Genomic DNA, 72,089 nt, shown 5'->3' with positions numbered 1-72,089 from the left:
TTTTTGCAAGGAGAGTACAATAACATTTCACAAATAATATGCACTACAATAAGGCTTGAGTTGTACCAGGAATATAGGGGTAGTTCAGCAGTAAGCAAATTACAAATATGTCCATATTACTAACAAAAATAGAAATCATATGATCACCCATAAATGTAGAAAAAGAGTGTGGCAAGATATAAGATCCATTCCTCTTAAAAATCCTAGAAAGCACAGGAATAAATGGAACTTTCATTAAGATAATAAGTAATATCTATTTAAAACCAAGAACCAACTTTATCTCTAATAGAAATAAACTAGAAATCTTTCCAGTAAGATCAGGGGTAAAGTAAGTATGTTAATTATTGCCATTATTATTCAATATAGTTCTAAAAATACTAGTTATAGCAATAAGACTAGAAAAATAAATTGAAGAAATACATGTAGGCTATATGGAAATGAAACCATCACTCTTTGTATATGATATGATGGTATATTTAGAGAATTCTAGAGAATCAACTAAAAAACTAGTCAAAACAACTAACAACTGCATCAATTTCAGGATGTAAAACAAACCTAAACATACAATAAAGCACAAATCATCAGCATTTGTGTATATTACCAAAAAAATTTAGCAGGAAGAGATAGAAAGGAGATTATTTTTAAAATAACTATAGATAGTATGAAATACTTGGGAGTCTACCTGCCAAAGTCCCATATAGGAATTTAATGAATACAATTATAAAACACTTTTTAAATAAATAAGAGTAGATCTGAATAATCTGAGGAATATTAATTGCTCATTGGCAGACTGAGATAATATTACATAAATTAATTTACTTATTGACTACCATGCTAATTAAACTATCAAATGATTACTCTATAGAGCTAAAAATAATAATAAAATTTATTTGGATAAACAAATTTCAAGAATATAAAAAGAGTTAATGAAAAAAAGTGGGAAAGAAGGGAGCCTAGCAGTGTCAGATTTCAAACTATACTACAAAGCTATAGTAGCTTAGTACTTGATAAACCCAAAGATCCCAGCTACTGGGCCAAAAATAAAATTACTATTTGGTAGCAAGGAAAACTGAAAAGCAGTCTGATAGAAACAGGTATGGATCAACATCTCATACTGTATACCAAGACAAACATCAGATGGGTAATATGATTTAGAAATAATTGATGACATTATAATCATATTTAAGGATCATGGAAGAAATTATCTGTCAGATCCATGGATAGGGGAAGAGTTCATGACCAAATAAAATATAAAGAGGCTTACAGGAGATAATATGGACAATTTTGATTACATAAAATTAAATTTTTTTGCATAAACAAAACCAATGCAGATAAAACTAGAAAAGAAGCAGGAAATGGGGGAAACTTTTCCAGTAAGTTTCTCTGATAAAGGTCTCATTTCTGAACTATATAGGAAATAGAGTCAAATTTATAAGCATAAGAACCATTCCCCAATTGCTAAATTGTCAAAAGATTTCAAAGAAATAAATCTAAACTGTCAAGTTGCCAGAAGAAAAATGAGTAATGCTGGAGAAACTTTAGAAAAACAGGCGCATTAATGCACTATTAGTGGAGCTGTGAACTGGTCTACCTATTATGGCAAACAATTTAGAAGTATGCCCCTTAAAGCTATTGAAATATGCATGTCCTTTGATCCAATGATGCCACTATTAGGTCTATACCTGAAAGAGATGAAATAAAGAGGAAAAAGACTTATATGTACAAAAATATTTATATCAATTCTTTCATGGTGAATAAGAATTGGATACTGAAGGGGTGCCCGTCAACTAGGGAATGATTGGATAGGTTGTGCTATATGAATGTATTGTAATACTATTGTGCTGTAAGAACTGGAAACACTTGTGTGAACTGATAACAAAGTGAAGTTAATAGAAGCAGGAGAACAATTTGTACAATAACAACAATATTATAAAGAGAAACTACTTTGAAAGACTTGGGAACTCTGATCAACATAATGACCAACTACAGTTTCAGAAGACATATGATGAAACATGAGAGAGAGAGAAAGAGAGAGAAAGAAAGAGAGAGAGAGAGAGAGAGAGAGAGAGAGAGAGAGAGAGAGAGAAGAGAGAGAGAGAGAGAGAGAGAGAGAGGAAAGATTTGTGATATAAATTGAAGGGTTTTTTTGGCGGGGGCATAGTTAATGGGGGAATTTGCTTTTCATGACTCACGCATGTTTGTAGTGGATTCTGTTCTTCTTTATTTCTCAATCAATGGAGGAGGTGAGAGGCAGAAAATCTGGAACCAAAAAGAAAATCAAATTGAGTTAAAAAATTAGATGTAGCACTTCACACTGTCTTCCTCACCACTCTTGCTTCACTGAGTAGCTTCCACTAGAAGTTTTGGTGTTACACTTCTTCAAACTGATTGAATTGTATGCTTATATGCCTATGAGATTCCAGCCAGGGCAGTGTTTTAAAATGAGTGTGCTGGGTTAGATAATTCAATGTCAGATAAACTTGAAGAATTAAGCTTTGTAAGCCACAAATCCACAAATGATGCTTCAGTGAAGAATGATCTACATTTAAAAAAAAATGTTTAGGGGCAGCTAGGTGGCCCAGTGGAGAGCACCAGCCCTGGAGTCAGGAGGACCTGAGTTCAAATTTGACCTCAGCACTTGACACTTACTTACTGTGTGACCCTGGGCAAGTCACTTAACCTCATTGCCTAGCCAAAAAGCAAAATAATAATAATAATAATAATAATAATAATAATAATAATAATAATAATAATAATATGACCAATATGGAAATTTATTTTGCTTGGCTATGCATATTTGTTATAAAGGTTTTGATGCCCTCTCCCCTTCCTCCAGTGATGGTGGGGGAGATTGGGTGGGAGGGAGGAAAAGAAAATGGATTTTTGTTCATTAAAAAATTAAAAACCATTTGGTTCATGTATCCCCAATGGCTTAGGTGAATGAGCTATTCTATATTTAATAAATTGGTGGTTTTTGAATATAAGATTACAACTGACAGTTCTCTCTTTTTTACTTATGGTCTGAGTCAGAGTCTATTTTGTGTTAATATTTTCACTGGTGACTTTACATCTCCTTTTGTTCTTACTCTAATCAAAGTTGAATGTCCTCCTAAATAAGTACTTGTTTTATACAACACTTGATTTTATAAGTTGTATAACAGGTAGAAGGGCACTCATCCTTGAAAAGAAGAACACTAAGACTGAGGCATCACCACAAAAAAATTTTTTCTATTGGCTTTGCCTCTTGGTTGTTTCAAAGGTCACATTTGCAGCTAATGTGTTCTAAATGTGCTTTTTAGGTGTTTTTCAGGGTAGATATGCACTTCAGATTGCAGAATGTAGAAGAAAACTGTTTTCTTCTAGTTTTTGACATATGCATCTGATGATAAAAGAAACCAAAATGGAGAGCATTTAAACTATGTGTAGATTCTACCACGTATCTCAGTTTTCAAAAGAGATTTTGTCAAAGTCCTTTCCAGACCAACTCATATTATTTATCCAATGAAATGACATGTAAGCATCCACTATGCTTATAGATAGGGAGTAGTACACAGATCCAACCCCTGGTCAACTGAATAACTTTCTTCTTCCCAGGGAGAAACTCAGACCACTTGTGAATTGGTAATAATTTTCTAATCTGGAATGAGGATTAATAGAAAACCTGTGGCAGAGAGTTTTTGTCTAGGAAATTAATTATTATCAGAAGATATAGATGAATTGTTCTGTATTTCAGGACAACTCAAAAACTTAAGAAGTGAGGTTGCCAATTATTCAATCAATCAGTCAACAGATATACAAAAGACAAAAAAGAAAGGACTTCTTCAACTGTTGTTCCTCAGGTCCAATGTGTTGTTTCTATACACATCGCAGTAAGACAAGAAAATTAATTAAATTAATTAACTAAATTTTTAAAAATTAATTAATTTAATTAATAAATTAATAATTAAATTATTATATAGTAAATATAAATTAAACTTAATTAATTAAAAAATTATATATTTACTATTTTTTCCTCCATAAAAGGGCAGTATGAAGTTTCTTCCAAGCTGACTGAGATTTCCAATCTTAGATGACTGTCTTACCTTGGTTATGAACATGATTTTTTAAGTCATCCTGATTGACTTTGAAAAACCACCAAACAACTATTAATCTACCTAATGGTGATTCTAAGACCTGTACCCCATTCACAGGATGATTCTTTGAAAAATTGGAATTTATTAAAATGTTTTTACATGATCTGACTTGTTCCATATTCTGACCACTTCTCATCTGAAAATTCTCAAATTCTTGCCACTGAAAATCAATGTTATCTTTTATGGTATTTCTTTTCAAGGATGGTTTTTTCAAGTGTTTAACTACAACATATGGCAATAATACAGTCCATCAATCATTTATCATAGATCCTCATGGAAAAACTGATTCTGTGCTAGGCTGGATTTCATCAGTGAATTTGGTGAATGTTAAATTTTTCTTTCTTAACTGCAGCCAAGGAAATAACTCCTTATTACATAAATGAATTTGGCAGGTTGAAACTCTTGATAGGGGTTATTCCAACCACTGCACAATCCCCTTTCTCACCTAGGGCACTATTAAATTCATTGCTGCTACAGGGCAAGCAAGGCTGATATACAGAAAAGGTTTCATTCTTTGATCATAAGATAACATAATCTTTATCTTTTATTAATTGTAGATAGCCTGACATTTTTCAAATTAAAATTGTATTTTCTTAAAAAAACCAAAATACCAGCACAAGATATGATCATAAAAAATTAAATTTGTTTCTGAATGGCTTTTGGATTTCATTTTTATCATTTATCAACCACATTTAATATATATATATGTATATATATACATATACATACATACATATATATGTATACTATGTATATATATATAATATACATACATACATATCAATCAGTTGATTGATACTAAGGCCTCATAATAATAGGATTGAGAAGATTTTAAGTGGTTAAAAACAAAGTCAATTCTTATCGACACATTATCTAGTCATTGAGGTATTTTGGTCTCTGTATAACCCCTTTTGTTGCCTATTTTAGGCTATTTCATGGCTCATTGATTATTAGCACCTTTCTTGGGGTTATGCTCCCTCCTACTTACACGGAACTTCTGGTAAAACCTTCAATGGAAGAGGAGGATACAATGAATCTTTAAAAGGAGTTTGGAAGATTGTCCTGGAGATGCACTTTATTTTGGGCCATCCTTCTTTCCCATGGCCAGAATAACTGCAAGTTGGTTGTGATTAGTCTTTAGAACCTTCACTGGTTTCTGTGAATCTTGGGCTAAGAATAATGGAAGGTTTTTTCATAGTGTAAGATCAGAAAAAAATCTAGTTTGTCAACACTAGGTTTTGTGTCCAAGTATTCAGGAGCAGACAAAGACCATGAATTTCCATTTCAAGAGAAACTTTTGGCTTATTAGCTATTTTACCATTTGGATTTGTTTGCCCTTTGGGACTAGATATTTCTTTTCTATCATTCATCTGTTTTAAATTTCTCTCTCTCTGCATCCCTCTTTCTCTCTGTCTCTCTCTCCCTTTATCTTTACTCTTGTCTATTAATTATTTTGTGGGATAGGAGTGGGACACTTTTTTCTAAGAAACAATTGGATCATCTAAAGAAATGGCTAAGACCTCCTTTTGTCTATCTCCTACTTTCTCCTTCCTTCCTTTACTTTGTTCTTTTTTCTTTTTCTCTCATTCTTCTTGCTTTTTCCTCTCCCTCCTTTCTTTCATCCCTTCTTTCTTTCCCCCCTGTCTTTCCTGCCCCCTCCTGGACAAGCAGATGTGTATGACTAGTGACTGCTTGCTTTAAATGAATGAGGCAGACATTGTGCCACCTCTGCTTAAAGCCTGAGTGTCTTTCATGTGACCTGGAATACAGTGATGAGGCTAGAAACATCTCTGTTGTGATTCACAGGAAGTCTGGAACCTTATTCCACTAACTCAGCTGAAGAATTGTGAGCAACTGGACACTCTTCAATTTCTTGGAACCATAATAAGATAAACTGACAGAGGATCATGGAGCACTTATTCCTCAGCCATAGTTACTCTGTTCTAGACAGTAACTGAAAGCTTTTCCTTATGAAGCCAGGTACAAGGGAGGGTCTTTGTTGTTTGCAACTAGACATTTTGAGTAGAGGACTGCTGTTTCCAGGACCAACTTTATGTTTTGGTGGAAAAGGTGATCAGTAGCCTATTGTGTCAAAATTTTAATGGTCCCCTGACTACTCCCTGCTCCCTTCTAGTTAGTAAAGTAAGTAAGTTTATAAGTAGTCAGTATAAAGAGGTAAGGGATCCTAGAAGTCATATTAAAAACTGTTCCAAAGATGGAAGGGGCATAATTTACAAACAGTATCATGTAATAAACAAAATTCACATCCTGGTAATATGTGCTAAGTCAGGAGAAGCCATCTAGGTTTTGCTGCCAGAGATTTTTGATATTATGATCTATAAATCTCAAGTAAGTGCCAGACATCTGTAGTAAGAACAGCAGTCTGCCAAATGGTGCTGATAACTTTGAGGTGATGTCAATATGTGAACTTTAAAGTTTTACTTACAGCTTTGAGATGATTTGGATAGATAAAAGTTAGTTTGTTCCCATCTAAAGCATATAAAATGAGTCCTCAAACTCAGCACTTATAAATCTCCATTGGTTCCATGCTGTTGAGTGCTCCCATGTGTGTGATTTTCTGTGACTCTCCCCCCAGCCTCTTCCTCACCTTGCATGTCTTCCTTTGCCATCCCATCCTGTTCCCACACAGTGTGACTCTGTCCCTCTTTTGCCAGTTGTCTTTGTAATTTCTGTGACTGTTTGTTGCTACACACTGTGCCTTATGGAAGTATGATTGTTGCCTCATTTCCCACTGCTATCATGGTCCTTCCCAGTGAGTACCCAAAGAATCAGGAATGCTTGCCCCATTTCATAATTTCATAAATTGATTAACAATTCACAAACAGTGTGTGATTGTAAGAGCATAAAAGAAAATTCCCTCCTTAGAAAATTATCTCTCTTACTAGTTTTCTTTTGTGGCTTGAAATTTTACCATTTAGGTTTCATTCTTTTCCATAGAGGCATTATATTTCTGAGATGTTCTTTAAAAAGCCCTGTGAGGGATGTCATTATCAATCATTAGTGTTTTAATGTGAATTAGTTCAACATACTATCTAGCAAAACCCTAAAGGTGAAAGAAAAAAGTAAGTAAAATATATCCTGGGGGAGAGTGCTGAGTCTGAAGTCAGGAAAATTCATTTTTCTGAGTTCAAATCTGGCCTCAGACACTTACTAGCTGTGTGATTCTGGATAAGTCACTTAACCTGGTTTGCCTCAGTTCTTCATCTGTAATTGAACTGGAGAAGGAAATGGCAAACCATTCCAGTATCTTTGTCAAGAAAATCTCAAATGGGGTCACAAAGAGTCAGACATGACTGAAATGATTGAATAACAACAGCAGCAATATTAACCACAACAACAACAGTATGAGAATAAAATACTTTTCTAAAATCTAGGTCAGCTTCTGGAAGTCAAGGTGGTGGAGTAAGCAGTAAGTTGCTGTAGCTCCCTCATATTCACCTCCCTATAACCATAAAATGGTGCCCCAGAACAAATCCTGGAACAGCAGAGCCAGTGGAAAGATGGGGTAGAGAGGTCTTTTGGCCCCAAAGATCTGGAGGATCAACAAAAAATGTCCCTCACTCAGGTAAAAAGAGAGCACATTCCAGGACAGGAAGCATCCCATCAAGCCAGCAGCAAGCCCCACCTCAGCAAATCAGCTGGAGACCCAGTATAGTGGGAGCACCCACTTGCCTTAGCATGGTCAGGTGATTCCCCCAGACTCCAGCTCTGAGAACCACTAGCTCCAAGAACCACCACCTGCTTCAGTATAACCCCAGACTTAAAAATCATATGAGAGACAGAAGAAAAATTAGACAAGAAATGAGAGTGATGGAAGAGAATTATGAAAAAAAGAGTCAATAGCTTGGAAAACTGCTTAAAAAGTATAATTATCCAAATGGAAAAAAAGAGATACAAAAATCCACTGAAGAAAACAATTCCTTAAAGAGTACCAATGGCCAAATGGAAAAGAAAGTACAAAAGCTAATTGAGGAAAATAACACCCTAAAGGTTAGAATTGGGCAAGTGGAAGCTACTGACTGTATGAGACATCATGCATCAATCAACCAAATTCAAATGGATGAAAAAATGGGAGAAAATGTAAAATACCTTATGGGAAAAACAACTGACTTGGAAAATAGATCCAGGAGAGACAATATCAGAATCATTGGACTACCTGAAAGCCATAATCAAAAGGAGGATCTGGACAGCATCTTTCAAGAAATTATCAAGGAAAACTACTGTGATGTCCTGGAATGAGAGAGCAAAATGGGCATTGAAAGAATCCACTGATCAGCTCAGAAAAGAGATCCCAAAATAAAAACCGAAAGAAATATTATAGCCAAATTTCAGAACTATCAGGTCAAGGAAAAATACTGCAAGTGGCCAGAAAGAAACAATTCATATACTGGGGAGTCACAATCAGGATCACATAGGACTAGTCAGCTGCAACATTAAAGGAGGTCATGGAACATGATATTCTGGAGGGCAAAGGAGTTAGGACTACAATCAAGAATCACTTACTCAGCAAAATTAAGCACAATACATGAAGGGGAAAAATAGTCATTCAACTAAACAAGATTTCAAGCCTTCATTAGGAGAAGACCAGAACTAAACCAAAAATCTGACCTCCAATATCAAGACTCAAGAGACGCATAAACAGGTGAAAAGGGAAAGGAGAGCACAAGGGATTCAATAAAGCTAAACTGTTTACTCCCTGCATAGGAAGATGATGCTTGTAACTCTTAAAAGCTACATCAGTAACAGTACAGATAGAAGGAATATACATAGACAGAGGGTATGAGTATAAGGTGAATTTGAGGGAATGACATAAAAAAAATTAAGGGATGAGAAAGAAGAGTACAATGAGTGCAGAAGGAACGGAGAGGCAGAATGGGGTAAATTACCTCACATGAAGAGGCAAAAAAGGCCTATTACATTGGAGGGGAAAATGAGAGGGGGCTCAATGGGCATTGCTTGAACCTTATTTTAATCAGTATTCTCAAAGAAGGAATAATCAGGTGAATATAGAAATCTATCTTACTCTGAAGGAAAGTAGGAGGGGAGGAGATTAAGTAAAGGAGGGGGACTTGCAGAAAGAAGGACAGATCAGGGGAGGTGGTAGACAGAAGCAAAAGACTAATGAGGTGGGAAAGAATGAAAGGAGAGAAAGGACAAGCAGGAGGAAGAACAGGATGAAGGGAAATACACAGGTACTAATCACAACTGTGAATGTGAATGGGATGGACTCTCATAAAATGGAAATGGATAGCAAAGTGGATAAAAAACCAGAATCCTACAATATGTTGCTTACAACACACTTGAAGCAGAAACAGACACAAAGAGTAAAGATAAGGAGATGGAGCAGAATCTATTACGCTTCAGCAGAAATAAAAAAAAAGCAGAGGTAGCAATCTTGATGTTAGACAAAGTAAAAGAAAAAATAAAAAGAAAAAATCAAAAGAGATAAGGAAGAAAACTACATCTTGCTAAAAGGTATCATAGGCGATAAAGCAATCAAATTAGAAGAGGAAGGAATAGTCTACCTGTCAGATTTATGGGGAGAGGAAGAATTCATGACCAAACAAGAGATAGAGAGCATTACAAAATGTAGAATAGATCATTTTGATCATATTAAATTGAAAGGCTTTTGTACAAACAAAACCAATGCAACCAAAATTAGAAGGAAAACAGAAAGCTGGGAAACAATCTTTACAGCAAGTGTCTCTGATAAAGGCCTCATTTCTCAAAAACATAGACAACTGAGTCAAACTTATGAGAATACAAGCCATTCCCCAACTGATAAATGGCCAAAGGATATGAACAGGCAGTTTTCAGATGAAGAAATCAAAATATGTATAGGTATATGAAGAGAAATCCAAATTAAAACAACTCTGAAATACTTCTTCACACCAATCAAATTAGCTAATATTACAAAAAAGGAAAATGATAAATACTGGAGAAGATGCGGGAAAATTGAGACACTAATGTACTGTTGGTGGGGTTGAGAATTGATCCAAACCATTCAGGAGAGCAATGTAGAACTATGTCCAAAGGACCACCAAACTCTGCATACCCTTTGATCCAGCAATATCACTACTGGGTCTGTATCCCAAAGAGATCATAAAAAAGAGAAAAGGACCTACATATGCAAAAATATTTATAGCAGCCCTGTTCATGGTGGCAAAATATTGGAAACTGATGGGATGCCTATTCATTGGGGAATGGCTGAAAAACCTGTAGTATATGAATATATTGGAATACTATTGTGCAATAAGACATGATGACCAGGCATATTTCAGAAAAACCTGGAAAGACTTGTGTGAACTTATGCAAAGTGAAATGAGCAGAACCAGGAAAACACTGTACACAGTATCAGCAACACCTTGTGATGATCATCTGTGAATGACTCGGTTTTTCTCAGCAAGACAATGATCCAAGACAAGTACAAAGGCCTCAGGAAGGAAAATGCTATCCCCGTCCAGATAAAGAACTGATGGACTATGAATGCAGATCAAAGCATATTTTTTCACTTACTTTATTCTTTCTCATTTTTCCCCTTTTGATCTGTTTCTTCTTACACAACTGTGATGAATATGGAAATATGTTTTACATGATAGCATATGTATAAACAATAAAAAATGAACTGACTATTATTTTCAGAAGAGGGGAGGGGAGGGAGGGAGAAAAATTTGGGACTCAAAAATCTTGTAGAAGTGAATGCTAAAAATTTTCTTGATATGTAATACTATTTAAAGAAAAAAATAAAATCTAGGTAAAATGTAGCTACATAATTTCCCCTCCTCCCCACTTTCCCTATCTACTAGTCTGGTAAATTGTCAAGAATGAGAGAGGTTAAAGCCATATTGACTCTTTGTGGTCACTGCTTTCTTTTCTAGATATTCACTTACCATTCACTAAAATTTTTTTAGGATTTTTGCCAGGAACTGAAGTCAAGATTGGTCAACTACAGTTTGCAAAATTCTTTATCCTCCAAACGTTAGCAAAAAGACCACCTGGATAAAAGGAGTTAGATGAAATCAAAATGCAGAATACAATCCTGACCTAGAGGCGTATATATATATCTATATATCTATATATATATCTATATATCAATAAAGAAGGACTTCAGTTGTCTAGACACTGCTGGAGCCTTCCTTAATTCAAAAGCTGAGCAGCTAATACATTATTGACTGTCTCTTACATAAGAAACTAAGGAACTTTCTAGTTGTCTTTGTGCTAATCTGTAAAATGAAGGGATTGGACTAGATGACCTGAAGTCTTTTCCAGCTCCAGAACCTGAGAGGTTCCTAACTTTAATAACTTGGCCACAGGCAAGGTGGTGTTTATAAAATACCAATCCATAGTGGGGGTAGTAGTGGCATGACTTTTGGCCCTTGGAGTCCAAAGGGGAAGGATACAAATAATGAATTGATCTATATTTTTTCCTTTTCTGTTGTTCTCATAGTAGTTCAATAAAACGAGTGAATTTGTAACACAAGTCTTTGTTCTGTACTTAACCCACGCTTTCATTTAGTTAGAAAAACATGTTATTTAAAATTGAATTTCCTTGGGAAAACAATGGTACAAATGCCTGGAAAAGCACAGGGGCCCTAAGGTCTTTACAGCCAGTGTCCATTAAACAATATGGCTTTTTGAAGTTGGGAGGCTGGATTTCTTGATATGCCCTAATCTCTTACAGAATCCCCCTCTGTTCATTCTGTGAGATGAATAGTAATAGACCACAATGTCAGGAAAAATTTGGAAGTTTCCCCATGCCTCAATTAAAAAAAAAGTTTTTATTAGTAATTTATTTTTTAGAAGAGGTATTTCCTGTGGCTAATACTCAGTTTCTCCAAATCTCCTGTACCATATTTATGCATATGCATGTACATCTATATCTAGTAATGGAGAATTATCATTCATTCACTCAGGAGATCATACATTTAGAGCTGGAAGGGACTTTAGAGGTCACAGAGTCCAAAGTTCTCAATTTATACATGAAGTAGGGGTCATACACATTAGTAATCAATGGCTGAATCAGAATTCGAACCCAGGTCTTCTGGCTTCGAATCCAAGGCTCTTTCTACTATAATATCCAAACTCCAAATTGAAGGTCAAGATCTAATCTAAGACATTTTTTGACTATGTTCTTGTTGATGCCAAAATAAGCAGAAGATTTGCTCAAGTTAGCCCAACAACTGGACAATCCTGGGGAACAAAATCATCCAGACAGCAGTTTGGTATCTTGTAGACAAAACCTATCAGTGGACGGAGCGAAGTTTTTGACTTTTCAACCTGTTGTTTTGGGACTGCGCAGGCAAAGCTTTTGGAACTTTATGTGCCCCTGGCTAATTTCCTGCCACCTAAATATTACATGTTCATTTTTCTTCCGTTTATGCCAAAAAAATGATTGTTCATTAAGGGGGCCCGTGTCACATGAATAAATGGAAGTAAACTATTCTAGTGGAGAAGGATAGCAGGCCTCTAGGGAAGGAATTATTTCATTTTCTTTCTTTTTTTAAAAAAAATTCATTTTTAGTTCTCAACATTCACTTCCATAAAATTCCTTTTGAATTTTAAATTTTCTCTATCTCCCTCCCCTCCTCTTTTGGCAGGCAATCTGACAGAGGCTTTACATATATATTCATATTAACCATATTTTCACATTAGTCATGTTGTAGAGAAGAATTAGAACCAATGGGAGTAATTTTCTTTTTACCACAAATAATAATGGATGATGATCATGATCATGATGAATGGTGATGATGATGATGACGATGATGTTTTTTCCTCTTGCTCCTCCTCCAGAAAAGATCAAGAACACCAGTATCATGACAACAGTCACAGTAATAAATATTTTGGCCTATTGTTTTTCTGCCTCTTGCAGGCATGCATTTGAGTTATACAAATGGCTTCTAATTTTGAGAATACATGGGAGAAATGACTGGAGAAGACTTATTGGTTTGTCTATCATGCAGGCCAAGAAAGTAAGAGTTCTCTAATGGGACAATCTAGATTAAATGATTTGTCCAGGATCATAGAGATGGTATAATAAGTTATCTCATATCCCTTTGGACTAAAAATATACATAATCTTAATAGAAAAAAATGGTCTTTTAATTCTTGGACCACACACATCTATTGTTCTTCAGTTTTCCAAAGTTCAGTGGAAAGAACCCTGCATTTGGAGTCAGAGGACCACAGTTCAAATCCTGCCTCCATCATTACCTATGTGTCCTTGGGCAAGTAATGTAAACTTCCAGAGCCTCATCCATAAAATAAGGAGGTTGGACTAAGGACCCTTTGGCCTCTAAAGCCTATGATCCCTATGACCATCGCAGTGCTGTATTCTGGTAGGCACTAAGAGACACCTCTGTGTTATCCTGTGTTGTCTTGGACAAGTCACTTCTTCACCTAAAATACGAGGAGCTTGGATGAGCTTCCGTTTCTTCCAGCTCTAATGTTATACGTCTCCATGTAAAGTGTGTGTGTGTGTGTGTGTGTGTGTGTGTGTGTGTGTGTGTGTGTGTATGCAGATCAGACTATATGTATAATATGTCATTCTCCTGGTAGTGCTTTGTTCTAGCTGTCATGCCAGCCCCATTCTTTTGCTTTGCTTTCTGGGCCTTGCAGAGTTGTACTCTCTGATATAATTCTGCCTCACTTTGAGCTTCTTTGCATTGTCTGAACAACGCATTTGGCCATTAGCACACTCCATCTTGTACTTTTGATTATATTTTTATGCCTATGTCCTGTGTCCCCAGTTAGACTGTAACCTCTCTGAGGACAGGGACCATGCCATTTGCTTCTCTGAACATGTAGCACATACCAGGCATTTAGTACACATTGATTGAAGATGACAATGGCAACGTGATGGTAGGGTTGAAAATGCTTTGAGTTCCTTGAGGGGAGGGGTTGTTTTATGTTTGTACTTGTATCTCCAGCTCCTAGGACTGGAGAGAAGGCCTTGGAGTTCGGCAGAGCAGTGTTTAAGTCTTGCCTATGAGCCTGGCTAGCTATATGATCTTGGGCAAATCTAACTTCTCAATGCCTAAAAACATTGAATTTTTAAAGTTATGGACCTGTTGTTGAGTAGTGTTGTTAGAGGCAGTTTCCTGAATAAAATTCTCTATACCAGTAGTTCTGGGGTTCGTGGGCTCAGAACTATTTCCATCATTATACTGAGACATTTTAATTTTGAATACTATAAATTTTGGTAGCTAGAATCCACATAAACAAAAGTACTTTGGGGGCATCATCAATAATTCTTAAGAGTGTAAAGGTGTCCTGAGACCCCAAAATTTGAGAATCACTGCTGCCCTATACCAACAAAATCAGGGCTCCTGACAAAAATTCCCAGTCCAAATCCCCAATACCTGGGTAGGGGGAAGGCAAAAGAGAGGGAAGAAAGAGGAAAAAGAGGGGAAGAGGAAAAGAAAAAGAAAAGAGTGGTATACATACATGTTTTCTATCTTTTGCTGCATGGGGGGAGACAATTTGTGAAACAAACAAAACTTGTCTTTGATGTCCCCAACTTGCTTTTTTTGGGTACTCTCTACTTTCTTAGTACTTAGGGCCTTGATGTTTCTTTCTCTCGTATTTCTTCCCTCTTGGTCCAATATATACCCCAAACCCTAGACAGGAGTTCCCTACCTTCCCCCTGCTGCCTGTCATTAAAATTGGATCTTGTATCCTCTATTCATAAAACAGTTTGGAAGACTGATAATCAGCATTATGCCCTTCCAGAATCAGTGGTATTTTAGCAGAGGTTTGAACTTTAAACAAAATGGATGCCTCCTATCATGGCATTACAGATATGTCCCAGGGGAAATGAAGAAAATAGGGAAATATGGGTTGTAACAGAGACTCTTTTCCACTTCAAATCATCCCATGGTGGTGGTCCTCTACTTTGAATATGAGTGAGGCCAGCCCTACAAAATCCCTGTGTGGAGAATGGAGTGATTGAAAGTATTTGAGTCTTGGATTTAGCCTCTAGTAAGGGGCAGGTGGCTGCCAGGGGAAGTCCCAGTAGTCAGAGCCAGAAGATGATACTCAAACTTGAGTGGACCCTGTTGGGTGGGGTAGGGGGAGGGTCAGTTTTCACAGCTTTCCAAGAATAAGACAGCTTTATCTGGGTGGGGGTAGAGAGTGCTGTTGAAACCATGGCAACAGTTGGGTGAGCTCTTAGGGCCAGGCTGTTTCTTCAGACTGCTTTGGGCTATTCCACTTAGACCCCTTTGAAAGGCTTGACCAAGTGCTTGGGAATTTGGGGGAGAGAGAGTTTTTAGAAACATTCTTTAAATTTTGCTTACATAGGTTACAGAATTATGCATCTCATTACCTCTGCCCAGGGCTCACTTGAAGAGTCGTGGATACATTTAAAAGATATAATGGTTACTAAATGCAGGGCCACAGAGGGTGTAGTAATCTAAGAATTATGAGCAAATATTAGCAGATTGAATGACGTCAGGCAACAGACATTGTGAATCTGTTTATGTAATTTGTGGTCAAGTCAAATGGGGGGTTTATTTTCAATAGTATAAAGCTTCTATCCTATAAAAACTTGCCTCAGGGTTAGCACTGTGATGAGAACTGGTAAAGTTAGACACAGTGCAAATATCAGTGCCTCTCTCTTAGACATCCAGTTGGAGGCATTTTGCTCAATGCCAGGCTATAATTGCCTTCTGAAATCCACATGCTTTGGGTTGAATCCAGTTTATTCTACCTGCAAAATGTCCCCAAGGGATGGAATGTCAATATTTGGTGTAGTGAATAGGAGGTTGGCTTTGGAGTCCCAAAGATGTGGGTTCAAGTGCCATCTCTGATACTTTCATGCTGTGTGACCCTGGGCAAGTAATTTAAATTCTCAGTGCCCCCAGGCAACTCCCTAAGACTTTAAATTGCAGAAAAATTACTGATCTGATTTGGAAGAGTTTCCATATTAGGGGGGTTTCCAACAAATACCTTGATGTACTATCCTGACCTATAATTTCACTGGGGGAGGGAGAATACCCTTCACCAAAGTAAGCTGCAACCTCTTTACATCTTTTGTTGTAGAAAGCTGCCTCTCAGAGAGGTTAAGTGATTTGTCCAAGGTCACACAACTAGGAAGTAACAGGTGTGAGGTTTGGCAAAAAGTCCAATTGCTATGTTTCAGTTTCTGCTAGTGCCAGGTTGCCTCTAAATTATGAAACAATATGAGTTTAATATTTGTAAAAACCTGGCATTTTTTTATTGAGAAGTCTGGAATGAATTATTCTGGGGGAATTCTTGCAATGAGAAAGAGAGTATTTTAGCCCAGAGGCATTTTCAGCATAATGCAAAAAGATGCCAATATCATCAGACTCATTTCTGCCCCTAGTGAGACTTCATTTAGTGATTGTACCTTTTTTCTTTACTCATTAATTGAATAAATATTTCTAATCCTGGACTGAACTATTGCACAAAATTGAGAGACTTAGCAATGTGCCCATTTGTTTTCAAATGGTCTAAAAAGAAAACAAAAGCAGTCATGTCTTTAATTTAGCACCAGAAGCAGAGGGGGGGGGGATTATTTGTTGTTACGCTATATAAGGTATATATGTTGTACACACAAAATATCATTTGCTATCTCTTCTTTTATGGGTGTCTGAAGACCCTAATAGTAATAGCTTCCATTATATAGTGGGCTGTTTTACAAAGCTCTTTACATAGAGGAACTCATTTTAGGCCTCTCTGGTGTAACCCTAGTCCCAAAGTCCATTGGTATGAGACTCTCTCCTTTCTGGTGGAGATCATGCCCTGCAGAGTGGAATAGTGGGAGGGGGAGAGAAGAGAGATGTTCATTTCTCACTGAGTCCCCTTTGAGTCTCTTCAAGCTCCAGATGTTCAAGCTTTGAGTTACTTCTGATACTTGTGATTTCCTGCTTTGAGAGGGAAGATGGATGAGGCCAATCCCGATTCAGGCTGCTGAAGGAAAAGATTCTGGGATGACATGAGAGGAACCGGAGGTCTCCATCATGTTCCTAAGCCCAACTTGCTAGACTAGAGACTTTGTGGAACTACCTCTTGGGTGAGATCTAGGACAAACTCTCTTTCTCTCTGGCTTTGGATAAATGGGTTTTCTCGTTTAAGTTCCATTTGTGTTCATTGTGGAATTGGTATTGGGAGTGTGGTTACACTGGTGAGAGAAACAGGGGCATTATATTTTTTTTTTTGAGCATTGCAGTTATTCATTTCAACCAACATTTTTCTGAGCTATGGTCATTACTTGACAATAAGCCATTTTCAGCCTAGCCTTTAATCAACAAATATGCTGGCTATGAGCTCCACCATCTTTTTTATTAGCTACAACTCCAAAGCACAAGTCAACACTAACAAGTATGGAGAAAACAAGACAAAACAAAACAAAAAACAGAAAGAAAATTGCACATAAAAAGTAAATTTTTATTACCTATAGTTGCTTTTATTTTTTATTTTTTTTTTTGCCTAGGCAATCAGGGTTAAATGACTTGCCCAAGGTCACACAGCTAGTAAGTGTTAAGTATCTGAGGCTGGATTTGAACTCAGGTCCTCCAGACCCCAAGCCAGAGCTCTATTCACTATGTCACCTCGTGCTGCCTCTATAGGTTGCTTTTAAAATAGGTATATACTGAACTCAACATGTGCATTCTAAAGTTTCCTTGCTTGTTTATCTCTCTGGAATTTCTTCTGATCTCTTCTGTGCATTATTTTTTTAATGCTCCATTGACTCTCTTTTTGTTCCTTCCTATTTTTTTAACATCTATTTATTGCTATTTCCTCTCTTACTCCCAAATCCCCTTTTCTATGAAAACAACAACAACAGCAACAACCTGACAAGTAACAAGTAAGCATAGTTAAGCAAAACAAATCTCTAATTTATATTTATTTTATTAGCAGTAGTTTGGAGCCTTTTCATTTCACAAAATCTGTTTCTCTGCTATTTCTATCTATTGTTCCTAGCTGTTCCATCTGGGCCGAGCAAAATAAATAATCCTTCCTCTAGGTAACAAATAATTTGAAGGAAGCAATCATATCCCATCTAATTCTTCTTTTCTTCAGGCTAAATAAGTTAATTAAAGTTAACTTGATTTTTTAAAGTTCATGTTTTTTGAATCAATGAAAGCTTGTCATGAAAGCTTGTCATCTCTTCTTTCTACTTCTCTTCCTCGAATCCCGGTTCAGTCAGCAAATGGCATGTTGAAAGGGCTGCTGAGGTATTCAAAAAGGCCTGTCACTGATGGTCTCTGTGCTTCATTCAGTTATGGGGGATCTCAGTGACTCCTTCAATAATGGTATATATTTTCATGTTTATCCCTCATCCTAGGCTGGACCTGAATCAGAAATGTCTCCTCCATGAATTCAGCCAAAGGAGCTCCCTTCCCTAACTTACCCACTGGGATCCACCAGCCAAGACTCCAAGTACCCCAAAATCAGGACATCATAGTCTTATCTTTTTGCTAGAAGAGTGATTTGAAATTCTCTGCTAACTTCAGAACAGTTTATAAAATGATGAAAATGAAAGATTATGAAGTGTTATAAAATGAATATTGGACTTGGGAATCTAATTGTTTAGAGAGTTTTAGGTTCTGATCTGGCCGTGAAGTGGCTATACAATAATGAAGAAGTTACCTATCCTGTCTGGATTTCATTACCTGATCTGTAAAATAAAAAGGTGTGACTAGATTAAAGCTATGTAACATGAAACCCATTCACCATGTGCATCCTACCTGATTATAGCACACAGCCAACCTGAGAATTGTTGTAAAAAAGAGTTTTGCTTAATTAACTAGTGGTCACTCATACATAACAGTAAGGCCTAACCACTAGCAATATCTAACTAACTATTATAGCCAGGTATCTTGAACTCAGATCAATTAGTAACTATAATTTAAATGGAGTATTTGAGTAATTTGAATGGAATGAAACTCATTATGTAATTGAACTCATACAGATGTGCAATCTGGATTTTTCATCATGTGGCCCACTATTTAAAAAAACTTGGCCCCAGACTAGGTCTTCCCTCAGAGCCTTTCTAGCTCTAAAATGTTACAGCATTATAATTTATGGACCATTTATAATGATTATATATTAATATACATATAAACAGTCTAATTTATAATATTGTATAATTTATGATTAAAGTGCCGAGAACTTGCGATGACACCCAAGATGTAACCTTTGGCCCAGGGGGATCCCTCCCACAAGAAGACTCCTCCTCTGGATTCACACAGACTGCCTTCATTTTGAGGGCTCCTGATCCCAAGGGAGCGGAAGAGGTCGGGCTTTATTTTGCTCTCTGGCTTGTTGCATTTACCAAAGTGACTCCAGACCAATCTGTCAAGCAAAGCTTAGGTATAGTTCATATCTGTGCTCTCCCTCCCAAAGAGGGTCATATGATCCTTTCTATGAATGGCACTCACTATAGGATGTGAGTATTGGACATAGAATGATATAAAGGTTATTTTTTTCCACCAATGCAAATGCCTTAAACACAAAAGAGATTAAAATGATGTGTAAAGAAATATAGAAATGTGAGAGATGTTACCTGGTATGGGGGAAAGAGCACTATCTCTGGAGGCAGATGACCTGGGTTCAAATCTCATCTCCAATACTACCTATCTGTATGACCTCAGGTAAGTGACTGAATCTGTCTAGGCCCCAGAGGGCCTCATCTATAAAATGAGGAGATTGGATTAGATTGCCACTGAGTTCCCTCCCAGCTTTAGAGCTATGATCCTAAGTGAGGATTAGCAACTGTAAATGCAGGAACACAGGAAAGTGGAAGGACCAATTAAGATCCAAATAATGAAGACCTATCATAAGAGTAATAACCCACAAATACCCAGGTTTCATACTCTGCAAAAGGCAAAACTAAAGAAATTATTTAGTTCATATGTGGGAAAAACATTAAAAGAGCCAAAAAACGTCATCTATATCTAGGCAACAAAGTAAAAGAAATACATTATAGATAAGCATTTGTCAAGATATTCTTACAGCCTGGTTGGGAAAAGGATATACAGGGTGTCCTGAAAGTGTTCATACAATATAAAACTATTAAAGCTTAAAACTGTCCTAAGACTTTTGGGACACCTTATACACTTACAAAGTTAAGAAGTAATATAGGACAGTATAACAATCTAAGTCATATCACAAGTTGTATTTGATTAATTTCCAAATGTAGAAATAAGAAGCTATGGGGAGTTGGAAGGGGTCATTATATGCTATAGGATCTGCCAGGGCATCACAGAGGAGTAATGGCAAATGTTGATGGTTTATACTGCTGCCATGTTGCCAACGTGACAAGGACTGTCCCATGGATCATGGTCGGAATTGCCCGTCCTGGTTTCTGTTAACCATGTGCTAGCTTTAGGGTCTGCTTTCAGCTAACTTGTCTTCTTACACTCAGAAGACAACTAGCTGTTCTGCTCAGATCATGGTCATAGGTAATGCTATTATATTGCAGGTGTGGACCTATTCACTTATATGAAACCCAGCTTCCTGCCTCTCTCTTCTTCACACCCACTTGGTTTGAATCCCAGGATGCGAATATTGGCCTATTTACTAGAACTGTGCTTCCTGTCTATTCCTTCCTGTTTGGTTTGTACCCTTCCCTGGGGGCTAGTATTGGCTTACTTGGGTTGCCATTGCCAAATAATTCAACTAGTGGCTAGCCTACTGGTGATGAGCCTCTCCACAGTTAGCTAGGCTGGTCCTTAAATAGCAAGCACAGTCTGTTACAGGGGCAGACCTCAAAGCTTTCCCAGCCTGGAAGAAACTGCCAGAGCTCATGATTCATTGACAGAGCCTTCAGGAACACAGGGTCACCTCTATGCTGGGACAAGGCATCTAAGGAGGACTTTCTATTTCCTCTTACTTGGTTTGGATCTTCTAACGAAAAAATCTTAGCCTACTTACTCAGACTTCAAGCCCCTGTTGTCATAGACTACTCAGGCTGGGAATGCAGCCATACCCAATGGACTAATGGTACTTCTGTTTATTTCTCATGTTTACTGATTTTGTGGCCTTGACTCCCTACTTGCCTAGTACATACCGAGGGGCCTCCAACTAGCCAAGGCTCTTGGTCCTGATCACTCCTGTCTATCCCACTTAAAAACATCTGTATAGAAAGTGAAAAATTAATTCAATTATATTGAATGCATTTATTTTTGTCTATAAGACACAAAATAATGGAGAGATAGATATTTGGCTATGCCAACATTGTGTACACAAAGCCCAAGTTTTTGATTCTATAGTGTCAAGTGGTAAATCAAATTCAATGAATTTAAAGTGCACTAAATTCAACACAGTGTCATAGTTGAGATAATAGGTTATAGGATCATAGAAGGTGAAAGTTGAAAGAGACCTTAAGGGGCATCCAGTCCAACCTGCTCATTTCATAGTTGAGATAAGTGAGGCCCAGAAAAGTGAAATGACTTGTTTATGGTGACAGAGACCACAAATAACAGTCATAGAGAATAGAAGTTTCTTCCCTTAAATTGTGAGAATCCTCCCTTAGTCTAAAGAAACATTTAAAATCAGCGTCATTGGTATTTTTTATATCCTTCCCATAGTTAGGATGGGAATACAGAATAATCACTAACATTCATAAAGTACTTAAAGGTTTTCAAAGCACTTTGCATAATTATCTAACTTTATCCTCACAACCAACCAGAAAAGCAGGTGCTATTATTTCCTCCATTTTATAGCTGGGCAAAATGAGATTAAATGACTTGGCCAGGATCACTCAGTTAGAAAGTATTTGAGGCAGGTGTGGTGGCTGGGGAAGGAATTTTTAAAATTGCCAATCAATTCATCAATGTAGTATTTTGGCAGCACCAATAAAACTCCTTGATGGAGTATTTTTCTAAATTAATCCCAAATATCAAAAAATCTGCCTTCCCAATGCTTGCAATCTTATGATAGAGATGATACATGGATGACAGGCTCATGTAGGGTAGGACAACAAAAGGATACCAAAATCCAACTTCAAACTAAGGTTTTTATATGAATGCTATTAGCAATCAATATTATAATTTAGGAAGTCCTGAAGAATGATAGAGATAGGTTTCCTCACCTAGGGCTGGAATTGGACAGCCTGTTGCAGTCCTGGATAAAATGAGATACTCTCTCCCCAAACAGTAAGATCTAAAATTACTTTGTGGCAAGGTGGCAGATTAGAGGCAACCCAACTGAACTCTCTTAACATTCTACTTCAAACAACTTTAAAATAATGCCTCATATCAAATTTTGGAGCAACAGAACCAACAAAAAGTCATGGTGAAACATTTTTCCAGCAGAAGAAAACAAGCAATTAGCAGGACAAGGGGTGGATGCCTGTCCAGAAGCCAGATACTTGGTGTCAGGAACAGCTGCTACAGCAGCATCTTTAGGAGCTCTCGACCAAGAGATGGTTAGGGAGAGGTGGGGAGAGATAACTGGTCAGAAAGAGATCACAGAAAACCCTTTCCTGGCACTGGGTATAGCAAGCACTGGTTGACAACTCTATCTGCCATACACAGTTCTGCTCAGGGCTGGTCACAAGGTAGCAGGGGCCCTGGTCACAATTCCAAGGCAAAGAGAGTTCTAGTGCTTGTGGATTCAGGGGACCAGGGACCCTTCCTAAGTAACGACCAGGAAAGCAGTGACCACACCTTTCCAGGATCACATCACCTTGGAAACACCAAAAACTTTCAGACCCCCAGAGCTAGCACTGAAAACAGCAGCAAAAAAAAAAAAAAGCAAAAGCCTGAAGTTTGGCACAGCGTCTCCCCGCTCCCAAATATTGTTGTTGTTGTTCAGTCATTTTCAATCATGTCAACTCATTGTCACCCTATTTGGTGCTTTCTTGGCAAAAATACTGGAGTGGTTTACCATTTTCTTCTCCAGCTCATTTTATAGATGAAGAAACTGAGGCAAACAGGGTTAAATGACTTGCCCAGGGTCATATAGCTAGTAAGTGTTGGAGGCCATCAGGTTTTCCTGACTCCAGGCCTGGTGCTCTATCCACTGTGTCACCTAGCAGTCCATACTGCCAGATGAGTACAGCTCAACTTTAACATAAAGTTTAAAGTCAAGAAATAAGCTGGAAAAACGAGCAAACAACAACAATAACAAAGAGTTTGACCATTAAAAAACCCCAACAAAACAACACTACTATGGTGGCAGGGAAGGCCTAGACATAAACTCAGACGATGACAATGAGAAAACAGTTACAAACAAAACCTCAAAGAAAATGCTAATTGGATCTAAACCCAACAAGAATTTCTGGAAGACTTAAAGAAAGAGATAAGAGTGGCAGAGGAAAAATTAGGAAAAGAAATAAAAGTGATGTAAGATAATTATGCAAAGATAATTAACAAGTTGGTAAAAGAGACATACAAAATACTGAAGAAAATAGTACCTAAAAACCAGAATAGGTCAAGTGGGAAAAAAAAGTACAAAACTTCACTGAAGAAAATAATTTTTTAAAACTTAGAATTTGGAAAGTGGAAGTTAATGATTCCATGAGACATAAAGAAACAATAAAACAAAGTCAAAAGAATGAAAAAAATAGAAGAAAATGTGAAATATATCATTTCATTGGAAAAACAACTGACCTGGAAAATAGATCATGGAGAAATAATTTAAGAATTATTGGATTACTTGAAAGCCATGATCAAAGAAAAATTCTAAACATCAAATTTCAAGAAATTATCAAAGAAAACTGCCCCAATATCTTAGATCCAGAAGGTAAAATAGAAATTGAAAAAATCCACCCATCACCTCCTGAAAAGAGCTCCCAAACTGAAAACTCCCAGGGATATTATTGCCAAATTCCTGACCTCTCAGGTCAAAGAGGAAATATTTCAAGCAGTCAGAAAGAAACAATTCACATATTGTGGAGTCACAGTCTGGATAACACAAGATTTAGCAGTTTCCATATTAGAAGAGTGAAAGATTTGGAATATGGTATTCTGGCAGGCAAAAGAGCTAGGATGACAACCAAGATTAAGCAGTCCAGCAAAAACTGAGTATAATCCTTCAGAGGAAAAATCCTTCAGAGGATATTTAATGAAATAGAGGACTTTTAAGCATTTCTGATAAAGAGACCTGAACTGAAGAGAAAATTTGACATTTAAACACAAGACTCAAGAGAAACATAAAAAGATAAATATGAAAGAGTAATTAAAGTGTCTCAGTAAAATTTAAACTGTATATGTTCTTATATGGGAAAATGATATATGTAATTCCTAAGAACTTTATCATTGTTAGGGTAGTTAGAAAGAATCTACTTAGACAGAAGGTATGAGGAAGAGGAATGCACTGAGAGAAGGAGGAAGAGAGAGATAGTACGTGGAAAAATTTTCTTACTTAGAAGAGGCATGCAAAAAAGAATTTTTACAAGTGGAGGGGAAAATAGGTGGTGGCGGCAGGCAATGCTTGAACCTCATTCTCATCAGTATTGGTTCACAGAAGGAAGAATATATATACATACTCAGTTGTGTATAGAAATGTAACTTATAGGAGGGGAAGGGGATAAGAGATATGGGGGGGGATGATAAAAAAAAGGACAGATTAAGGGAAGCAGTAGTTAGAAAGCAAAATAGACTTTTGAGGAGGCACAAGATAAAAGGAGAGGGAGAGAGAGAGGAACAGAAGAAAATGGGTTCTAGGGAAATACACAGTTAATATTCATAACTACAAATGTGAATGTGTGAACCCATAAGAGGGAAGTGCATAGCAGATTGGATTAGAAACCAGAATCCAACAATATATTGTTTACAAAAGATATACCTGAAACAGAAAGATACAGAGTTAATAGTAAAGGGCTGAAGTGAATGAATATGCTTCAGCCGAACTAAAAAAATATTCAAAGGTAGCATTCATGATCTTATACAAGGAAAAATAGACCTAATTAAAAGGGATACTCAGGGAAATGACATTTTACTAAAAAGTATCATAGACGAGTAATATAAAAAAAATTTTACAGCAAGTTTCTCTGGTATATCTTATTTCTTAAAAAGACACTGAATCAAAAGTATAAAAATACAAGCCATTCCCTAACTGATAAAAGGTTATAAAAGATATAAACAGGCAATTTTCAGAAGAAGAAACTGAAACTATTTAGAGCAATATGAAAAAATGCTCTAAAACACTATCAATTGGAAAAGAGCAAATTAAAACAGCTCTGAGGTACCACCTCACACCTATCAGAAATGACAAATGCTAGAGGGGATAAAGGAAAAGTAAATACACTGATGAACTGCTGGAGGAAAAGTGAACTGGTCTAATCATTCTCAAGAACGATTTGGAACCAGGCCCAAAGGACTATAAAACTGTGCATACCCTTTGATCACCAATACCACTACTAGGTTTGAATCCCAAAGAGATCAAAGAAAAAGGACCTGTATGCACAAAAATATTTATAGCAGGTCTTTTGTGGTGGCGAAGACTTGGAACTGAGCATATGCTCATCAACAGAAGAATGGCTGAACAAGTTTTGAGCGAGTTTGATTGTGATGGAGTACTATTGTGCTGTGGGAAATGATGGGTGGTATGATTTCAGAAAAACATGGCAAGACCCATACGAACTGATGCAAAGTGAAGTGAGAAGAACCAGGAAATCATTGTGCACAGTAGAAGCAAATTTTAATGATGATCAACTATGAAATACTTGGCTACTCTGATCAATATAGTGATCCAAAACAATTCCAAAGTATCATGATGATAAAATACTATCCACCTTCAGAGAGAGAGAATTGATGAACTCTGAGTGCAAATTGAAGTATAATTTTCTCATTTTATTTTTCTTGCTTTTTAAAAGATTATGGCTAATAAGGAAATATGTTTTTTCATGATTCACATGTCTTGATATCATATTGCTTGCCAGCAGGGTGAGGGAGGGATAGGAGAAAGGAAGAGAATTTGGAACTCAAAATTTAAAAAGAAAACATCAAAGTAAATAAACAATAAATTAAAAATATCAAAAATGTTACAACTAAGTTAATATTATCAGGACTTTGCCTTAGGGATTTGAAATTTAAAGGATACAAAAATTGAATAAATACTCTTTCAGCACAGCCTAAGGAGGTGAGGGTGCTCAAGTTTTAGGTGGTAATATCAGTCTGTGTGGGCTTTTCTCTTTCACGGTTTCTCCCACCTGTTTTCCTTAGCTGTTGGTGGAGGAGCAGGGACGGAGAGGTTTGAAAGGCTTTTGACACCTGTGGAAGCAGGGTAGCCTACTTTCTCTCTCTTTCTCTTCATCTGCACCATGAAGAAACCCTCTGATTCTTTCCACACTGTCTCCTTCCCAGAGATTCTTATTTCCTCTCTGGATAGAACAGCCTCTCTTCTTCCATACACAAAAGTGTTAACACTTTACTCCACTTAGCAATCAGCTCTCACCTATGGTTCCAACAAGCTATAGCATGCAGAGTGGCTGCACTTTGGTAAAACCATCTTGGCAGGTGGGTAAACCAGGTTGAAGGTAACTGATAGGCCTCAAACCTGTTGGTGAGTTAGACCTTTTGTACATCACAACTCCTCAACACTGATAGATACATTGATCAGTGATGAAGACGTGATCCTGGACAGATGAGCTGAACACTTACATAATATTCTCAACAGACCATCATCATCCAATGCTGAAGCCATTGACCATTTACCTCAGGTTGAAGTCAATCCCTCCCCCATTGAACTTCAACTAAAAAGTTTTGAATGCCATTAGGCTCCTCTCATGTGTATAAAGGAAAAAGAAATAAGTTGTCCTGTGACAACCAAAGCAGGCATCTCTCTCTCTTAGTTATTGTTGGTAAGATTCTTGCCAGAGCCCTCCTTAACTGGCTGATCCTTCACCTGGAAGATGGTTATCTACCTGAGAGCCAGTGTGACTTCAAAAAAAGCCAAGGAATGGTCGATATGGTGGTTGCTGCCCAACAACTCCAGAAGAAATGCCAAGAGCAGAACAGAGATCTGTACACAATGTTTGTTGATCTAATTAAGGCCTCTGATATTGTCAGTCATGAGGGCCTGTAGAAGATGATGGCAAAATTTGGTTTTTCAGAGAAGTTCATCAGTATTATAGGTCAATTTCATGATGGCATGCTTGCCTAGGTTCTAGATAATGGAAGATACTCTTGTGCTTCCCTAATCATCAATGGAGTGAAGCAGGGCTGTGTGCTCATTCCCATGCTTTTTGGAATGATGTTTTTAGTGATGTTGTCAGAGGCCTTCAATAAGAATGAAAATGACATCAAGGAGAAATACTGCACTTCTGGTAAATTATTACCTTGAAAAGGATACAAGCCAAAACTAAAGTGGAGGGAGAGTTGGTGCACGACTTTTGGTTCAGAGATGATGGTGCACTCAATGGAGCCTCTCTGAGGCTGAGAAGCAACAAAGTATAGATTGATTCTCTGCTGCTTATGTTAATTTTGGCCTAACAGTTAACACCAAAAAAAACCCCAGAGGTTCTCCACCAGTCAGCACCGCACCATCCTTATGTGGAACCACTGGTTATAGTAAATTGAGAAATTTTGAAAGCTATGTAAGTTCACTTACCTTGGCAGTATACTTTCTAGAGATTTATACGTATACTGAGGTTGATGCACACATTGTCAGAGCTAGCTCAGTGTTTGGGAGGTTCTTGAAAGTGTGGGAGAGAAGAGGTATTAGGTTGCCTACCAAACTGAAGGTCTACAGAACCATTGTGCTGACATCATTTTTGTATATGTTTGGGAGGTTCTTGAAAGTGTGGGAGAGAAGAGGTATTAGGTTGCCTACCAAACTGAAGGTCTACAGAACCATTGTGCTGACATCATTTTTGTATGCCTATGAAACGTGGACAGTCTAACAGTGTCGTGTCAGAAAATTGAACTGCTTCTATTTGAAATGTCTTAAGAAGATTCTGAAGATCACCCAGCAAAATAAGATACCAGACACTAAGGTCCTTTCTTGAGCTGAACTGCCAAGCATTCAAACTCTACTGCAGAGAGTACAACTCGGATGTGCTGGCCACATCATTTGAATGCCAAGAGTACATTTGCCTAAAAGATTATTTTACAGAGAACTCACACTAGGCAGGTCCTCACGTGGTGATCAGAAGAAGAGATACAAGGACAGTCTCAAATTCTCTTTGAAGAACTTTGGTGTCAATTCTGAGACATAGGAGACATTGGCACAAGATCGTCCAGCACGGCATGCTTGCATCAAAGAAAGTGCTATGCTCTATGAGCAAAGCAAAATTATGGCACCTCAGAAGAAAAGTGACATGTGTGAATTTAGAGACATTTTCCTCTCAAATGGTTATATGTACTATTTGTGCCTGACATGTGGTAGAGTCTTCTGAGCTCACATTGGTGTGATCAGCCACAGCTAGACACACTGTACATTGATCCCAACATTGTCAGGTCATTTAGGTCCTCTTTGAACATGAAGGACAAAACAGCAAAAATATAGTGTATATGTATATGCATGTATGTATATATGCATGTATTGGTATACATGTATATGTGTGTGTATATACACATATATGTATATGTGTATAGATGTGTGTGCTTTCTTCCTTCTCATGTGGTATGGAGCCTCTTCGGTAAAGCAAAAATAACATGGAACCTCAAATCTCATGGATTGGACTAGATAACTTTTGAGGTCCCTTCCAACTCTAAAAATCTATCTCTGAAACCACTATAATAACTTATTCTCCCTCATATTCAATTAAATGCCATAATTACTTCCTGTATTATTTTTTGTATCATGAATTACAAAGCCAATTTTAGGGCCCTTTGAGTGATACCTGTCTTCTGTTCAATGCTGCTTGCCTGTGACATCAATGTTACTAGTTATACCACTAACAGCTTTGGGATTGGAAGACATTTCCACCTTCTTCTCTGCTTACAAAGACACAGAGAAATTCGTGTCTTGTGAGACAAAGAGCAGACCAGAGTCTACTTGTGAAGAAGACATGGTCAAGAAGATGTAAATATTTCTCAAAATATGAGAAGAGTTTTTGCAAGAAACCTTTTTTTTAAAAATTCCATCATTAAGATGACTCTAAGTTGTTTAAAGGCACACTGAAGCGATTTGTAATAATAAACCAAGTCCAGGATGGTGTGCTTTTAGCTGAAATTTTAAGAAATATTTTTTGGGAATACCTTTCAATTTTTCTCAAACAGTAACTCACTTTCTGTCTCCTATGCCTTTGCTAGAAGCCACTAACATTTAAAAAGCATTCTGCTATGAATTCAGTTCATTCTTAAGTCTCTTATCTATTAATCTGCATGTTGACTCCAATGAATATTTAAGGTTTTAAGGTACATTTCCATTGCCAAGATATAACAGAGCTGCATTCTTAGATGTAAATTAAATTATTGGATGACTTATTATTAAGTTAATGAGACCTGCTGGCTAAGGAGAAAGGAATTAGAAATTTTTTAAAAGAGCAAAAACAAAAACTCTGTTCCCCCAAACAAGGCATCCTACTGTACTCTGTTTCTCAGAGATATTTGCTGGCTTAGAAGGCTAATTTTTCAATTTAATTTTCGTGTGCTGTACCTACGAAATAAATATGAAATCCTTCCAGTAATATTTCTGATGAAGCTCAAATTTAAACATGCTTGGCAGCCAGCATGAAAAAATAATCACATTGACTGTGTAGGCTGCATAGGTTAAATTTAACTCAGTGGGTCCACAGAAATGGTTCACATTTTTCCTGAAGATGAGGTGGGTCCAATTCTCCTCCGGCATATGGGGTTTTCCTTGTGGTGAAGCAGAACTGGGGTCTGGAAATCCAGGGCATGCTTGTGAGAAAACATTCCAGGTATTTGCTGGCTCTGGCCTGGCCAAGTCTGAGAAAGAGTGAGGCACTGTCTTAGGCTGGTTCTGGAATTTGCAAATTTAAGGCAGGTGTCATTCTATATGATCGTTCACTTCTTGGCTCCTGTCACACTGAAATAGCAAACGTGTTAAAAGAAGCATCTGTGAGCAGGGTCAGGCTGGGGAGAAAAAGGACTCCTGTAGGAGAGGACACTGGTATTTCACTGAGTAGGACTCTAAGACTAGTAGGACTTTCACTAGCAGGACTCTAGTAGGACTGAATAGGACAATAGATTTGCTATTTATATTGTGGGCCCTTGTAGGCAGCTGCCTACATGGTATGATTGGCAGTGGGGAGAGAGTGTCTGGACATATTTCTCTTCCTCTCTGTGTCTCCTCCACCTAGTACCAGAGGACATCACTTTCAACAACTGGAAATGAGAGTCAAAATACAAATATGCTTGAGAAAGAGAACAGATTGTCTTCCATTAACACTAGAGATCTCTTAGCTTGGTTTTTGAGAAGAGGAAAGGATGGGGATGAGTAGATTATAGAAGAACATCTTGAAGAGGTGAGCTTGGTTGGGAGGTGGGGGGAAGGCCTGACAAGGCACAGAAAGAGCCTGTTCCTAGGGCCCCAAAGGGAAACTGTACCTACTTTACAATTTTGTGGAGGCCAATCTGACCCTGACATTGTTGTAGTAGAGCAGCTCCTCTGACCAGGACCCTTGATAAATGCTAATTATAACAATTGGGAAGGTCCAGCTGCTACCTCTTGCTTCTTGAAACTCAAAATTTATAATTTCATTCCTTTGAATTCAATAGTTTGTTAACCTGTTACAATGCATGTACTCAGTGGATAGAAGATAGTTTAAGCTATCACTGGATGCTAATATTATCCCTGATAATCAGGCACTCAGGTCCTTAGGACCACAGATCCAGTGTTCAAAGGGACCTCAGAGGCCATCTAGTTTAATCCATTCATTTTACAGGTAAGGAAACTGAGGCCCAAGCAGGTTAAGTGACTTACTCAAGGTCTGATCAGAGACCAATCATCTTACTCCAGAGCCAGAGTGCTTGTACCATACAGGCTCCTTTTCAGAGACATGTTTTGACAGGAGAGGGGGAAGGACAGAACACAATATCTCTGGTGGAGGTAGGGATCACTATGAGAAAATCTAAAGTCATAGAGTAGGAAGACCAGGAGTACCAAAGTAGGGCCCACTATTGCTCAGTTTGATCTAAGGCTGGGCCCATTCACTCAGAAAGCTGGATCAAATGAACGACTAACTAGTGATTATCAAGTGTTCTATTCCTAATCTTCCCCCACCCATTATCTCTTAAGTTCATGATTTAGCCTCAGACACTTATTAGCTCTATGACTTGGGTAAATCACTTAATTTCTCCTAGTCTTGGTTTTCCCAACTGCAAAGTGGGAATAATACCACCTGTATCATACGTTTATTGTGAAGATCAAAGGAGATAACATTTGTAAAGCTCTTCGAAAACTTTAAAGGGTTATATAAATGTGAGTTATTATTATTATTATTATTATTATTATTATTAAACCTCTCCACAGCTAGCCCTCCAAACCACTTTCCAGAACCATTTAATTCATTTTTCTAATAGCATGGGAGTATATTCCATCTAAATAAGAAAACGGTTGTAACAGATCTCTTTCCTTTGTGGACACTGAGTAGTACTAAGTATGGGGAATATAGAGGTGAAAGGTGAGAAATTAGCTCTAATAATGATAACAGGGAAGATGTTCAAAATACCCCAGTTCTAATCTGTTAAAAAATGCCTGGAACTTCTCTATGACCCCATTTTCTCTCCTTTCCCCCAACTTCCTTCCCTCATTGGGGAAATCCTACTTGTATTGTCCTCTGTCAGATAGGCTTCTGTGTTGTCTGTTTCTGACCACTAGTGGCAAGGGGTTAAAACCTGAATGAAATAAAATGGCCAAAGAAAGAGACTCTGTTTTGAGAGATTACTGATAGTTTTGTGGCTATGGCAATAGCTTTCTCAACACTGCCCTCTCCCCCTTTCAGTTTTTTTTAATCATTTGGAATCTAGCCATGTTCCACTGTAGACTATTTCATGGGAAAGAGAAATGTTTTACATCCTTTCTCTCGTTGAGATCTCCGGCTAACCGAAGAGTGATAAGCTCTGAAACAATAGACTGCTGTGAAGCTTTTAAGAATGAGTCATTATGAAAAATCTTTCAGGAATATGTATGTGAGTGGAGGCCAGTTGTTGGAGAGAGGATCTCAAATTAAAATCATTCTAGTATATTTGATCATATGCTTAAACTACACGCTCAATTCAGTTGAATGATACGTTGCTCAGAACAGAGAGATAAAACTTAAATAGTTCCTATCCTCAAGGGGTTTATGTCTTTTTCGGGGAGACAACATGCACACAGATAAGTCAATGCAGGGATTTTGGTGAGGTTGACAGGGGTAATAAGTGGGTGTGGCAAGGCGGGCATCAAAGAAAGCTTAATGGCAACTGAAGTAAGTTTTGAAGAAAGAATCTGAGAAGCCAAGAGAAGGGAGTGCATAGGAGTGCATATATGCTTTTGCAAATGTATGAAGACAAGAGATGGCTTGCTAAACTCAGAGAACCAATTTAGCTTGAATGTGTGCAACTAAAATCATATAAAAATCTTACCTTCTACAGGAAGCCTTTCTCAGCCTTTCAATTCTAGTGGCCTCCCTCTGTTAATTATTTCCTGTTTATCCTGTACGCATCTTGTTTGTACATACTGTTTGCTTGTTGTCTCCCCAACTGAGTGGGAGTTCCTTGAAGGCAGGGTTTATCTTTTGCCTCTTTGATCCTCAGCACTTAGCACAGTGCCTGGCACATAGCACATGCTTAGCATAAGTGACTGAGGATTTTAGTGAACTGCAAGCTCAACATGAGTCCTCCATCCACATGATGCAGCAGGTCCCCAAAAGCACTGGTAAGGACATTAGTAAGACAGAGTACGTCTAGCTGTGAGGCACTCCAAAGGACCTTAATATGCTACACAGAGATTGGTTGAAGGAGATGGAATTAGCTTGGAGAAAGGAAGATTACAGGGAGGGAAAAGGAATAGAGAGGGCATTATGGATGTCTTTGAAGAGCTGTGGAATGAAAAACGAATTAGATTTGTTCTGTTTGTATCTACAGGGTAAAGCTTGATGAGATTGTAGAGAAGATTTTGACTCCATAAAAAGAAAAGATTACCAACAGCCAGAACTACCCATAGTGGGCAGCCTGCTTGCCTGCCTCTGCAGGAATTGAGGTATTGCCCTCATTTGAGTTTTTCAAGTGACATCTGAATGATCTCTTACTGGGTTCATTGTAAAAATGACCCACCATCAGGTACAGGTTCGACTGGGATTCTCTCTTGTCCCTTCCACCTTGGAGATTCTTTACATGGAGAATCCCAAAGAATGACTGAAGGAGCCCTGGAGGTTTTTGCTCCTTCATCTGCTCTCTTAACCCCACTTAGCATGAAAGAGCAGGTACTTGTACACAATGCCACCTGTAACATGAAGGATAGTAAGAACTTGCACAGAATATTGTTTAAGCATAGAGAATAGTGGGAACTTGTGTATAACCTGTGTCACATAAATAATAACAGGAACCTGTAGAAAGTACCTTTACTAAAATATACCTAGTTCCCCTGAAATGTTTTCCAGTATATTTCCTTACATACATGGCTATTGTTGCCTTACATCAGGCTTCTCTCCCACCAAGCACACTATAGTAGGCGCTTCAGATACAAAGAGAAAAATGAAACATTTTGTTGATGGTCACAAAACGTATATTCAAAAGTATATCCAAAATAAATGCAGGTACTAGCAATATTAGATTCTTTGAATTTGAATTGTATTCACTTTGACTCAATTAGCAAGATCTTTCTAATAGTGAAGTAGGAGAAGAAAGGCTGCTTACAGGAAAGATAGCAAACCATTCAAGATGAGTCTAGTCTTGGGAGCTAAGCTTGAGAAGGCAAGACTGGTCATCATTGCTTTAGTGTCTTGGCCTTGAGGCCACAGGTTCCCCACCCCTGGCTTGACAGATTAGAAACTGTTTCTTGTTCCCAAGTCAGCATTCAAAAGAAGTGCCTATCAAAGATGAGGAACTAGTCAGGGTTTTTTCATAAGTCAAAAATAGATGGCCACTTACGAGAGGAGCCTCAGAGATGGAAGGATAGCTTTCACTTTGCTAACTTGGCCCAATGAATATTTGTGTGGAGTCCTAGGAAGACACAAATTGACTTATCAATGAAAATCTTCCTACTTTCAGACTTGATATTCAACCTTCAAAAGAATAACATGCCTGATTCTCCCTTTCTTTACTTCTGCTGTATGTGACCTTGTTGATTACCCTTCTTTCTGATTACTTTCTCTTCCCTGGGTTTCTGTATTTTGGATCATTGTGGTTCTCTTTCTAGGTCTTGGTCTCCTTTTCAGTATTATCAGTCATCAGCCTTTCTCTGCTCCGTAATTGCCCTCCTTTGCTTCTCACCCCAGCTGACTCATTGTTAGTAGAAAAGGAATGGAGTAAGCGCAGATCAGTGTAGGAGGGAAAAAACCAATCTCCCTCACCACCTTCACCTCTGTTTCTGACCTTGAGCTTTCAAGTTTTTGGTAGCCAAGAAATTGATCATTTCTTTTCAAACTCTTCCATGATTAGATGAACTTGGCCAATCAGTCCTTCTTCTTACTCCAACTTGATCAGGCAGTTGGGAAGAGTGAAGGTTAGAGTGGAATGAAAGAATTGCATTTGTAACAAGCCTGAAACTTCCTCTTTACACCTTCCACCCATTGTTCCCCTTTTGGACCTTTTATGCCAAGAACAATTCCTCTTCCACATGTCTGTCTGGCTAGTCCATGAGCCATTTTCCTCTTGGGCTTCTTTCTTTAGTTTTCCTTTGTTTTGACTAGTTTCTGGAATTTATTTGAAGACATTTAAGAAAAAAATCCATACTGAATTACCAAATTGAATAAACAGTCATTGTTGAAATGATGTTTGGAAAACTTCTCAAACTAAATATCAGGTCACTATTCAGTCTCTGAGGAAGGTGATTTGAAAGGCACCTTACTCTGCTGTTATTGGATGAATGTGAATGTGCGAGCCATCAAGGCATAGGAAGATAGTGCTAAAAATCGTTTATCTTGAATTTTTTCACATACCTTCTCAACTTCTTTGGACCAGTCTTCAAGATAGAAGACGTCTTCGAAGATTTGAAACTTAAACCATTCAGTTTTTTTCCCCCCTGAAAAAAGAAATGAAGTACATGCATAGAGACAGATAACCATCTAGAGCTGAAAGTGATCTCGGGGTCTATCCTTTGTTTCATTTTACAGTTGAAGAAACTGAGACCTAGAGAGCTTAAGTGACTTGCCGTAGGATAACAGGCAAGATGAGCTGAATGCCACATTACAGATTCTGGGAGTCTTTGTACACATTCGATGCAGGAATCCTATCTACAATATTCCTAATCCGACATCCTTAAACCTCCACTGGGAGAAATGTTACATGCTTTCTATTGCATAAAGTGTCCTTTTTGTTTTTTAAATAGCTTTAATTGTTAGAAATTTCTTCCTCATATTTAACTGAGAGGTCACTATAAACTTCTACCTAGTTTTGAACTCTGGAGCATCTCAGAGAAAGTCTGCTCCTTAAATCTGGTGTTCCCAGCTTGTGGTCTGAGGAGTTGGGGGGCCTTGGATTTATAGTGAGAGATCCATTTCATTCTGTGGCACAGTATAATAAATAAATAAACTTGCCTTCCATAGACTGAATAAGTGCTATAGCTTGCACACTCAGACACTACTATTTTTTATTTATTTAATTTATTTTTACTATTAAATGTCTATAGATGCTGTTGTGATTAATAAAATATACTAATATGAGTGTGTTATTGAATTAATTGTACCTTTTTGTCATTGTTTTCTCGATCTACAGGGCCGTTTCCAGTTGTCCTGATCTGTATCTCACCACTGGACCCAGATGGCTCCAGGGGAGAAAGTAAGGCTGGTGACTTTGCACAGCCCTCCTTCACTCAAATCCAATTCACTTGTATGTCATGGTATCACCTCCCTGATATCATGGGCCTCGTTGACAATGAAGGACAAACAACAACAACAATCAGCACAATGATTGACAAATAGCAAGCAATTAATAAATACTTTTTCATTCATACATCCATTAATTAATTCTGTTTCTTCACATTAAAATATGGTGATTCCATTAAAAACTCGTTTTCATACTTGTGAACATTTGAAAGTATTGCCTTAGAATCAGAATCATAGAATTCTAGAGCCAGAAGGGGCTTTGGAGGATAGTTCAAAGATAGTTAACTATCTGATTTTCCCTATCTTCTCTTTTCTAGACTGAAGTTTGATATATTTAGTTAAGCTTGCTGAATGATTGACTTTGTAGTTCATTTTATTTCCTGTTTCTCTCCAAGACAGGTATTTAAAAAATTAGCTAGTTTAGCCCTTGGCCTCAGGTAGGACTGAACCTCAACCAGATAAGGCAAGAGAATGTCCAACTTAATTTCAAATCAGGGAAATCAGTGCCATTTAAAGCCATTTAACCCTTTCTCAAAGGAAGCTCTTCTTTCCCTCTAACCTGAATCCCTCCCATTCAAACTTAACAGCAATTTTTTTCCTATTGTCCTTGGAACAGACTGGGATTTAATTCCTTGACCTTAAAGATATTGGAACATTATTATTAAATCATGTCCTAACCTTTGTTCTTTACTCTAAATTACTTCATTCCCAATTTCTCCATCTAGATCCTGTTTTATTTAATCATTTTCATTGCTGCCCTCTGAACCATCTCCAATTCTCCGTGGGAATGTATCCAAGATCTATCTTTTTTTTTTTTAAAGAAACAGGTAACCTCGAACTTGTATAGAACAATGTCCATAAGAGATGGGAATCTGCCTAGCTTAGGGATCTATTGTTTTAAACAATGACTCTCCTGGAGACAGTCCTTCGGAGAATAGGGCTTTTGCCTGGCAATCTCATCTAGGACCTTTGGAGTATCTTATATAATTTGAGAATATAACCCTTTATATACCCTGGGGTCACCTGATTGGGGAAGCAAAGGTTTAAACCTTGGAATGATGACAGTTGGTGAGGTTACTTACTGTTTCCTGGGCAGAATGGGAAAGAGTTCCTTTTCCTGGGAGTTTAGACCCTGAGAAAAAAGGTCTCCTAGGTCCTGTTGAGAGGTAAGTTACCCTGAACAAGATAAGCATGCTATTTTTATGTTCACAAGTTGTAACCATTCTGTAGTGATTGATAAGTTTTTTAAACCATTGTCACAGTTTCTTCAAAATTACAAAATATCCTCCTGATGTAGCATATTTTGTGTCTATTTTCCCCCCAAAACAAGCATGCACTCAAAACTCATTCCTAGGTCTTAGAATTCTAGTGCCGTAATGTTATTATACTCTTCTTCTACTGTGGGTGCTGCTTCCTGAGCCCCGTTCTCAGATAGGCCCCTGGCCCAATCCCCCCAAAATATGGAGTGATTATAGAACAGTATAAGACAGCATATCACAAGTCATGTCCCATAAAGAATAAATTCAAGAGGAATTCAAAGATAAGAGAGACCAGAGTAGAATGTAATTTTTGAGGAAGGCTTTATAGAATAATGATAATAATAATAATGATTATGATAGGTAACATTTATATAGCACCTACTGTGTGCCAAGCACTGTGCTAAATTCAAATATTATTTCATTTGATCCTCAAAAAATTATCCCCATTTTGCAGCTGAGGAAATTGAGGTTAAGTGACTCATCCAAAGTCACAGAGCTAGTAAGTATCTGAGACTGTATATGAATTCAAAAGTCTTCCTGATTCCAGGGTCTGTGCTTAATCCACTGGGAAAACTAGGAGTCAGTCTTGAGTTGAGCCTTGGAGGCTGGGTAGGTTATAGAGAGACAGCATTAATCTTCCTATAGAGACTTTCTCTAGGAAGACTTGATTCTCCTTTCCCCCCATCCCAGCTGCTTTGATCAAGTGAAAAAGAGAACAATGGCCCCAATCCAGTGGCAACTGGTGTGGTATGGGTATCACATTTTAAGAAGGATGTTGACAAGTTATATATCACAACCTGAAGAAGATCACCAAACTCTTAAAGGAACAGAACATGCCATATAATTATTGGTTGAAGGCAATGGGAATAGTCAGGCTGGAGAAGACTCAGGAGCATTATGCAAATTTCTTTACATATTTGAAGTGCTGCTAAGTGCAAGAGAAGTCCAAATGTTTCTACTTGCTCCAAATCACATGATAGGAACAATAGGTAGAATTTGCAGAAAAGTAGATTTGGGTTCAAAATAAGGCACTTTTTTATCATTGTGTTTTAATATAACCGATATTGTTTGTAATTCAATGTATTTTATTTTATGCACCTAAAAACATTATTCTAAGAAAGGCTCCATAGGTTCTTCCAGACGGCTAAAGGGGATGTCTACCCCCCCCCCAAAAAAAGATCGAGCACTTGAAATAAGGGAACATTTCCTAATGTTTAAAGTGTTTCTAAAGTGTAATGACCTGCCTGGGTAAATAGTAAATTCTCTTTTACCTGAACATTCACAAATAGAGTCTGGATAACCCTTTGCTGCAGATATGATGGAAAGGATTCTTGTGGAGGAATCTGTAGAAATATTAGGTGAGTGGTACCCCTGACTACTCTGATACCCTGTGATTCTGAGGGAAGGCCCTAAGCTCAGGTACAAACATTTAGTAACTCATCTGCAACACTCCTTTCCAACAGGAGGCAAATAGCTAGGGTAACCTTGCTTCTTTTCCCCAGGGGGCTATTGGTGAAAAAAATATATTTTGAAAGTATTTTAATGTGCTTGTTTCCAGTATGTTCTCAAATTATATTTTCTGTGAAGGTCTGAAAGAATCTGAGGGGGAAAAAGAGACAAAGCGTGAGTTGGAAAGGATATTCCGGAAATGTTATAGGAGTTAAAATGCATACATACTCCCTGCTTCAGGTTCTTCTGGGTTTGCATCAATGCTTGTCTTGCTGGAGTAGATTTCCCTGTTTGCTTATTTGTGACTTACAGGTACAGTAGTCATTCCTTCTGGAAGGCCCATCTTAAGCAGCACCTTCATGAGGCCTTCCTTGAATTCCCTAGATAGAAGTGGCAGCTTTCTTTAGTTTTTTTTTTTTTCTCATAGCACCGGTCCCTCTTTGTGTATCTTTAATCCTGTGCTTTCCTTTCTTTTCCAGCAGATTGCCTCCTCAGTCATCCCTACTTTCACTCCAGTCTTCAACTTCTGTATCTATTGAGGTTTTCTCTGCTGTCTACAAATATACCCAGTCTTTCTCATCCTTAGGAAACTCTCACTTGATCCTGCCACACCCACTATCACGCTATATCTCGCCTTTCCTTTGCAGCTAAATTTCTTTTAAAAATCCAACATCATCTATATTTGTTCTCTCTACTTCTCCTCCTCAAAATTTATTCTAGAATCTAGTTTTTTAACACACTAATTAACCAAAAATCTCTTATTTGACAAACCTAATGGCTTTTTTCTCAGTGCTCATTCTCCATGACCTCTTTGTAATCATTTGAGATTGTTGATCACCTTCTTTTCCTTGAGACTCTCTCCTGTTTGGGCTTTCATGACTCTGATTTCTCTTGATTCTCTGACTGCCTCTCAGTTTCTTCCAATGGATATTCCTATGTGTCATGACCACTACCCTTGGGTGTCCCTCAAAGCTCCATTCTCATCCCTTTTTTCTTGTCTCCCTACACTCTCTCACTTGGTGATCTCATCAGCTTCCACAGTTTCGATTACCATTTCTTTGCAGCAGATTCCCAGGTCTGTTTATCTAGCCCAGATGTTCCCAAAGTGGGAGATACCACCCCTCTGGGGGGCACTAGAAGGATCCCTGGGGGCAGTAGTAGCCTCAGATGCAATTGGGAGGATTTGAATAAAAATAAATGGGCAATAGAAGCATGAGGAAAGAAAAGAAGAGAAGAAAATTTTGAAAAACCATTCATACATGTTTCATCTGTTGTGTAAAAGAGTTCAAGTCATAGTGATTACATTATTTTCCAAATAAACACACAAAATGAAAGTTATAACCAATCAGGGGGTCAAGTCTGCCTACAGGTCTTAACAAGAAAGTGTTGGCAGGTGAGTGTGTCAGGCATTGTCAGGACATCCAACATGCATTGGCAGGATTGTATGTATGTAATGACTTGTTTACAATATGATACTATACTGTTATATGATGCAATATTGCATCATCAAAATTTTGATGCAAAGGAAAACTCACAAATTTATAATAAATTATTAAATTTAAGGGGTATCATTTAAAAATATTTTATGTTTTTTTTGAAATAACACATTTCAAACTAGCTGTGTGACCCTGGGCAAGTCACTTAACCCCATTGCTTAGCAAAAAAAAAAAGAAATAACACATTTCAAAAGAAACAATAAAGAGTTAAAGAAAGTAGATTTCCAGAGGGGCACTGAGTAATTTTTTTTGAAAAGGGGTGGTAGGCCAAATAATGTTGGGAACCTCTAATCTAGCCCAATGTCTATCTCTTGAGCTTTAGTCCTTCGTTACCAAGCAACATTCCTATTAAACAAATTTCCAATTACTGATGTTGTAAGTAAAAATTAGAGTCAATAGGAGGAACCACCAGAAGAGGAAACAAACTCAACAGAAGAGAAAAAAAAATAGCAAATAGTATGCTTCAATCTGTATTCAAATTCTGTAGCTTTTTCTTTGGATGTGGATAGCATTTTCCATCACAAGGCCTTTGGAGATGTCTTAGATCCTTTTATTGCTGGGAAGGGTTAAATTTATCAATATTAGTCATTGCACAACCTGGCTGTTATTGTGTACAATGTTCTCTTGGTTCCGCTCACTTCACTCAGTATCAGATCATACAAGTCTTTTCAGGTTTTTCTGAAGTCAGCCTGTTCATCATTTCTTATAGCACAATAGTATTCCATTACATTCATATACCACAACTTGTTCAGCTATTCACCAATTGATGGGCATCCTCTCAATTTCCAATTCTTTGCCACCACAAAAAGAGCTGCTATAAATGTGGGTCCTTTTCCCATCTGTATGATCTCTTTGGGATATAGCCCTAGAAGTGCTATTGCTGGATCAAAGGGTATGCACATTTTTATAGCCCTTTGGACATAGTTCCAGATTGCCCTCCAAAATGGTTAGATCAAGTAATGGCTTTCTGAACATCTCAAATTGGATGCCCTGTAGGCATCTCAAAACTGACATATCCCAAACAGAATTCATTATCTTTTCATCCAAATAATCTCCCTTTGGAAACTTCCCTGTTATTTCAAGAGCACCTATCCTTCTAATCACCCAGATTTTCAATCTTGGTGGAATCCTCAAATCTTCTTGTCTTGCTCATAGATTCAATCACTTGCCATCTCTTGTAATTTCTTTCTCTAGAACATCTCTTGAATACATTTCCTTATTTTCATGAAATTGGACAGATGATTTATTGCTATTCATACACATAAAAAAGAAAAAAAGGAATGAAACAACCACCATTCTTTAAGCCCTTATCATCTCCCACCTGGATTATTACAGTAGCTTCCAAATTAGTTTCCTTGCCTGAAGTCTCCCAACTGCAACCCATTCTCCACATGGCTACCACAGTGGTTTTCTTAAAGCAAAGGACTGTCCACATCATTCTTCCTTACTCAAAAAACTCCAATGCCTCCTTATTACCTCTAGGATCAAAGCTGAACTTCTCTTTTGATCATTTAAAACTCTAGGTCTGCTGATTCCTAGTCTAATACTCTTTCTGATAGTCTAGGATAGGGATTGAATGAAAAACCTATGAAAAGGGTCCTTCTTCCCTTTGCCTCCAACATTCCTTGATCACGGGATAACTCTGGGGGCTGGTTTCTAGTTAGGTTGACTCATCACTGAGAATCTTCTGATTGATTGATGAACCCAAGGACTCAAAAGATTTTTTTTTAAAGGAGACTTTTTCTGGCTGGCTTTTTGGCTGTGGCTCCCCAGATAGCAAAATGTGACATCAGTGAATGGTGAGGAAAGGACTGTGCTTTACCACAACATAATACTTTCAGGGAACTATCACTTCTCACATGGAATGTGGATTCAACTATCTGAGCATTTACTGGGGGATCTTTGGTTGCATTTGCCTCTTTATTTTGTCTTTACTTTCTTGTGTAGGTGACCAAGCAGCAACCTCAAGATAAACATGCCACAACCTTGTGAATCTCAAAGGGTTAAAAGATCGTAGAAGATTTTTGGGTACTGTAGTGTCTCTAGAGAGATGGGAGAGGCTAATGTAGGGAAAGCATTGGAGAAAGAGGCCATTAGAAAGATCAAGTTTGGCTGTTTGATCAGACCACACCAAAGGTGAGGTAAATGTCAAATATTAGTTAGTAGCCTTGCAAAAAAAATGTTTTATGTTCCATTGAGGCTTACATACTACCTTCTCAGCTGGCTATACTAGCAGGAATAATTTAAGTTGCTAGATTCTGTTCTAAGCATTCTGTTAATGCACAATATGATTCTTTTAAACTTAACATTCCTTTTTTCCTTTTTTATGTGTATGAATAGCAATAAATCATCTGTCCAATTTACTTTTAAATATGATTAGAATCTTTCTTGAATAGTCAAGTTGGGGTTTGATGACCAACAAATATGAAAATGGAATCCTACTTCCACTACTAAGAAGTAAGACTTCCCTAGCAATGAGCACTGACCAAAAATGATTTTTTTGGGTACAGAACAGGTAGTTCTTCAGGTTTTCAGTCTTATACTCTCAGAAGCCACTCCTACAAATTATACTAGTATTTAGTAGATAGTTCTAGTCCACTTCTCTTTGTCTTTTTCATTTAACAAGTTCTTATTTCTTCTCTTTCCCACTTTCCCACTGAACAGAAAAATCAAAATCCTTGTAATGAATATGCGATCAAGTGAAACAAATTTATAGGTGGGTCATGTCCAAAAAAAGTCTCATTCTACATCTTCAGTCAATCACCTTTCTATCTGGAGGTAGGTAGCATGCTTCATCTATGGTTCATCCTGATTCTAAAAGCCTTAGGAATGGCAATGTTTCCAACTCAACACCCACAGCCCTCATCCTGGGAAGCAACTCCCTGGGAGATAAAGTTTGGCAACTGCTACAACCACATCTATTGAAGACTAAGAAAAGAAAGATCTTGCTACCAAAGTCCTTGGTACCGTTAAGTGGTTCAACATCAGAAATTGCATGATTTCATCAGTGAAAAATGCATTAAAAAGAGGCATTACTATCTTCTTTGCCTCTGAACTCTGAGGACCCTGGGTGCTTTCTGTTTGACTTGCAACTGAAACCTTCCACTTGTGCTGTTTCCCCAATTAGAATGTGAACTCCTTGAGAGTGGGGACCTTCTCATTTTTCTCTTTATATCTGCATCAATGAGCACAGTGCTTTGTAAATAGTAAAGATTTAATAAATGTTTTATTCATTCACTCACTCATTCAAACAGAGGACAAGAGTTATAGGGTGACCTCTTTAGAATCACATACCTAGTTAGCATCAAAAGTTAGAACTTGAGCTGTGTCCTCCTTACCCCTACTCCAGTGTTCTTTCTGCTAAATCAGATTAGTGATTGTTTGAAAAACCTAATATTTAGTAAGTGTTTTTAACTTGTAGCATGTTGTTTCATTCAATGTTCACTACTTAATCAGCAATATTTACTGAAGATTTATTATATTCAGAAGTAATTTCCTTGAACCTAAAATAGTGGAAAATTAGATGGGCACATGAAAAGGCACATGAAGAATACTGATAAGTATATTGATCACTACAGATAGACAAAGTTTAAACTCTCTATAAGAGCTTGAGGACTTGAGACATTTGTAGCTAGGAAGGGTTAAGTGAGGAAGGCTTCATGGTGAAGATGATGGATATTTTAAACACAACATTTTGGTGCAAGGAGAAGGACCACCCACTGATATTGGACATGTCAAGTATTTGGCAGGTTCTCCTAATGACTGAAAACATCTGCCAAGTACCAGACTGAATTAGTTTGTAAGTACCTATCTCTTGGACAAGCATTGTTGGTGGACAATGAAATAGGTCCAGAATTGAGTAGGAGGAAGACTGTAAGATGGATTGTTTGGGAAATTTTTCAGCACTTTTAATGATTCCCAAGCTGCTCTCTGAACATGAAAGTCCATTTTAAAAATGCCAATATCATGCTAGTGATGCTGTATAACCATGAATCAGGGAGCATCACAATGGCAAAGAAATGAAAATTTCAGGCAACCCAAGAACCATGAAAAGATTTATGATGGGTATAAGTACAATGGGTATAAGGCCATAGCATATTATCAATGGTGGTTTCTTCTTAGGAGGTGGTATAAAAAGATATCAAGGTTATATGATTGGAAAAGGAGGTGGTTCTATAACACAAGGTGAATGAGGACCAAAAGATGACCAGATTGAACAATGCCCTGGTATCTATGAAATCCATAAAATATTAAAAGACCCATAGGGAAGTCTCCATTGTGTAAAGTAGACCCTCTGGATGTGGAGCCAAGAGATTTATGGAAGGGAATCACTATCCATTTGTGTCACAGATTTAACCTACCTAAGCTACAGAGATGCTAGAGTTCCTTATAAAGTTACTTAGTGTCTACTTATGGATCTTTTTAATGAGTACATTTACTCTCTGCAGATGGTTATTGCTGGAGTACTTGAAAATCAATTCTCCTACTATGTACAAAGCACTATGCTAAGTGTTTCATAAACATCATCTCATTTGATCCTCATAACAGCCCTGGGAAGTAGGTGTTGTTATTATTATCACCATTTTGCAGTCAAAGAAATTGAGGTAGACAGAGGTTAATGACTTGCCCAGAGTCATAGAACTAGTGTCTGAAGTTGCATGTGAATGCAGGTCTTTCTGACTCCAGGACTATAACTTCATAGTTGCCTAAGATAGGTACCTTATCTGCTCCTTATAAATATTAGAACGTTGCCCAGGACCACCAAAGACAGTAGAGGTAAGAATTGAACCCAGGCCTTCTGTTCTCTGAAGCCAGCTATCTATTATATATAACAGTATTTTTCAAGATATTATCTTTACAGAAATATGTTGGTTACATGATTAAATAGTTGATAAATCTTTTTTTCATAGAAAGTGAATTAGAGAGGTTTGAACGACTGTGGTTTTTTAAAACTACATTCTTTCATTCAATCAACAAATGTTTGCTTAGTATCTATTGGGTGCTACCACAGGAGGCATAAAAATAAATAAAATAAGGTCCCTGACCTCCACAGTTCTATGATCTAGGAGGGAAGATGAACCACTTATACTAAACTAGACATGATTTATAGCTACCTTATAAGATGAATACAGAAAATGGTTCAGGTTCAGAGAAAAGAGAGATTACATCTATCTGAGGATTATCATTCAATCATTCATTCATTCAACAAATCTATATTGAATTTTCATTGTGTGTAAGGCACTCTGCTAGGTGTTGTGGGGCAGGTTTCATGGAACAGATGCTTTGCTTTTCTTCTCTTTCTCTTCTACCTCATTTCTGCCATGTTATTTTAGTAAGCCAGTGATCTCTTGAATGTTCTGTTGCTTTGTGTCCCCTGACACATTGAATGGGAATAAAGTGAAATGAAACTGGAAGGTCTGTCATGGAAGCAAACCTGTCTCACCAGTTGACATAGGGTGAATGGAATGTGCTGCTTGGTGGCTCCTAGAAACGTTTTATGTCATCTGTGACTGGTCCTGGTATCACAGGTATTTATTGAATTGGATGTGATTACTGCTCCTAAGACCTTTCAGTTGATCTAAAACCTAATGTTATATTGGCAGTACCCTTTGTCTGATGTCCTGCCAATGAACAGTTTTTGCCATCATTGAAGCATGTTTCTACTATGCCATTTCACAAGTAAGTGAGTAGTAAGCTGCCTAGGTAGAAGAAATCCTTGACAGCATTCAGCTTCCAAACACCAGCAAGGATGCTTGGCCACACAGGGGATTTCCCTGAGGTTAGTCTAGTGCAGGATCTTGCATGGAAAGAATGAAGAACCACATGTTTCTTGCCACTGCTTATGACCTCAATCAAACATTCACCACCAACTCATCTTATACCGTGGAGCCTCATGCAAGGTACTTCACATGGGTTATGGGAAACATTTAGAGAGGTTAGATTATTTGAGAATATTTGTAGACTGCTGGGATATTTTCCCAATTGTAATAAAATTGGAAAAGAAATGAAGAAAATGTGCACCATTTGGTTGGAGAAAGAATGTGACATATCGAATGCCAAAGTCTCTCTCTTCTCCTGTCCTGTCCTGTCCTCTTTCCTCCCTAACTCCTTCTACCTTCCCCCTCTCTCTTGAACTTCAAGAAGGAATTACAAGTATTTCCCAAGATCTCAGGTAGAATATGATCCATTGACAATATACAATTGTGAGTTGTTCTGTGTTTTGATCAGTTTTAACTATTTTCTTTACCTCTGCATATAATTGGCTGCTGAGTAAATAGCCTCACTCGTTACCACCCACCTTCTTGATTGCTATTGACTAAATCATAACACAGGGTCCTCCTGGGGAATCTTTTGTTGAGAGAACAAGTTATTTCCTTTTCTGGATCCTCCCCAATGTGGTGTCTGTAAAACATTCCAAATTTTTGGGTTGTTATCAAAACAGTCTCCTAAGCCCACGGTCTGGTCTATGATTTGGATTGGAGGGTTGCTGTTTCATAAGGATCAAATGAATGTGCATTTCTGGAAGAGAAGAGCATTTTTTGTGGTCACTGCAAATGCCACTGGACATCACCAGTTTTAGACTCAGGGGCATTGGAGAAGAATGTGATGTTTTTCCATATTTTAGCTTCTTGTCATTGGAAGCTCTAGTCTGACTCAGTGGCATGCTCTGATATTGGAATAATTTTCTGCTTGGTGTGATTATGTTTGTTGGGTCTATTTCAGCACCCAGTACTTGAAAGCTCCCTGAATCTATTCTGTACAATCCATCTGACAATGGTGAAGAATAATCAACAAGCAAACGAGTTGTAGATCATGTTTCTAGTTAGGCTCAATCAATACCTCTGCAGAAATTCTAGGCAGAGATATAAGGGATTGACCACCATAGGAATGTTTTCCACAGCTTACTGTGGCACAGGCTGCATCTCCTTCCTGCCCTGGATTTTTAAATCTCTAAGGAGTCTACTTCAAGGCAGAGTAGAAAGTCCCTGGAAAAGGCATGGTAGAATTCAGAAAAGAAAGACAAAGTAAATGAACATGTGGACAGGTTTGTGATGAATGAACTTTGGTAGGAGAAAATCTAACATAATAAAGTATCTTTGATATAGATGATTCATAACACTAGCATTCCATTTTGAATGAGAAACAAGTAGTAATGTAGTGATATATCTCATATTTTGGTAATTTCAAGGCTAGGTATGATCACTGCTTTGTAAGGCAAGCTGTTCTGTGTTTGGACAGCTCTGTTAGAAACATTTTCCTTTCCTTTCCTTCCCTTCCCTTTCCTTTTCTTTCTTTCTTTCTTTCTTTCTTTCTTTCTTTCTTTCTTTCTTTCTTTCTTTCTTTCTTTCTTTCCTTTCTTTCTTTTTCCTTCCTTCCTTCCTTCCTTCCTTCCTCCCTTCCTCCCTTCCTCCCTTCCTCCCTTCCTCCCTTCCTTCCTTCCTTCCTTCCTTCCTTCCTTCCTTCTTTCCTTCCTTCCTTCCTTCTTTCTTTCTTTCTTTCTTCTTTCTTTCTTTCTTTCTTTCTTTCTTTCTTTCTTTCTCTCTCTCTCTCTTTCTTTCTCCTTCCTTCCTTCCTTCCTTCCTTCCTTCCTTCCTTCCTTCCTTCCTTCCTTCCTTCCTTCCTTCCTTCTTTCCTTCTTTCTCCTTTCTTTCTCCTTTCTTTCTTCTTTCTTTCTTTCTTTCTTTCTTTCTTTCTTTCTTTCTTTCTTTCTTTCTTTCTTTTCTTTCTTTCTTTCTTTCTTTCTTTCTTTCTTAGCTTCCTCACTGTAACATCCATAAGCTAGTCTTGGTTCCGATTCCTGGTTCTGACCCGCATAGAATAAGAACAATCCTTTGTCTACATGAAATCCTTTCAATATCATCACTTTTCAAGTCTTCTCTTTTCCAAGCTAACCATGACAGTTCCTTTCATTATTTCTCATGTAATATGGCTTCTAGATCCTTCACTATTCTTGTTGCCCTCCTCCAGATGAACTGCTGCTCGTCTACGTTGCCACCTGTTCTTGACCAGGAATAGACAAATTGTTAAAATCCACAAATCTCCACTTAGCTTTCAAATGAAATCTATTTGACTTTTTTTTCTAGAATGTTGTTGTTCAATGGTTTTTCAGTTGTGTCCAACTCTTTGTGACCCTATTTGGGATTTTCTTGGCAAAGATACTGGAGTGGTTTGTCATTTCCTTCTCCAGTGTATTTTACAGATAAGGAAACTGAGTCAAACAGGGCCACACAGCTAGTAAGAGTCTGAGTCTAGATTTGAACTCAGGAAGATGAGTCTTCTGACTCCAAGACTGGCACTCTATCATTGTGCCAATTAGTTGCCCTGGTTGCTAGTTTGTCACTGTTGATTGAAATCTCTTAACATAGTAAATTTTAAGTATCTAAAGATTTTAAGCATTTGAAACTTTCTAGATTTCAAAAATCATTTTTTAAAGAATCCATAAGCATATGATCATAGGATTTCAGGTTAAAGGGACCTTGGGGATCACTTAGTTTAATTCACTTGTGTTATAGATTACAGAGCTAAGACGCAGAGACATAAAGTGATTTACCCCAAATTCACAAGTAGCAAGTAAAAGATTGGCTGACTTGAATCCAGCTTCTCTGACTGCAAATCCAGCACTCTCCATGTATGCCTATATGACATGTGCAGGGTATCCAACAATTCATTTCCTAATAGGGAAAAAAAGATATTTGTTGAAAAGACAACCATGTCACCCCACTACTCAATAAATTCCAGCTCCTATCACCTTTCAGGATCAAATACAAAATCCTCTAGTATTCAGTCTTTCATAATCAAAACCCACCCCATCCCCCCACCTTCCTAGTCTTCTTACATCTTACTCTCCCACCATGTACTCTTTGATCTAGTGGTGACACTGGCTTTCTGGCTATTGATGAAACAAGATAACATTTTCTCTGTCTGTCCTTCATGCCTGGAATTCTCTCCTTCTCATCTCCACTTACTGGCTCCCCTGGTCCCACTAAAATCCCACCTTCTACAAGAACCTGCCCCAACTCCTCTTAATTCTAGTCACTTCCCTCTTATAGCTGTGTCTAATTTTTCCTATAGGAGGCAGCTTGGTGGATCAGTGGATAGAGCATTGGGCCTGGAATCAGGAAAACCTGAGTTCAAATCCAGCCTCAGAAGCTTAGTAGCCATGTGACCCTGGGCGAGTCATGTAGCCTCTGTTTGCCTTAATTCACTAGAGAAGGAAATGGCAAATCACTCCAGTATCCTTGCCAAGAAAATCCTTGGACAATATTGGTGTTCTATGAAAGAGTTTGACCTGACTGACAACATTTTTCCTGTATATAGCTTGTTTATAAATATTTGTTTGCTTGTTGTCTTCCCCATTAATTTGTGAGCTCCTTGAAGTAAAGGACTTTTTTTGCCTCTTTTTGTAACCCCAGCACTTAGCAACAGTGCCTGGCACATAATAGGCACTTAATAAATGTTTATTCACTGATAATGAAGTGAAAGGCAAATGAAAAATTTCCCAAATGTCCACATTTGTGAAAAGGGTACTATGTAGGGGATAAAAGGCTGAGAAGACATATTTTTCAAAGAGAGCTTTTACCCACACCTATCAGATTGGCTAATATGACAGAAAAGGAAAATGACAAATGTTGGAGGGTATGTAGGAAAATTGAGACACTAATGCTCTGTTGGTAAAGTGGTATACTGATTCAACCATTCTGTGGAGGAATTTGGAGCTATGCCCAAAGAATTATAAAACTGTGCATATCCTTTGACCAAGCAATACTAGGTCTGTATCCCAAAGAACTAAAAACAAAAAGGAAAACATTAAAAACATATATGTATGTATATATGTATGTACTATATGTATAAAAATATTTATAATAGTTCTTTCAGTGGCAGCAAAGAATTGGAAATTGAGGGGATCTCCATCAATTGGGGAATGGCTGAACAAGTTGTCGTATATAATTGTGATGGAATACTACTGTGCATAAGAAAAGATGAGAAGGATACTCTCAGAAAAACCTGGAAAGTCTTACATGAGCTGATACAAAGTGAAATGAGCAGAACTAGGGGAACATTGTATATATTGCGCGATGATTAGCTGTAAATGACTTAGCCATTCTCAGCAACACAGTGCTCCAAGACAGTTCTGAAGGATTTATGATGACAAACACTACCCATCTCCAAAGAAAGAACTGATGGAGTGTGAATCCAGATCAAAGCATATGTTTACTTTATTTTTCTTGGGTTTTTTTGGTCTGTTTTTTCACAACATCACTAACATGGAAATATGTTTTGCATGACTGTAAACATATAACCTATATCAAATTGCTCGCCTTTTCAATGGGTGGATGAGGGGAAGGAGGAATGGAGAGATTTTGGAACTCAAAAATTTTAAAATAAACATTAAAAACTATTTTTACATGTAATTGTAGAAAATAAAATATTAACTCAAAGAAAGCTTTTCATCCCCAAAAATATCAAAGCAAGATAATGGGACTTTGGAGTAGAAATCCTATTCAATCATTCACACTCAAAAAGGATTGGGTATAAGGCTAGAGTATAGTTAGATATCAATTAATCACAAAGGATCTGCAAGTTTTGTGAATGAATGAATGAAAGAATGAATGAAAGAAGGAAGGAAAAAGTATGTAAGTGCTTACTATAGGCAAAGCACTGTTAAGTGTTAGAGATACAAAAAGACATAGCATCCAGGGATCTGGCAACTAGGGAGGTGATGATGTCATTAAACTCTACTCTGGTCAGACCACATCTAAAGAATTGTTGTACTTCTAGTGCCCAGGGCATGGAGAGGAGATGGGGTAAGTAGAGAAGAGGGATCTTTTTAGGACACAACATTGTATGCGTAGAGAAAAGGTGGAACCCATTCTTTTGGCAACATAAACAGAGTCCCCCAGTAAACCTGAGGTCATTGCTAGGAAGATTACTGTTGGTGGGAGAACCCAGAAAAATAAAGCAGAAGGAGGGTGAAATGCTTAGGATTCAATCCTAGCTGGCTTATGTCTCATTATAGTGTAGATACAAATTTCAGTTGTCCCTGACTGGGTACAGTTGCGCTGGGAGAGGGGCAGACCACACTCCAGAGGTTCAGGCTCAGAATGTCCTTCAAAGCCCAGGAGGAAATAGAAAGTGGTAGGAAAGGTAGAAAGGGGTATGGAGAAGGGAAAGGTGTGGTGACAGTGATCTCTCAACCGGAGAACAAAATAATGTACCTGAAGTTCAGTAAACTGGCCAAATGACCCTAAAACCTAAGTACAACATCAACTGACCATTGGAAGACTCTCACCTTGCGTCAGGCAAGGAAGCTTAGGGGGTTATTTGGTGGATTGATGTGGGATGGGGTGGGTAGTTGGGGACTTGGAGAATCAGGAAGCACAATAGGACAACAAGGGGGAGAAAGCTCATTCTTTGGATGTTCAGTGTTATGGACTATGATTCCCAGGATGCCCTGCACCTTAATTATAACTCTGAATTTGAGAGCATCCTTAGGAGGGCAGCCGGGATGTTGAAGGACCTCGAGGTCTTACCATATAAGGATTTGTTCAAACAGCTGGGAGGTTGAGTCTGGATAGGAGTAGACTTAGAGGGAGCTGAGCTGAAGTATTTGAAGAGTTGTCACACAGAAGAGATATTTGACTTATTGTGCTTGGGTGCAGAGGCTAGAACCAGGAGCAAGGAGGAGAAGTTGCAGAGAAGCAAATGTGACTTGATAGAAAAACAAAACAAAACAACTTCCTAGCAATTATATCAGTCCAAAAGTAGAATAACATTTCTCAGTTCTTGATAGATTTCCCCTCCTTAGAGGTCTTCAGGCAGACTAGATAACCACTTGTTGGCATCAATCAGCACTTAGCACAATGCTTCACATAGTAGTATATGCCTATTTAGTGTGATTGGTTGGTCTATCAATCAACAAGCATTTATTACCTCCCAGGCACTGTTTCTGGGACACTGGGAATGCAAAACCTAAACCAAAACAGTTCCTTCCTCAAGGAGCTTAAAGGATGTAGAGCTTCTGTTCAAGTATAGGTAGGCCTAAATGCCTCCTACAAGTCCTAAGGGTCACCTCCCTAGTTGCCAGATCCCTGGATGCTATGTCTCTTTGTATGTCTAATACTTAACATAACACTTCGCATATAGTAAGTACTTAATAAATACTTTTTCATTCATTCACAAAACTTCTAGATCCTCTATGGTTTATAAAAATAAATTGATATCTAATCATACTCTTGCGCTATACCCAATCCTTTTTCAGTGAATGATTGAATAGGATTTCTACTCCCAAGTCCCATTGTCTTGCTTTGTTATTTTTGTAGATGAAGTCACATAATTTTAAGATTATGAAATTACACACAACTTAAAACACTAAATAGGTCCCTTCATAAATCCGAGAATGTGGACATGTTCCATAGATTCAGACTACTTGTCTCCCATAGTGCTTTGCATTTAGTGGTGATTAAGTGAATATGAGCCCATTCCTTCATTCAATCATCTGATGACCCAATATAGGTAATGTGGTTCTCAGATTTACACATCAACTAAGGGATTATAAGCCTAGAGATGGAAGAAATCTCAAAGGGTGTCTAGCCCAAGCTGTCCATTTTATAGATAAGGTACCCGAAACTAAGGGAAGTTTAGTGACCAAGGTCATACATATAGTAAGGGACAAAGACAGAATTGAATGCAGATTCTGGGGCTGAGAGCTAGTACTTCTCCCACTGTACCACATGACTTCAATTCATCCTTAATTCAAATTTTTTAAGAACTAGTAGGGGAGCTGGGTGCAGTTGCCTATGGGGAGGCTGAGGCCAGTGGATCTCTTGCTGATTGGGTATTTGCATGAAGTCTAGCATTAATAATGTGAGTGGAGAGCACGGCATCCAGCTACCTAAGGAGGAGTGAACCAGCCCAGGTCAGCAATGAAGAAAGTAAAGGTCAAAACTACGCTGTACATCAGTATTTGTACAGCACTTGTGAGATGCTCTTGCTCTCTCCCAGACTTGGTTCAGCTTAAAAAAATAGCAGCAGAGGAACTTTGCCTTTACCTTATAGGCAATTTCAGCTCTGGGTATACTTTTGAAATGCTATCACATTTATCATTTAATAAATCACCAGTTATTAATTTCATACCTCATATGATCCTGTTGTGAGTAGGTTTTTTTTTCCTGTTTGGTATGTTTGATTGTTTTGCTCTCCAGCAAGGGGAAAGGCTATATAAAAAAAGCAGCTGACATTGTCCCTACTTTCAGTCTTGCGGCTACAAGATGAAAACACATGAAACAATCAGAGCACAAAAGTGCAGAAATGCTTGATTGTGTGGCATAGCCTCTACATACTGTGTGAACTCAGCAGGGGGAGATCCGTGTGGGCCTGAGGGAAGATTTACAAAAGAAGGAATCTTTGATAAGGACCTGGAGAGGAGAGGGGAGGGCATTCCAAATAGGGGAGGAGGAGGGCAGCATGTGTAAAGCCAAGGAGTCAGGAATGAGCATCACATATGGAGAGGCCAGAAAGATACGGTTGCAAAAATAAATTTTTGTGACATTCAGATTTTGCCATGTGTAATTCATTTCCAGTCATCTCAGCTTTAGGAGGATAAAGAAATTTTTAGATCTTTGCTTTAAGAAAATGCTGCACAGTGATTTCAGGGGCAGGTATGATGGCCTCAAAGAGAGTCAGTTTAAATGGGTCACCCTATACTCAAATTCACAACTCCTGGAGTCTCACTCTTTCAGCTACATGATTTGAAGTGGAGTTGCTTGTCAAACTCTTGTGTTTGGCAAAACTATATTTAATTGGGTTAGCAAATGCAAGTCTAAAATTCTAAAACCAAGCTTGGGCACATTCCTGGCATTCTAAAGCCATTGGAGGTATTTTGGAATGCTGAGAAGTCTCAAAAAGGCCCAGACAAACCCATCTATCCACTCTGGCAAAAATATAAGCCAAAGAGGAAGAATGTGTAAGTTTGAATTCTCCATTTTTAAAAGTAGATTCATGTCCCAATTTATTCTTGCAGGGTAGCCTCTCTAAAGGAGCACATGTGAGTCAGAGAATTCCCCATTTGTACTCTTGACCTTTGCTTTGAGGTGGTCCCAGACCAGCAATGTCTCGCTCTTGTCTGTTGATTAACCTGTATATCAAATGGGGGCACGGGTGGTGCAATGATGTAACAGATCCACTTGTTCAAGTGAATGCTAAGTATCTGTTAGCACTCACAAAAACTTTCACTTGTCAGTGATGGAACAGAACATTGTGGAATTTCCCACTGGGGAATGTGACCCTTGGCATTATGGGAATTCAGCATGCTTGCCTTAAAGAGGTTTGTCTCACTCTGCACAGTACTGATGTTTATACTATTCCCCACGCCTTTGCTCTGTCCCTCACCTTGTTTTTTTGTTCGTTTTTCTTCTCTGCCTGCCCAAATTCTACCCACTCATCAAGGCCCAATGCAAGTCCCATTTATTTCAGGAAGCTGTCCCACAAATATTCTAAGCCATATTCATGTGTAATTCCGGCCCCAAGGCCCATTGGTATGGGACTGTCTCCTTATTGGTGGAGAAGAATGCATTGCCTTGCATGAAGGGTGGGGCAGAATGGGCAAAAAGTGGGAGAGTTCCAACCTTCACCTGTCCACTTTGGTACTCTTCAAGACCAGTCTTCTTTAGCATCCCTCAAGGTTCAAGTCTTGTTTGGGGCCCTTCAAAAATCAAGTTGCTTCAGGTGTTTCTGGCTTCCAGCTTCAAGAAGGAAGATGTAAGAGGCCAACCCCACTTTAGGTTGTAGAAAGAAACTGGGAAGACATGAGAGGAGCTGGTAGTCTCCACCATGTGCCTGTCCTTAGCTTGCTACACTACAGATGGTGGTGATTTTCCCCTTGGATGAGATCCAGAATACTCTCTTTCAGTTGAGCTGAGTTATCTCACTTCCAATGGGATAACTTTCACTCAGTATTGTCTGGTATGGATTTTCCTATGTATGTCTTCTCTTATTTCTGTTTTACTATGATTTTGATAAATCAGTTTCTTTGCTATTCTCTATGTGTTTTCACTGAGGAATTGGTATTTGGTGAGAAACAGATCGAGTTTTGGATATAGATCTTGGGGTCCCCTGCATCCCCAGAAATGACAAAGCAAATAAAAAATTAGCATGAAACTGATCATATCCCCTAGATGAATAATATATAAGGGAGCAGAGAGATATAATTTTAGCCTGGTATCCGCTCTCTCTGAGGACAGCAGAGTGTCCTTCCACTCCAATTTCCTGCTTCCCTTCCTGGCAGGAATGAAACTTTCCTTTGAAGAAGGGGGAGAAGAAACTAGAGGTGTCGATTCTGCTTCCCTTTGAGCCACACAATGACAGTTCTCACCACAGATCAGCATCTCTGCACTCGTGGGGCCCACTCTTATCCCTACACATAGAATCACAGATTTAGAGCTAGAAAGTAATTTAGTTCCAAACCCCTTCTGCCACCCCTTATTTTATAGATGTAGAAAGTGAGGCCCAGAGAATTTTAAGTATCTTCCCTATCCATGGTCAGATAAGATGTAAGCAATAGAGATGAGATTTGAACCTCAGGTTCTCAAACTTTAAATCAACCATAAAGTTGAGGTCTGGAATCACAGTGTATTTCTTTCACATTCCTTCCAGTGCCTAGAAAAGTTTTGGACATATCATAGGGGCTCAGTAAATACTTAGAAACAAAGAACTTAATAATTGGAAGAGAACTTCAGAGCTCATCTAGTACAATCTCTGTCAAACTTATTGAATGATTGAATGTGTAATAGAAACTTTTCTTTTAGCTTATAATATAAATACACTGGAATCTTGTTATAATGCTATTTGCAACAGAGCAAAATTCACTATAAAGTGTGTCTGCTTTGGACTTCACCTGAAGTGGTTTAGTCACTGATATTTTAAAGGCCTTTTTAATAAAGTCACAGTATTATATTATATTTGTATATCCATTTTAAAGTGCTTACTCATTACATCGTTTGATGCTTATGGTAGATAGAGACAAGTATCGTTATCTCTAATTTACAAATGAGGAAACCGAATTACAGAGATATTTGATTTGTTCATATTTATACAGTGAGTTATTGGCCAAACAAATTATTTCCTCAATTGTCTTGGCTTATCATTCAATACTTGATCCACTATTATACATTGCTCCCATTCTTTGCTGCACCGCCCATTGTCTTTCCCCCCAGATGTCATCCATGAGACTGTGAGCTCTTTGAGAACAGGGACTATCTTTTGCCTTTCTTTATATACCTGAACAGGGACTATCTTTTGCCTTTCTTTATATACCTAATACCTGACACAGTTCCTGGCATATAGAAGGTGCTTATTATGCCTATTAACTCAGTGACCCTGGAAATGAACATTATGTGGAAGCTTCAGAATACATTTTTTTCCAATTATCAAGCATTTATTTCTCTTCTTCATACTTCTTCACCCCTTATGTTCCTATCCAGAAAAATAATGACAAAACCCTTGTAACATGTTCATTGATCACATTCAAAAATATGTGACTCATTCTGCATGTTAGTCCCTCAGTTTTCTTTTAGGAGATAGGCAGCATTATTCATCATCAGTCTTCTGGTTCATTATTGCATTGATTAGAGTTCTTAAGTCTTTCAAAATTATTCTAACCCCTGCCCAACCCCATATTGATGTTATAGTATAATTTGTTATTCTGGTTCTGTTTACCTCATTTTGCATCAATTCATACAAGTCTTCTGAGATTTTTCAGAAATCATCTTCTTCATTTCCTATATCACAATAGTATTCCAGTACATTTTTATACCATAATTTGTTTGTCCAGTCTCCATTTGATGGATACTTCATGAGTTTCCAATTTTTTGCTACTACAAAAAAAGCTCCTATAAATAATTTTGTACATATAGATCCTTTTCCCTTTTCTTTGATCTCTTTAGGATATAGACCTAGTAATGGAATTTTCAAATAAAAGGGTGTGCACAGTTTAGTAACTTTTGGGTTATAATTTCAAATTGCTTTCCAGAGTGGTTGGACCAATTCACAGCTCAATTAAGAGTATGTCAATGTGCCTAGTTTCCCACAGTCCCTCCACCATTTGTCATTTTCTCTTTCTGTCATCTTTGCCAATTAAATCTGTGTGAGGTGGAGCCACAGAGCTGCTTTAATTTGCATTTCTTTTACAACTGTTTCTGCACTGTCACTTTTCTGGGTGTGTCACCTTATCAACAAAGGCGAGGAGATGAATTTAAATGTGTTTCTGAATCACATAAAGAGTAACTGAGTTCCTTGATCTAACTTGTTACTTGAAAAAGGTTGAAAAATATAAGGAAAACCAGGCCCTAAGAAATAGAGATGACCGCAGAATTCCCATAGGGAACGTATATTCATAACAGTTATTCTGGGATAAAATACTCATAAGTCAACAAATGATAGTAAGAAACAACAACCTTATAGCATGCAGTTGCTATAAATGGTTTTGATTCCATCCTTATTCCTTTCTCTTCACATCAGTAAGCAGACCAAGCAGATGGTTTAAGTCATTCTTTTGGGTTATCTGAGGAGGATTGCTATTTTCCAAAGCAAAATGTAAACATGCTTTAAAAAAATGCTGCTTGTGACATGCTTAAACTACAATGATTGTTTATGACACAGATTTAGAAGACTGTCAATTCTGGGCTTGTGGCTTCTTGACCTAGACCTTGGCATGCTGAGTTCTCTGGCTATCCAGACATTTTGATCTTTGTCTGAGCTGCCCTTTTCTCCTTGCTTTCTGACCTCTCAAACAGGTTGTTTTTAAATAAGAGAAAAGCCATGTTGTTTATTTCTCCATGAATGAAATTTCTTCATCATGATTTAAAAAAAAAAGAAAGAAAATCTTAGCTAAAAGGCCATTGCTTTCCTAGATTTCTCAATAATGGCAGTAATGATTTTTTTTTTAATCTGAGAACCTCAAATAGCTCATGTATATGTCAATGACTCTGGCCACTTGCACTTTGGAGGGGACTATTTTGAGGGAGCTATTATTAGTCCCATATCACAGTTGAGGAAGTGGGGGGGGTCAAAGGATAAAGGTCAAAAGGCAAGTCCTCAGGCAGAATCTGGCTCCAAACCCAAGTCTCATGACTCCTAGGCCATTGCTCCAACAACCATATCTTGCTCCTTCTTAAATATGGCTTATTTTTAAACAGACAAAATCTTATAATTGATGACTTTTTGTTATGTGTATCAGCTCTTCATTTCAGCGTACCCTTGGTGCATCTTAAGACCTAGTTTGCTCTGTAATTATTGGCATTGTTTGTGTATTATTTGTATGTGGCTTCAAGGTTTTTAAAAAATTGATATGTTAGTTTCATTTTACTTTCTAGACTATAAACACAGAGAGATTTTTAAAAAATAGATTAGACAAGGTAGAGACTTTGATAAAGCATTAGCTTCATTCCCATGTATACTCATTCCAACAGTGTAGATCATCACCTGCCCATGCTTTTCCATTATACCCATCTTCTTTTAAAAATCCTCTACAAAGGATTCACTCCTTCTGCCTTCCTGTAGGTCTCTTAATACTGTGTGGATATGAAGGCAGTCTAAGGTTTGTCCATCTATTATCCCTCAAATTTGATACATAAACAGTCCTTCTCCTTTTCCATCTCTTTGATGAGGCAACTAGGAGTCATAATGCTGAACCTGGAGTCAGGAAAACCTGTGCTCAAATCTGGCATCAAAGACTTGTTCAATATGTGATCTAGGTAAGTCACTCAACCTCTGTCTGCCTCAGTTTTTTTCATCATTAAAATGGGGATAATAATAATAGCACCTACCTCCCAGGGGGTTGTTGTAAGAATGAAATGAGTTGAGATTTGTAAAAATACTTTGTAAATGTTATAATAGGGAATGAGAATTTACATAGTGTCTACTATGTGCTGGGTATTGTGCTAAGAACTTTTTACAAATATTATCACATTTGACCCTTCCAACAACCTTAGGACGTAGGTGCAATTATTATCCCTATTTTACAACTGAGGAAACTGAAGCAAACATAGATTAAGTGACTTGCCCAGTATCATATAGCTAGCATGTGTCTGAGGAAGGATTTGAATTCACGTCTTTCCTTTCTCCAGGCCCAGTGCTCTAATCACTGTGTGATCGGGTCCCTATAAAAGTGCCATATAAATGCTAACTATTATTATAAATGTTGCCTTTTTAAACAGAAGGAAAATGCAAACCGGATTGCACTTGGGAAATAGTGTTGTACTTTTAATGACACTTAATAAATGTGTGCTGACTTGTTGGAACCCCAGAAGGTCCAAAGAGCAAAGGAAAGCTTCATGGGGAACTTAAGTGTGCAGCAGCATATTATTAATGAAGAGCTACACATCAGACCAGAAACAAAGATCACTTGTTTGTTATCCTTTGTGGGCCCCAGGGGAGAGCTCAATCATTGTCGACTGATGACAACCCCTACCAAGGAACACGCTGTCTTTCTCTTTTTGGGTCACCTTGCATCTCCAACAAATATTGACAAATCAGAAACCTGATCAGAGCCAATTATCATTTTTTTTTCACTATTTTCATTATCTGTGTAGTTGTGTCGCTTTTCTAATTCCACCTCCCTTAAAAAAAGTGATGAGGACTTTTCTTGTAAAGCCAGAATATTTCATTGCAGGCATTTTCTCCTAAATGACAATTCTCAGAAGCTGACATCATGCTAGATAGTGAGTCATGATGATGAGATTCTTGAATGTACCTCACCTACTTCACCCCTTTCTGCCAGACCAAACATTCCACACTAACCGTGATTTAAGTGGTCTACAACTCTCATTCCTATTTAGTTAGTCCAGTTGAAAGACTGCTATATTCTTTAATTTGGGGAAATGTGGCACTGTGTCTTTTTGTCAGACCTCTCCTTGGATGGAACTGGTAGGAAGCATAAAATCATCAGACAAAGGCCTCACAAATTTAGATAAGGTGAACAAATCATTAAGATGAAATGAATAAGATGCCATCATGTTTATGATACAAGTATATCTCAAAGAATCATGGATTTTGGGCTGGAAGAAATCTTCTAGGTCCCTCCAGTTCATTCATTCTATAGTTGAAGAAACTACATCCTAAAGAGGATAAGTAACTTGCCCAGAGTGACACAGTAACAGAAGATTTGAACTCAGATCCTGATTTCAAGTCCAATCTTCTTCCCACTACAGTGTGCTACCTCTTCACATGAAAAATTCATGAAAAATGCATTTCTTTATTTTCCTTCATATGCTTATGTGTGTCTTTAAAACCTGTCAGACAAATGTGTTCCTATTAGTTGAATAGAATTAGTTCTTCCCAGTGTATAAATGGATGCTTTCTCTAAGCAGTAGGAAAGAACTTTATGCATATAATTGAATCCAAAGAACCAACCAATCAACTAGTATTTATTAGTGTTCTCCTATGTGAGCTAATGAGAACAACAAGGGAAGGCACTGTCATTGAGAAATTTACAGACTAGTTAGAGACAAGATATGAAAAGAGCGGGATAGCAGATGACCGAACACTCCAAGCTGGGAATCACTTTATTATGGTGCTAATAAGTTAGAAGTAGCCAAGGGAGCAAGTATTAGAGAAGTATGATTAGTTGTTGTCCTTTGTTCTCTAAGAGGACCAAAATGACATCATTACACTAATGTCAAGTTTCGGTGTGTCCGACCAGTATGAGCTTGGAATGCTCTACCACAGATCAGGCACAAATAGTCCATGTGAACATTCATGGTGGTTTCTCTAAATTTGCCCATCTTGCATTTCCTTTGAGCTATTTCAGTTCTGCTTTGCTCATAGAGGACAGCACCTTCTCTGATGTAGCTATGCCATGCTGAGTGGTCTTGTGCCAGTGTCTCCCATGTCACACAAGGTGCCTGAAATATGAGCTCTTCTTAATGGGGTTTTGTGGCAAAAATTCAACCAGAATTCCAGGGAGAGATAAGACAAGAGATTTAAAAAAAGTGTTGAAATGCATTCACAAATGAAATGAGAGTGCTTGAGGGAAAAAAATGGGAAAAAAATGAGAGCTATGAAAGAAAGAATTGGAAAAGCAATTAACAATTGGCACAAAAGGTACAAAACCTTTCCCAAGCAACAAACACCTTGAAAATGAGAATGAACCAAATAGAAGCCAGTGACTCCATGAAGAAACAAGGAATATTAAAACAAAGTCAAAAGGCTTAAAAATCGAAGACAATTCAAGGTATCTCATAGCAAAAACAACTCGCTTGGAGAAAAGATTAAATAAAAAAATGTAAAAATCATAAATGGACCTACAGATCTTGTTTCAAGAAATCTTAAAACTTCCAAATGTCTCCAAACCAGAGGGTAAAGTGGAAAAAGAAAGAGTTCATTGGTCATCTCCTGAAAGAAACCCTATAACTAAAAGTCCCAGCAACACTGTAGCCCAAATTGAGAGTTTCCAGGTCAAAGAAAAAAATATTGCAAGTGGCCAGAAAGAAAGAATTCAAGTCCTGAGGAGCCATAGTCAGAATCACATGTGATTTAGCAGCCATGCCGTAAGGAAGAGGAAAACTTGGAATATGTTATTCCAGAAGGCCAAGTTACTAAGACTGGAAGGATCTTACAAGAAGGGTTTTGCTGGTTCAACAAGTGACAAAGAATATTTATCTTTTAGGGTAGGAGTCTAAACCATAGGGTGGTAGTATAAGTCATGAAGAGACAGTAAATGACACCATAGGATAGAAGTACTCACTAGAAGGACAAGGAGTTGTCCCAGCAGCAATCTGAAGTTCTGTTTCTATGGGAGAACTAATGGACTATCTGGGTACTTTATCCTTCTACCATGTACTTTGGAATTTTCTGTGATGTATATTTTCTGTGATGGGTGAAATGAGGCTGTCATAGCTAATAACTATATTGCACATTGTATTCCTATGTAAGATTTGGAGAACTTGTCATTCACATTTGGAAATACCTTAGGTACAATTCTGGAGTCTTTCTTCAACTTATCCGGGTTTGGTTAAAGGAGCCAAAGGGTCAAGCCTCCATGTTGGAATGTGATCTGTGTCGGTTCAAAATCCTTATGTTGGAGGGTCAGGATAGTTGGTGGGTTATATATTATGATAACCATGTAATCCGCTTAATTCCCCGCTCCCATGTTAAGCCTTACAGTAGTGTGCTTATGATAATACTACTAATAACAATGTTCTAAGACAGCTTGAAATAATCTGATTTCTACTAAGTCAGAGAGAACATTGCATTTGAATTAAACATTAAGTATAAAAATTTAAGTGTGTGTGCTTTTTATTTTTCTCTGTCAGTCTGTCTCGCCACCCCCCATCTTTCCCCTATCCTCTCCCCCAAAACCACAGTATAAATCAGCATAGAAAACAATGTAGGTTTTGGCACTCATGCATTGTTAGTTTTGAGTGATGAATGCATACCAGATTTGGGAATTAGAAAATCTGCTTGTGTGGTACATTATAGTCTTTCCAGCATCACTCCAAGAATGTTTATGTTGTTTGTGTTTCACTGCCTCTATTGCATAGCTTGGAATGGAGTATTGGGATTTGTCCCTGAGGACCATGACTCTCAACCCCAAGGAGGACCAAGACTTACTTTTCGTCAGGGTCTTGTGCACTTCTACTCAGAGGTTAAGCTAAAAGGTAGATGCTCAGGGTAACAGAAGCTCAATCTTAGCCCAATTTTCTGTAAATGGAGACAACTCTTAACAATTTGCACTGCTAACAAGGTACAATTCCCCAGAGCCTAGTTTCCTCACAGAGTTAATTAAATTAAAAGCAATTGAGCAGTTGAAAAAGAAAAAGACAGAAGAAAACAAGAAATAGTTCATTGTTACTTAAAGTTTATACTGCCTTTAGTTTCAAAGGAAATGTTCCATTAACATTTATGAACCTGTTTTCCTTTTTCTTTTTCTCCCTTTTAAACATTTATTTAATATGATAAAAGCAAAAATTATTATGTCAGTTACTCAATACAAGTAAGTGCAGGGATGGTCAATATAACACAGGACACATATAAACTTTTCCACCAATGTACTCAGTATCTGAGGGGGACAGTGGGCACATACTTGCAGAGACCTAGAAAAGATGCACATGAAGGAGGAAAAACCACGTACTCTGGGCAACTCATTACTTTGGACTGTAGGCCTTGATGTCGTTGGTCCATTCAGGAATATTTGCCCACATGTAGCTGCTTCCTCACTAACTGCTCTCTTTCTGGTCCTCATAGCTGGGAAAATCTGCTAGGAAAATCCTTGCTGGGTAAATATTTTTATCTTTTACTCCAGACCTGATGAAACATCGACAAGTTCTTTGAATTCAGTCATTCTTAAACATAAGGTATTAGGCTATACCGTCTTGGCTAGAAGTTCCCTTTCAGGATGAAAATGGTAAAAGCTCGTCAGACTGACTGTTACTCAGCAATACAAACAAGTCCACATATCTTTTGACTGACCAGGATTCTGGTTTCTCCAACCAACTGCCCTTTTCTTTCAATTACCAAGCATTTTTTCTCTTCCTCTTATATCCTTCCCCCCAATTCTTAAGGAAAACAAAATTCTTATAACAAAGTGTGAATAATCAAGCAAAATAAATTCCAATATGTTCTATTCCCAAAATGTATTTCTCTTTCTAAATCTTGAATCTGTCACCTCTCTGTCATGAGGTGAGTAGCTGAGTTCATTATTAGTCCTCTGGATTCATGGTAGGTCATTGCATTGTTTTAAGTCTTTCAAAGTTTTTGTCTCTAAATTTTGTTGTTATTATTGTATAAATTATATTCCTGGTTTTGCTTACTTCACTGGCTCATATTGGGTTTCCTAGGCTTCTCTGAAACCTTTTATCATTTCTTAAGGCACAATGGTATTCTAGGTATTCTAATTCATATACATTTATATGCCATAACTTTTTTATCCATTTTCCAATTGATGGACACCCCTTTGGCTTCCAGTTTGATATCACTACTTTTTGTACAAGAGCCCTCTTCCTCTTCCCCAGTTATTCAATAAACATTTATTAAGTACCTACTATGTGCCAGGCACTATGCTAAGCACTGGGAATACAAAGAAAAGTAAAAGACAATCCCTGCCCTCAATGGGTTTACAATCTAATGATAGAGAGAATATGCAAACAGTTATGTACAAACAAGTTATATGCAGAATAAATTGGAAATAATCAATAGAGGGATTTATTTGATTTCTGTGGGATATAGTGGTGGATATTGGTATGTTGGGGTAGTCTATGCCAAAACATTTTAATTTTATGCAATCAAATTTACTAATTTTATTTCTCTTTATCACTTGGTTGGTCATGAGCATTTCCCTCATTCATATATTTGATGAGAACTTTCTTCCTTGTTTCTATAATTTGTTTATGATGTGACCTTTTATATTATAAATTGTGTGTCAGTTTGGAGCTAATCTTCGTATATGATGTAAGGTGTTAATATAAAACTTGTTTTTGCCAGTCTGATTTCCAAATTTCCTGGCAGTTTTTGTCAAATAGTGAGGCTCAAGAAGATGGAAGAGTAGCAAAGAAAAGAATAGTGAGGTCCCACTCAAAAAACTCCTTCAAGAGATCTAGAAAACACCCAGATGAATGCTGATTGGGAAATCCAAGAAAAAGCCCGAAGTGAGTAATTTTTCTGGCCAAGATTGGCATAGGGAGATAGAGAGGCCTGTGGATACTGGGGATGGGATCTGGCATGGGGTGGCTGCACCCAGGCTGTGCACCAGGGCATGATGAAGTCCCTGATGAGCATAGAGGAACCTAAACTTATTATATCCTATTAAATATTTTAGAGTTATTTTCTACTTCTAGGTTTCTGTCTTGTGCATTCCTCACACCATAATAGCTCTTTATGATAGGATTCTTTTTTTTTAAATTTACTTATCCTTCCAAGCTTACTTCCTCAATTGTCTAGACTCTGCATTTCTGGGGGGAAATATCAAGCATTGTTTTGTGTTCTCTTGAGTCCTGTTGTTGCATTCTCTGGCTATTGAGTGGTATATTCTTCCAGCATCTCAGGTAGAGGAAGAAACTCAAACTGGGTCTTGCAAATTGTAATGAATCCTAAGTACTCTGATCTAGGGTGGTCTGATTGCTGACCTCTTAGTCAGAGCTTTGTAAGTTCCTGACCCAGGTTTAGGTCCTGTTAAGAAGCCAGACAGTAGCTGACAAAACTGTAGGCTTGCTCTTGGTTATAGATTCAGCACGATGTTGTTGTCCCTAGCCTCGGACAGCTAGCTGGAAGTCTCTGCAGTTTCAGATAAACAGAGATACAAGTTTCCTTTTGGTGGGAGCTCCTCATTCTAGTCCCTTGGGTGCAGGCTTCACGCTGAGCTGGAAGCTGAATCTGAAACCTTCTTCTGGAGTCAGTGCCCCCTCAAGTCCTCCTTGCTTTTGATTCTGTACCTTGCCCAGTACTCAGCTACAGGTGAGATCTGGTCTGAACTGCTGAATGAGTGACCACTCCTCACTGTGGAACACGACTGTATGCCTCAGACCCAGCCACAGGTCTCCTCTGAAGTTTACCACATATCCACAACTAAGCTCTGGGGTCAGAGTGACACACAAAGCTTCTAACTGGCTCCTTTCCTTGCTCTCTGTAAAGTACATAGGGTTGGGCCCAATCCTTAGAGTTACAATTCCTTCTTGACCTAGGACACTGCCATAGGTTGGTCCATACCTAGCTGCATGTCACCTTATATATTGCTGTTGGATCTTCAAGTCAGAGATAATCAGAGATGCACAGCTACTGTCTGGCTTCTTAACAGGAGCTTCCTGCTTCCTGCATAGGAAACGGAACTTATTGTGTTTTCTTTTTGGATTTTCCTATCACTACCCAGTCTCGTACTACTCTTAGATCTTTGAGGGAGTAGTTGTTAGGGAAATCTGGGTTGTACTGCTTCCTTCTATTCCATCACATTTGCCAGTCCTCACTGGGCTATATTTCAAAAGGATCATACTCTTTCCTATTTAGCAATTGTCTGCAAGACAGCTCAACTTCTATGTCTTGACCTGTCCAATCACTATTAGAAATAGTATTACCTTTCTTTCTCCTCTGCATCAGGGCTTCTTAAACTTTTTCCACTCCTGGCCACTTTTCCCATTTAGGCAGCATTAGTTGGCATTGTGTGACCTGAGGACATGCACAGTACAAAGTGCTCATGCTTTGTGTTCAGAACCAAGACTGCAGTGAAGTTGCAAGATGCATGGGCAAGTGCTGCCAGAAACATCTCAGATTCATTACATATTTGATTTTGAATTAATTTTTGGTCATTTCTTGTTCAGAAACCTTCTACTGTTGCCAAATTTTTTATGACCCAATGTAGGCTCATAACCAAGTCAGAAAATTCCACTTGTGCAATTAGGTCCTCAAATTTGCTCCAGGCACTGGGTATACAGAAAATTCATTTTAATTCAAATTATTTATTGTATGTCTAATAAGTGTGTACCATTTTGTGTCCTGGTGTCAGAGAGGAACATGGAGCTGGACAATATAATGTCTCTGCTAAGAGCAAGATTAGAGGACTTGGCCCTGGCAGAGAGAAGGGCCATCTCTTACTAAGTAAGGTAGGAGACAGTAGGGGCTGAGAGTAGGGAAGACATGGCATGCATCAGATAATTTAGATTTTCAGAGCTTTCAAATCTAAATTCATATTTAGAGCTTCAAGGACCCTAGAAGACATCTATACCTATCCCCTCATTTTTTTTCAGAGGAGAAAGCTGAAATCCAGAGAGTTGAAGTGATATACTTAAAGTCAAACAAATGTGAAATGGAAGGAGAAGGATTTAAATCCATTCAAAACCAAAAAACCAAAAATTTTCTAACTGCAAGTCTAGCATTCTTGCCCCTGCCTCACTAAAGAAACATCACATAATGTAGAATGAACTAAGTTCTATAAGAAAAGAATGGAGAACTATGGAAATAAAGTGAGGTGAAGGGTCACTTCTGCCTGGGGACAATGAAAAATCAAGGAAGTTTTCACAGAGAAGCTGGCATTTGAGTTAAGGAGAATTTCAGGAAGGAGAGAACTGGAGGAGAAGGGAATTTTGGATTAAAGAAAGAGTGCAGAAGTAAAAAAGCCCAGGAAATGTTTTAGAAATAGTAAGTAATTCAGTTTGGCTGGAACATGGGAGGTTGGGCAGTAACAACAACAACAACAACAACAACATTAGAGCACTTTAAGATTTGGAAAGTGCTTTATAAATATCTCATATTATTCTCAAAACAACTCTGGGAGGTAGGTGCCATTATAATCTCTATTTTACAGATGAGAAAAATGAGACCAATATAAGTTAAATGACTTAAGCCAGTAACTATCTGGCTGGATTTGACTCTAGCTTTAACACTATTCACTGTGCCATCTACTTACCATATTGTGGAGATCTTAAATATCAGGCTTAGACAATTGGCAGAACTATGAACTGGTTACCCACTTTGGAAAGCAATTTGGAAGTATGTCCAAAAAAAAAACATCACTAGGTTTACTCTCCAAAGCGATCAAAGAAAGAAGAAAAGACTTTACATATGCAAAAAACATTTATAGCACTCTTTTTGCAAGGGCAAAGAATTGGAAGCTGGGGAGGGCATCAATTGGGGAGTTGTTGAACAAGTTATGGTATATGAATGTGATGGAATACTTATTGTACTGTAAGAAATGATGAATGGAAGGGGTTTGGAGAAACCTGAGAAGACATATAAATTGATGCGAAGTGAAGTGAGCAGAACTAGAGGATCAATTATACAATAACAACAAAAATATAGACAAATAACTTTGAAAGACTTTGGAACTCTGATCAACACAATGACCAGCCAAGATTCCAGAAGACTCATGATGAAAAATTCTACCTACTTTCAGATAGAGGGGCAATAGATGTGGAGTACAGACTGAGGCATGTTTTTTTGGGAGGTAAGGAAGATGGAGGGGGACATGACCAATACAGAAATTTATTTTGCTTGACTAGTGTTTTTTTATTTTTTAATTTTTTTTGCTTTCTTAATATAATAAGTAGGTGGAAGGAAAGATGAGAGGGAAAGAATGTGGATCTGAAAATAAATTGAAATTAAATTAACAATGACAACAACAACAAAATAGCAGACTCAAGAATTTGGACTTCAATTATCATGCAATAAGAAACCCTTACAGGTTTTGAAACAAGCTGATGGAATCAGCTGGAGGCAGTGGGAGAGCAAAAGAAGGGATAATTTGAGAGAGTTTGCTCAAGTAGAAGTGAAAGGATTTGCCAACTGATTGGATGTAGAGACCAAAAGAAAATAATTTGATATGATTTCCAGTTTTCAACCTAGATAACAAGGAAGACTGACATGTTTTCAATAGATGAATAGAGAAATCAGGAAAAAGAGCAGGTTTTGAAGGTAGAAAGTGAGGAGTTCAGCTTTGAACATAGTAATTCTAAGATGGAGAAGATCAGTAAGTATTTGGAAATGCCAATCTAGAGCTTGCAAAAGGAGTAACATTAGAGAAAATAGCAGTTATCTATTGTGAATTTCCTCTTCTCTTTTATTCCATATGTCAAAAAAAAAAGCAAACCCTGCAGCATCCTCTATTGTCTTCTTCTTCTCTTGCATAACTGAGGAAGATGACTGTCCTTTTTGATTCTATCCCCACCTTCACCTCCTTCAGGAGCTCACTCCTTTGATCATTCTGTCTGTCTCATTTTTAATCTTTCCTTTAATCTCTCATTTTTAATCTGATTCCTTCCTTTGCAAATCTAAACATTTCTAGCTCTTATTCACTGTTAAAACAAACAGGAATAAAACATATCCATTTGATCCCATCATCCTCTCAAGTTACAGTCTTAAACCTCTTCTTTTCATAGAAAATCTTCTACACTCACTGTGTCCATTTCTTCACCTCCTATTCACTTCTCACCTTTGCAATCTAGCTTCTTAACCCACTATTGTACTAAATCTGTGGAAGGAATGACTCAGTCACTGGGCTTTTAAATGGTGGAACAACATGGCCATCACAGAGCCAGGGGAGCTGCACCCAACTGAGTCAATGCTATGTCATTGAAAATATTCTTTACCTGCTATGGTGAATAAACTTCCTTTTGCTAACTGTTATATGGTCTACAAGTTTCTAATTTCATTCCAGTTCTGAAACTGAAACACCAGCCAAGGTGGTGCTAAATCAGGTCTGGTCTATACAGAACCATGAGAGTGGATGTGACTGGCAAAGTGGAGAGAAAAGTGAAAATGGTCAAGGAAAAACCTTTAGTAAATTCATATATTCAAGAGACAAGAAGAAAAAAGAATCCTCCAAGGACTGAGGGAGCTGTAAAAATAAGCGAAACAATGCTGATCTTCTTACTAATTTTTTTTATTTTGGAAAATGTAATTACTTTTTATAAAAATGTGTTATTTATCTTAACATGTTTAATATTATTTTAAAATAAGTTAATAAATAATGAAATAAGTTAATAAATAATAAAGAATGCATCAGTCTTATAATACAATAAACACTGGTAGCTATAATCCACATAAACAAAAACTCTTTGGGGGCCTCAATTTTCAAGAGTATAAAAGGGTACTGAGGCTTAAAAGTTTGGGAACCACTGAAAGAGAGGGTACTCAAATATTTATGAAACTTTTATTATGTGCTAAGAGCTAGGAGTTTAAATTTTTAAACAAAACAGTTCAAGCTTTCTTCTAGGGGGTATGACAGGTACATAAATAAGTAAATATAATGTATATACAAAATGAATTTAAAATAAATAATTTGGGGGGCAGGTCAACAGGGGACTGATGGATGGGAAGTTATCAAGATGAGTAGAAGTTTAGTGAGGACAAATATAGGTTCAATAAGAATGAGGGAGTCTGACAGGTGGAAGTGTGGGAAGGTATAGTGAGAGAGGGGACTTTTAGAGTTTAAGATTGTCGTAGTAAAGTGTTTCCAAGTGATGGCAGAGTCCTAGATTTTTGTTACATTATTTTTCTTTCTGTCTCTCCAGTTTTTTTTATTCTAATTCTGTCAGTTTTTAATTTTCTTTTTTGGAAAATTCACTGATCATGGAGAATGCCTCAGTCTTTTGATCTGACTTCTCTAGTCTCTGGTTAGACTTGTCATTTTCTCCCTTAATTACCTTTATTTCTTTGCTATTTTCTCTTATTTGGTTACTCAGAAAGTTCTTACACCTTCTCCTTTGTCGTTTCAGGGTGCTTTTCAGAAATAGTTGTGAGATCCTCATGTTCCCTAGGAAATCTTGACTATTTCCTTTGTTGCAAAATATTTGTCCAGGGAGATGGATCTTTTTCTTTGTATGCAGGCACATTTCTCCTCCTCAGTCAGTTTTTGTCTATCTTAATCAGGCACTCTACTGATTTTTCTACAGTGTCTTTGCTGAGAATGTGCTCAATCTCAGTCCTTTCCCTTTAGAAGACCTGGCTCTTGGTGCCTGTTCTCATTCCTTTCAGACCCCCAGGGTTGGGCAAGATTTGTTTCCTCAGAGGAGGAAGGTGCCTGGGTGGGACACTGCTGTGGGAAGACTCCAGGTGGCCACTGTAATGAGTCCTATCCTCTCCCTTTAGTCCCCCTTCTACCATCTTCTCTGCAACTGGCTTTTTTCATTTCATTGGCTAACCCTTCTTAGTTGGCTCTACCGGGGTCCCCTGGGGATATTGATGAGCAGGACACTCCAAGAAGACTTTGTACTTGGAAAGCTACTCCATCTATCCATCTCTTGGTTACCTGTTTCTTCCTGTTGGATGCTAATTTTGATCAGCAGTACATATCTGGTATCCTTCTTTCATTTTTTTGTGTGTTCTAGGCCCCTTACTTCTCCACATCTATATCCTTTAATTTTTCTGAGGACTGAGCCTGCTCAGATGAGAGTGACATAGGTTTAATTCCAAAATTTGGGTACTAACTATTGTACCTTACCCAGGGCCAGGGCTATGGGAGCAAAGGAAAGAGGCCAGAAGCTTTGGAGCACCCTGGTATAACGGGGTCTCCACCCATCCTGGTAGAAGAAACCCTCTCCTCCTAGAAACTGCAAAGGGATTAACTTCAAAAGTTTAGTGTCTAAAATGTCAGCAGCCAGTATGAGTGGGCAGTGAAGGAGGAGAGTGAAGGAAGCTAATGAATTTGTTTTTGTCTTTTTTTTTTCCTGTAGGAACTTGCCTTTAGCTATTTTCTTCTTGTGATTCAGAAGCTTTTTTATTTGCATTACTAATCTGATTCTAAGAAACTTCTCAGTCTACTCTATTCCCAGGATTCCTTGCAAAATCCTAGAGTTACTGAAATGGAGGGATGAGAAATATCATTGGAGCAAAAGAGATCAAAGAATTTTAAGGTCAATGAGTTTGAAGGTTTGTCAGTGTCGATACTGAAGCAACCAAATACGATAGTGGGAGATAGTATAGAGACTGTGACTGGTGACCAAAGTCATCAGTGAAGAATGGATGAATGCTCTGGAGACTAATAACATGAGGGACAAGGCTAGAGAAAGTGGATGCTAATGACTGTCTACAATAAGAGAAATAACAATAGTAGCTAGCACTTATGTAGCATTTTAAGGTTTGTAAAGTGCTTCACAAATATTTTTATTTTATCTTTTCAGTAATTTTATCTTCACAACAACTCTGGGATCAGTGCTATTATTATCCCAATTTTACAGGTGAAGAAACTGAGTCAGACAGAGCTTGTCTGGAGTTATAGATAAGTGTCTAAAGCAAGAAATGAACATGGATATTCCCAATGCCAAGTCCAGAATTCTAGCCGTTGTGCCACCTAGCAGCTTCTGGTGTGATAGTGGTGGCATAATAGACTTGGAGTAGGAATGGGAAGCAAAGAGTGTATTGACTTATCTTCTTTCTTCTATTAAGGGAAATATAAGAAGTAGGCTAAT

This window comes from Phascolarctos cinereus, unplaced genomic scaffold (genome assembly GCF_003287225.1).
Source record: "Phascolarctos cinereus isolate Bilbo 61053 unplaced genomic scaffold, phaCin_HiC Scaffold_4;HRSCAF=312, whole genome shotgun sequence".
NCBI classification, from domain to species: domain Eukaryota; kingdom Metazoa; phylum Chordata; class Mammalia; order Diprotodontia; family Phascolarctidae; genus Phascolarctos; species Phascolarctos cinereus.
This window is presented reverse-complemented; position numbering follows the sequence as displayed.